This window comes from Populus trichocarpa, chromosome 1 (assembly GCF_000002775.5).
Source record: "Populus trichocarpa isolate Nisqually-1 chromosome 1, P.trichocarpa_v4.1, whole genome shotgun sequence".
Lineage (NCBI taxonomy): Eukaryota > Viridiplantae > Streptophyta > Magnoliopsida > Malpighiales > Salicaceae > Populus > Populus trichocarpa.
In genome coordinates, this window is record NC_037285.2 from 5,821,744 (window position 1) to 5,893,009 (window position 71,266).

General features: G+C 31.6%; 6 protein-coding genes and 2 long non-coding RNA genes across 17 annotated transcripts in view; all 8 read right to left on the minus strand.

Moving 5' to 3' along the window:
* Window positions 1-234: 234 nt before the first annotated feature.
* LOC112323415 (uncharacterized) lies at window positions 235-1,394 on the minus strand. Its single transcript, XM_024581571.2, has 3 exons — window positions 1,092-1,394; window positions 735-1,006; window positions 235-537 (listed from the first exon to the last, which is right to left on the minus strand). Exons 1-3 carry the CDS (start codon window positions 1,152-1,154, stop codon window positions 519-521), a joined length of 354 nt encoding a protein of 117 aa, XP_024437339.2. The 5' UTR covers window positions 1,155-1,394; the 3' UTR covers window positions 235-518.
* A 6,188-nt stretch (window positions 1,395-7,582) lies between these two features.
* Window positions 7,583-20,509, minus strand: LOC7477790 (uncharacterized). Of its 6 annotated transcripts, none has more exons than XM_052446998.1 (5): window positions 18,663-18,924; window positions 17,335-17,474; window positions 17,003-17,224; window positions 11,747-11,875; window positions 7,583-8,137 (listed from the first exon to the last, which is right to left on the minus strand). In XM_052446998.1, exons 1-5 carry the CDS (start codon window positions 18,697-18,699, stop codon window positions 8,102-8,104), a joined length of 564 nt encoding a protein of 187 aa, XP_052302958.1. In that variant the 5' UTR covers window positions 18,700-18,924; the 3' UTR covers window positions 7,583-8,101. The 6 variants fall into 6 exon arrangements, with proteins under 6 accessions (XP_052302958.1, XP_024446804.1, XP_024446801.1 ...); XM_024591036.2 differs by lacking the exon at window positions 7,583-8,137 and adding an exon at window positions 11,313-11,556 and having other exon boundaries at window positions 11,747-11,845; window positions 18,663-18,930; XM_024591033.2 differs by lacking the exon at window positions 7,583-8,137 and adding an exon at window positions 11,313-11,556 and having other exon boundaries at window positions 18,663-18,922.
* A 3,889-nt stretch (window positions 20,510-24,398) lies between these two features.
* On the minus strand, window positions 24,399-25,286 carry LOC127903905 (uncharacterized). Its single transcript, XR_008057604.1, has 2 exons — window positions 25,002-25,286; window positions 24,399-24,674 (listed from the first exon to the last, which is right to left on the minus strand). It is a non-coding gene; the product is annotated as an uncharacterized LOC127903905 (long non-coding RNA).
* A 194-nt stretch (window positions 25,287-25,480) lies between these two features.
* LOC7491480 (uncharacterized) lies at window positions 25,481-27,704 on the minus strand. The gene is made up of 2 exons (XR_002979945.2): window positions 27,026-27,704; window positions 25,481-26,651 (listed from the first exon to the last, which is right to left on the minus strand). It is a non-coding gene; the product is annotated as an uncharacterized LOC7491480 (long non-coding RNA).
* Window positions 27,705-29,789: 2,085 nt separating this feature from the next.
* On the minus strand, window positions 29,790-39,530 carry LOC7477791 (uncharacterized). 3 transcript variants are annotated; one of them, XM_024609651.2, is made up of 10 exons: window positions 39,374-39,530; window positions 39,072-39,253; window positions 36,625-36,680; window positions 36,096-36,176; window positions 35,834-35,932; window positions 35,009-35,145; window positions 34,710-34,907; window positions 33,794-34,023; window positions 32,882-32,910; window positions 29,790-30,028 (listed from the first exon to the last, which is right to left on the minus strand). In XM_024609651.2, the coding sequence occupies exons 3-8, from the start codon at window positions 36,665-36,667 to the stop codon at window positions 33,808-33,810; spliced, it is 774 nt and encodes a 257-aa protein (XP_024465419.2). In that variant the 5' UTR covers window positions 36,668-36,680; window positions 39,072-39,253; window positions 39,374-39,530; the 3' UTR covers window positions 29,790-30,028; window positions 32,882-32,910; window positions 33,794-33,807. The 3 variants fall into 3 exon arrangements, with proteins under 3 accessions (XP_024465419.2, XP_052303927.1, XP_002299400.3); XM_052447967.1 differs by having other exon boundaries at window positions 39,042-39,253; XM_002299364.4 differs by lacking the exons at window positions 39,072-39,253; window positions 39,374-39,530 and adding an exon at window positions 36,812-37,009.
* Window positions 39,531-44,983: 5,453 nt separating this feature from the next.
* LOC7491482 (uncharacterized) lies at window positions 44,984-46,213 on the minus strand. 2 transcript variants are annotated; one of them, XM_052447974.1, is made up of 4 exons: window positions 46,045-46,213; window positions 45,572-45,855; window positions 45,294-45,388; window positions 44,984-45,115 (listed from the first exon to the last, which is right to left on the minus strand). In XM_052447974.1, the coding sequence occupies exons 1-3, from the start codon at window positions 46,114-46,116 to the stop codon at window positions 45,343-45,345; spliced, it is 402 nt and encodes a 133-aa protein (XP_052303934.1). In that variant the 5' UTR covers window positions 46,117-46,213; the 3' UTR covers window positions 44,984-45,115; window positions 45,294-45,342. The 2 variants fall into 2 exon arrangements, with proteins under 2 accessions (XP_052303934.1, XP_002299401.1); XM_002299365.4 differs by having other exon boundaries at window positions 44,984-45,388.
* A 16,223-nt stretch (window positions 46,214-62,436) lies between these two features.
* LOC18094471 (uncharacterized) lies at window positions 62,437-63,825 on the minus strand. Of its 2 annotated transcripts, none has more exons than XM_024594684.2 (3): window positions 63,460-63,825; window positions 63,094-63,362; window positions 62,437-62,771 (listed from the first exon to the last, which is right to left on the minus strand). In XM_024594684.2, the coding sequence occupies exons 1-3, from the start codon at window positions 63,499-63,501 to the stop codon at window positions 62,753-62,755; spliced, it is 330 nt and encodes a 109-aa protein (XP_024450452.1). In that variant the 5' UTR covers window positions 63,502-63,825; the 3' UTR covers window positions 62,437-62,752. The 2 variants fall into 2 exon arrangements, with proteins under 2 accessions (XP_024450452.1, XP_006368820.2); XM_006368758.3 differs by having other exon boundaries at window positions 62,437-62,758; window positions 63,460-63,820.
* Window positions 63,826-70,760: 6,935 nt separating this feature from the next.
* LOC7491483 (uncharacterized) overlaps window positions 70,761-71,266 on the minus strand; it is a 1,926-nt gene continuing 1,420 nt past the window's right edge. Inside the window, exon 6 of the transcript XR_002983785.2 lies at window positions 70,761-71,080. The gene's annotated coding sequence lies outside the window, so the exon portion shown is untranslated. The remainder of the gene's footprint in view (window positions 71,081-71,266) is intronic.

Here is a 71,266-nt window from a genome sequence, read left to right on the forward strand (position 1 = left end):
GTGCATTAAGGATGGCGTTCTTTAAAATAATAACATGAAAAATTAAATAATAATAATAATAATAATAATAATTTTGTTCTTGTATCTTTTTATGTTATTTTGATTGGAGCCTCGTATTTTTTTTTATTGACTAAATCCTTTTAAATTATGTCAAGTTAGCTCACAAACTAACAAATATTATAATAGAAGAGCGGTGACAAAACAAAATGAAAAGCAGAAGTATTTAAGCAATACTAGAAAAAAACATACAAGGTTTTAATTAAAGAATTTAAAAGCACAATGACCAAATAATAGGCAAAACCCCATACGTAAATACATAAACACAGGCTACAGCATACATATAATTATACCGATTGCTTTATTACAAGGTCGATAATCAAAGGATAACTACAAATAAGTTGAAAATAAACTCCCTAAAAATCTTATATCAAGTCGTTCGAATAAAACTAGACCGCTTCTTCCGTCGCGATTGGGCATGCAGCCTCCGTTTGTTCGTTTTCCTTTAACAGGTGCTGCTGTTATTTCATAATTGATCCACTGTCAACAAATGGAAAGGGAACACAGACTAATATTAGACATAATATAATATTACAGACACCCTTAACTTCTGCGTGTGCATGTATAATTTGAAGTTCTTGAAAGAAATATGGATGGCATATGATGGTTTCACGTTTTAGTGGTTTACTTGTAAAATGGAATAAACGAACTATACAGGAGAAGGAATTTAGACCAACCGGAGAGAGCCAGTCGGATCGGAAACTTTCGCAAAGCCATCCTGTTGTCGTGCCTTCAAGATATCAAGCATGATATTGAGACGAAGTTGCACGTTGTCGCTCGCATGAGATATAACTTCAGTCTCTTTTTTGAGTTGCTCACATTCTGAATCTATCTCTTCAAACCTTTCTCTCATTTCCTTTTGCCCTTGTTTGATCTCTTCATGTTGCTTGCTTATCTCTGCCATCTCTGCTTGCAGCTTGTTTATTCTTCTGTTGATTCTAGTACTATTCTGCCAACATATATAATCAATAACACAACGTAAGAAAATCTATGTTAGCTACGAAGGATTACGAAAACAAAAACTTGATACGTACCTCAGGATTTTCATGAGAATGCATCGTTCTAAATGACTTCTGGTGATATTTGGTTGATCCCATTATTTTTCCTACAGTGATCTTCCTAATCTCTGCACAAACACGACACCCAATCTAAATCATGCAACAAGAGACCTTTGAAGTTAATTCTCTATATTATGAGGACTTGGGTGATCAGAGCACTCCCTCCTCCAATTCCATTTATACATAAAGAGAACACGCGTGATCTCTGTATTTGTTGCGTGACGATTGTTTGATATACAATCGAATTAAGGTCCCATGCTGTAACAGCATGTTTTGCAGCCATTCGACCGATCGTTGAGTTTTGGTGTCGCGCGACTTCGCACGATTCCTTAAATTTATTTGTTTGGTTTTTTTTTTTTTTTTTCTCCTACTCCTTTACATTTGTTATTTGTTGGAGGAGGTTAGGGGAGTATGGTTGCAGTTGGTCTTTAAAATATTTTTTAAAGTATTTAAAGTATTTTTTACTTGTAAATATATTAAAATAATAATTTTTTATTTTTTAAAAATTATTTTTAACATCAACATATTAAAATGATAGAAAAAACTAAAAAAATATTAATTTAAAATAAATAAATAAAATTTAATTTTTTTTAAAAATTATTTTTAAAACACAAAAATAAATAACGGCTGGGCTAGATGAGAAAGATTACATATTGTCGACTTGTTAAACCCAACTAATTTTCAACGGGCTGTGCCTCGCCTTTCTCGAACGCATCCTTTAAAGCGAGGAAAAACTTGACCAATTGAATGCTTACACGCAAAAGAAAAGAAAAGGAAAAAAACATGGCAGGGATTAATTATAATAAGAATCTCTAAAATGAGCGGGTGGGTGCATTACACGGTAAAATATTCATTTTACTATTCTAAATAAAACTAAATAACTAGTTGAGTGCGGTTGACTCACTTCCTAACACAAAAGGATTAATATAGAAAAATAAAAACATTATAAAAAAAAACTTTTAAAAGTGGTGAATTCATTGTTTATCACTTAACAGAACACGGTAGATTACCAGTGTTTTATGATTTTTTTATTATTTAATATTGTTTTTGGTTATTGATTTTTTTTACGCAGAAAATTGAGTTTAATAATTTATTTTAATTTATTTTTAGAAGATTATCATAATTTTTAAAAATATATATTTTTTATTAATGCTCAATTTTAAATATAAAAAATGATTTTATAGCTTAAAAAATATTAAAAATGTAAGGATTTAATTTGACAATAAGGCTAAAACCGGAGGATATTTGTTCTGTTATGGTTCATCACGTGCTTTTTTAGGATTTTTTTGCCTTCAAAATTCTTTCACTTTCTTTTTTGATCTTTTTGTTTAAAATTTTTATATTTTGATCAAATACTTTATTTTTTTATATTTATATTTCAATCCTTGTATTTAAGAGATGAAATAGAAAGTCATTGAAAAATTAAATCTTGTCAGAAAAAAAAAATTCCCTCCAAAATTTATCAAAATTACAAACAGAAATTATGTAAAACTTGAAAAATTCAAATGATTGAAAATTTTGTTCCAACATTGATTGAACGGTTAAATTTCACTGATAATAATTTAGAACAATATTTTCCGAGGAATATGTTTTCCTAGAAAATAAGTTATTTTTTAATGCTTGATTATTTTAATTGAAAATAATTTATTGGCGTTTGGTATGCATGAGAAAACAAAATAAATGTGCTAAATGAGAAAACATGTTTTTGTCGACGCCTGGAGCCAAAAACTTTTTGCTAGAAATTGATTTTAGTGGGGCCATCTATTTCTCGACAATTTCAGTGTTTCATGCAAGAAATAAATATACAAGTCATAACCTAATTTTAGCCTTTTAACTTTTAATTTAATTTTTACAGGATTTAAAATGAAAAATTAAAATATTAGAAATTTATTTCGATGAAAAATGTGATTTGTCAAACTTCTGTGAAAATTAAGGACTACAATATGCTTTTGTCATTCTATCTTTATCTTCAAGATAATCCCTATCTTCAAGATAATCTTTATCTTCGAGATAATCCTTGTTTTAAGATAATGATAGTTATCCGATTTCAAATATTCGGATAACTTTTTATTACATATAAATGCCTGCAACGCAGCTGATCGATATAAATCACAAACAAAATTTTCCTGTGAAAAGATTAAAACAGAGTAACAATTAATTCATCTTTTATTAAACAAAACAAGATAACAGCATATCAATAACTTAAATTTAAAATATATGTTTATTTTATTTTGAGATGTTTATTAAGAATTCGATGAGGTTTTTTTTATAATTTTATAATTTTTGCTTTTTTTTTCAGATCGACTAGTTCTAATGATTATTTTTTGAATTCTTGATAGTGATTTTTTTTCTAATTAATTATATATATATATATATATATATATATATATATATATATATATATTATTTGTTTGTTTTGATTATGCTTGGATTTTTTTATGTTTTGTTTTTAGCAAAACCACCAAAATTATCAATTTTTTCTCACGATATATGTTTTGATTTTAGGTTGAACCATAACCAAAATAAGAAGAATTTATTCTTTTTTTTTTAAAAAAAGGAAAAATATTTATCCAATAGTTGACAAGTTGATTTGGTTTATTTTGATTTTTCATGTTTCGACAGTAATTACTGAACGCGCTTTCTCAGCGATGAAGATTGTTAAAACAAGATTTCGCAATCGGATGGACGATGATTTTCTTGCAAATTATTTGATTGTCTATATAGTAAAAGAAATTATTAAAAGATTCACAATTGATATGATAAACGATGATTTCTATTCTATGAAAGAACGACGAATACAATTAAAATAAATATGTAAGAATCATTCTTTATTATTTTAACTATTCCAGTGTAGTGGTTAATGCGTATGTGTAATATTATGCAATTACCAAAAGATATAACGGAAGAGAATAACATGGGACTGCATAAAGAATAAAGCTAAACAGGAGAATGGCTTGAAAATTCTTGCCTAGCATCTTCATCGCTAAAACCCTCCAAAGCTCAACTACCTAAGAGAACCAGTATTATTTGTCTAATCACCTAGCACATTTATATACTAGCCAAGAGATAAGAACATTTGTTGATTTAAAACCAGATGGGATTCTAATCTGGATATACGACAGTTTTGAGCTCGTCCTCAGCCTATAAAAGATATATAGGCATCCACCAACCAATCAGAAAGCATTAAAGGCACACGGTTCCATGATTACATGTAGCTGCAAAGGTATATGGCAGCCTGCAAAACACATCAGTTTCTTATTGGGATAATTTTATCCACTCTTTCCATCGTACGAGTAAATAAGATGGAAAAACAAGAGAAATCCTCTTGTAATTAGATTTTGTGAGGATTTTGGATAGGAATTAGGTAACCAACTAATTTGAAATTCGAAGCTTAGTTAGGTGGAATTAAGTTCGTTTTACAAGTAGTAATAAATTGATTTTTATTTGTTTATTCACTGACGCTAGAGTCAGGAATAAAAAAAAAAATGATGATTTAAATTTATTCATTTTGATACCTACGTAATATTTACCAACGCCAGAGTTGGAAATATCCGTAGTTGAATATTCACATGTCGCCAGAGTCAGGAATATTACACGCAAACAATCATAGTATAAACCAACAAAAAAAGTTAGCAATCAATGACAAAGATCAGCAATGCAGCCTGCCTTAGGCAGAACGTTTAAGGGGTGATAATATCTTCCCTTTTACGTAACCAGTCTCGTACCATAGAATCTCTGTTGACCAGTTAGGGTTCCTAGTGACCATAATACTAGGTGGCGACTCCTTAAACAAGAATATTCCCCATTAGAGAATAGGATGCCAGAAATTCATTTTCCCTAAAAATACTAATTTTTAAGGCCGCCGCGATGTCGGGTGCGACAATATCGAGAGTGATTTTTATTTAAAAAAAAAAAAAAACAATTGAAAGTGCAGTTCTGATCATCACATTATTAAGTGGCTGCTGTTCTAACCATGCCTTCTAAGTATATTTGAGTTTCTAAGAGACAAACTCAAGACTCTTAAGCAAGAGTCATTCACTTGGAGGGACTATTAGAGCAATGACCGGTTAATAGTTAAAGTAAAGTAAGGGTCTGTTTGGGATTGTGGTATAGGTTGTAGTTCAAAGTGTTTTTCGTATAGAAATGCATTAAAATATATTTTTTTATTTTTTAAAAATCATTTTTTAGATCAGCACATCAAAACGCTCTGAAAACATAAAAAATAATTTTTAGCCAAAATTTTTTTTTTTGAGGGAACGCCGTTTCAACCGCGTTCCCAAACGGTTTCTAAATATTGAATTTGTATGTGTATTTTTTATAGGATATTTAAGACTATTGTAAACTAAGTAACCAACGTTCGTTTCCAAAAGAATAAGCCACAAATCTAGTTGTGATGTCGAGTATATCTTTATTGAAAACCCAAGATACTTAGAAATAAAAATGATGTGTTAAATAATTGATTAATCTCTTAATTCAAGCAATCTGATCAATTCTTTCTAGTCAAGATATCTGGTGGTTTGATATGAAAAGCCCACGTGGTTGGTAGCTGGTAGCTAGTACTTGTAAAATATTATCTTTGATGGATGTTGGGACTTTCAGATGCTTAAGTCAGTAATTTTATAGAGAAAAAAAATGCAATGATATTTTAGAGAGATAAACTTTGAAAATATATATGCTGAAAGTATTAAAAAAGAAGAGATTATGAACTCTTGACTTGAAGGATTCAAGGTGTATTTATAACTCATAAGTTTTGTCTTTTTGTGGAGAGGAAAGGATGAAGTGTAATTTCATCCTTGTGATATTTTGAGTTGTATTCTACTTAAAATAATATGTATCGGACCAATATAAAAAACTATAGGGCCTGCATGGGGTCTGAAGAAAACTTCTAAGGAAAAGTTAGGCTTGGACAAGATGGTTTAGGGTGCATGCCTGAATCCAAAAATTAATTGGGTCGGTACAGGTATAATGCCCAGACTTAATAAGGGGTGCTGGCACAAACCTTATTAAAAAATAAACCAAATTTTAACTAGATTATAAATTAATTTGTTAAGTTAATTAAATTTAATTATATTAATTCCCATTAAATTTAATATAAAAATAAGTATAAACAAAGTCTTGAGTTAACTCAAATTCCGAGTTAATCCATGGTTTGAGAGAGAGAGAGAGAGAGAATGTTTTTATGCGAACGTAACTACAAGGTCTAAAGAAGAAGAAATATATAGGATTTTTCAAAGGTTGACGTTTGCGAAAGGAGGGATAAACATGAAAGAACTCTTTGAAGAAGATATCGTACAGAGTTAGGATGTTCTAAGAAATTATTTTAATAATTAAGGAATCTTTAACAAGCTAACCCTTTACACACATGATCAGATTAAAAGGAGGTTTGTGAATGCGTTCTAAACGGGTTTTTTTATTTAAATTTTCTTTTTTTATTTAAAATTAATTGGGTCTGGGCATAACACCACACCTAACACCTAAAGTAATTGGGTCCAGGCATAACACCTGGACCTAGCAAAGGGTGCTCGTCGCTAGCACCCCTAACTCTTACTGGGTATGTCACGACCAACAAGGTGTCATGCTCGAGCCCATGCATCTTGGTAGTAGTTGGGCTCATGTATGGTAACCCGAGCCTAAAAAGGAATGCTTTCCAAGTTTTTTGAGGTTTTTTAGGTCCTTTAAATTTAAAAGTATTTGTGGTATTAATCCATAAAGACTTTTAAAAGTACTAAGTTATCATGATGAGTTCATCATTCTTTCTTTATATGATAAGAAGGGTGGAAACCCTGGGTAATATATCAGGGAGCCCATATGTAGGGGTATTCACCATGGTTGAAAAAAGTCTAAGTATATATAGGGGAACCATGGAGGAACCCATACTTAGAAAATTTTCTAGAAATGTAAGGTGAAACCATAGAGAAATCCATACTTAGAAAGTTTTTCTAATAGGTGGAGAAACTCATTCATGAGGAGTTTGTAGATAGAAAAATTTTTAAGTGGCCGGGAGGAACCCATAAAGGGTGAGTCTATATTTAGAAAATTTCTCTAAGAGGTTGGAGGGATGGATGCTGACGCCTATACTTAGAAACATTTCTAGAAGGCAAAGAGGAAACTTATGGAGGGTGATACTATTACACCATGAAGACCAAGTTCATCCTTTGGAGATGGTTGCATTGAAGTGTGGGAGGTTTGTTACCTCCCTAGGATGTAATGGGGTATGAGAGGTTGTGCCTAAGAATGAGAGGTTCAAGATCATCTTTAAAGATAATATAAAGCATGGGACCCTCTCATTGAAGAGTCGTGTTAGTCTGAGACTATATTGGAGAATGAGGAGTCCGAGATAAAATTATATATGTTATTTTGATTGAAGCCTCATATTCTTTTTTTTATTGACTGAATCCTTTTAAATTATGTCCCATTAACTCTCAAACTAACGAATATTATAATAGAAAAGCAGTGACAAAACAAAATGAAAAGCAGAAGTACTTAATCAATACAAGAAAAAAATACAAGGTTTTAATTAAAGAATTTAAAAGCACAATGACCAAATGTAATGGCGTGTGAGAGGTTGTGCCTAAGAATGAGAGGTTCAAGATCATCTCTAAAGATAATATAAAGCATGGGACCTTCTTATTGAAGAGTCGTGTTAGTCTGAGACTATATTGGAGAATGAGGAGTCCGAGATTAACACCTGGCAAATTAGTGAGAAGCCATTAGACATCACCTAAAAAATATGTTAGTCCAAAACTACACTGGAGAATGAGGAATCCGAGATTAACCCTTGAAGAATTGGTGAGAGACCTTTAGACATTACCTGGAGAATGTGTCAATGTGAAACTACACTAGAGAATAGAGGATCCGAGATCAACCCCTAATGAATTGGTGTCCTTAGACATCACCTGAAGAATGTGTCATTGCAATAAGAAGAGCTTATACCCACCCATTGGAGATTGTGAGAATATTACCCTAGAGAAACCAAGTCAATCCCCTTAAAAGAGAATGGTCGAAAGCCCCCCACTATAGATCTGTACATAGAAAATATATGTTAGGGATACATTATTTTTATTTCAATAATATACTTACATTTATATTGAGGATTATGCATCTTGAGATAATTCGAGTGATAAGTATATAGGAGGGTTTTTAGAAAAAATGTCTTAGATGTGGCGTTAAGGTGTTTGCTTTGACTACCTTGATAATTTTTAATGAATAATCTCATTCTTGTTAGGAAATGTCAAATAGCTTAATAGACTTTCATGTTACCATCCTAATTCCATGCATATACGTAGTTTTGTTTTTTTTCAAAAAAAATTGACATGTAAGTATAAAAGCTAATAAAAACATATCTAGTAAAGCATGGTTATATGATTGATTGTTTTGTAACGAGATTAAGAAAAAATAATAATTAAAGCAAATATAAATGTAATTTGTTTAACATTAGCTGACCTTCCATAGAGTAACAAGAACAAAAATATAACAAAAAGATTATTGGCTAATTGGTTTAGCCTAAACATGTTATTTCCGCTTTGTGTTTTTACCAATTTATCAAAAAAACTTTAATATATATATTATCAATTCAGCACATGTATTTTTTATTTTAACCAGTTGATTATGATTTTTAAAATCGAGAATTTATCTAATCTTTTCACTCCGTAACAGTATTATTAATTATTTTTTTCACTTCTATTAATATCATTACCTATTTCACCTCCCCAATTGAGTGATCTTAAAAATAAAAATAAAATAGAAAAATTGTACTCAATTGTTTGAAATAAAAAGTACAAGTGCTCATTTGGTCCATCACATTGACTTCAGCGTATCTCCTACATTATCATAACACCATTATTAAGAAATCCTTAAAAGAGGTTATTTCCATAAGCAAAACAAAGGACACATTAAAGTATATTAAGAAAAATATATAATTTTACTGACAGTAAGTAATTTAGTATAATTATCATTCACTAGTAATACTTGTTATCTATATTAGATCAACTAACTAATTAATATTTTTCATCCTAATATTACTTACAAATTAATTTTGATACGAGGCAGGAATAGACTTCGATCCACTAGGGTTACCATTTTGCAGGTAGCAAAGGCATTTCTTAATCTTTTTAGCGCAGACCAATCAGACAAAGCATGATTTAAAGTCCACGTCTATTGACAAATTATGCCCAACAGAAACAACGAATAGTAAACTTTAGGCGATATTATTTTCGAAGATATTTTTTCTGCACAAGATTTCAGGATTCGACATGTTCCTTCTCATAACAAGGGATGCAAAAACTGCGAAGCAGAAGAAAACATGGAACCATAAGGTTTTGTCTCGTTTGTTTACTGAAAAGTAATTTTTTTCTAAAAAATAAATTTTAAAAAAATAAATTATTTTCTGATATTTAATACTGTAATGAAAAATAAATTGAAATTTTTTTTTCAGTATTTGGTTATGTTATAGAAAATAAACTGGAAAATAACTTATTAATGTTTTATTTTTTTCAAGTTTATTAAAATAATAAAGAATAAATCTTACAAATTAAAAAGTTAAATGAGAATGGAATTGAAAAAAATATATAATTCTATAAATTATCTCAAATAAAATAAATAATAATCAAAATAATAGAGATTAAATCTAAAAAATTAAAAAATTAAAATATGAAAATACTAAAATAATAATAATTAACTTTTCATAAATTATTTCAAATAAAATAAGTAACAATTAAAAGAATGAGTACCAAATTTGATAGATACAAAATTTCAATTAAAAAATGATAAGGAAAAAAGCAAATAATAATTATAAAAATGAGGATCAAATTTAATATAAAAATTAAATTCTAAGGGATGAAATTGAAAAACAAATATTTAAAACAAAATATATATAGCAATCAAAAGTTTGAGGACCAAATTTGATATAACCAGCAAATAATAAAATTTCTAAATTTTTCACAATTTCCAGAAAATGTTTTCCGTCCAAAATAAAAAGAAAACACTTTCCTGAAAATCAAGCCAAATTTTTCTTTGACAGGAAAATGTTTTCCGTTGACCAACTTTTCTAATAGCAAACAAACAGATAAAATTTAGAAACTGGTTTTCCGAAAATCATTTTCCAGAAACAAACACTCGCTAAGAGAATGAATATTTCTTGTCTTGGTGCTGTCTGTTTCCTAGAGTGCAGCGTGTGTGTGTCTATATATATATATATATATATATATATATCTAGTTTACAACAGGTAGTAAGATAAATAAAATAAATTATGATTTCAGTTTAAGAATTAAAATTAAAATTATTATTAAAAGTAAAAAGGTTAAAAAGTATAGGGTTTGGCTCACCTGGAAAGATAAAATATAATCTTATGCACGCTGCCTACCACATAGATGGTACTTTGAATTCGGGTCGAGCTTACGTTAACCCAATCACTGAGGGAAGATCAGCGGGGGCTTAAGAGGTAGGGATCAGTAGTGTGCCCCAGAATTCTCATCTGGTACCAAACTATTGCTACCCAACCTGGTTCACGCATAAACCGGTTCGCCATTTACCAAAAAACGAGATGCTACTCCTGTTTACGGCGGTGGAATCATATTCATGGAATACGATTCACTTTCAAGATGTCTTGGTGGTGAAATGATAGACACACGAGACTCAAAATCTCGTGCTAAAGAGCGTGGAGGTTCGAGTCCTCCATAATATTGAGAATGCTCATTGAATGAGCAATTCAATAAGAGATCTCGAATCGAATCGATATTGATATACCGATTCGATCCGAGATCTCTTATTGAATTGGAATAAGTTTGGCCGCGGATCATGAAATCTTGGTGATTTTCTCTATCTAATGAATAATGAATGGGGAGTCTGCTTTGAAATCGGCCATACATAACATAGAAATCACACTTGGAAGGGGTGGACAATTAGCTAGAGCTGCAGGTGCTGTAGCGAAACTAATTGCAAAAGAGGGGAAATCAGTCACATTAAAATTACCTTATGGGGAGGTTCGTTGAATATCCAAAAACTACTCAGCAACAGTCAAACAAGTAAGGAATGCTGGGGTGAACCAGAAAAGTTTGGGTAGAGCAGGATCTAGATTTTTATCAGCTGTAGCAAAGAAAGAAACTTCATAGAAATCGAAATATGAAAAAAGAAATATGCCTAGATACTTTATTCTATGGATAAAGGATCTAATTGATAGAAGAAGCACCATAAAGATCAATTATCAAACACCTGCAAAGGCAATTTATTAAATATCCACACAATCAGGGTCATATCCACACAATCAGGGGCGGAACAAGGGGAGGCAAGCAGGGGCCGACCCCTGCAAAACATTTTAATTCTTTTTATTTAGTATTTAAATATGAAATAGTATTGATATTTTTATTTTAAATAAACAAACTTTTTAATATATCTTGTAATATTAATTTTGACCTCTCCTATCCAATGCTACCAGCTCCGCCCCTGCACACAATGACACACTTTTTTGTTCACTTATCAAACAGGATTAAACAAGTTCAACACTTCTTAAATTCAATGCTTGTGATAACGTGAAGCAAAAGTTCAATTTTGCTTGTTACCTTTTCATGCTTCTTCTTCCGGTTTTTCATTTTATGATCATTTGGCATAAAAGTTCAATTTTGTTGGTGCTCACCATAAAACGATGCTTCAGTTCAGTGATGTCATTGAAGGACTGGTTTGCCTTGGATGGCAGCCTAACGTCCCCGTCGGCATTTGGGAACAACATAGCATACTGCGCCACATTAAGATGGTCAGATCCCACCTGTAAGAAAGGAGATCATAGCATCATCCAAAAGCCTAGAAATACACTTAACGATGTCAATTCCATATGGTGAATATAATAAGATATACTTTTATCAGAAAAACGCAGCCATCAATACATTTTACTTGCGGAATCCACAAGTGTTTTAATGGCTATATCAGCATGCAAATGTTATCCCCATAAATCATAACAGTACACATTAAGGTAATTCACCCTCACTCGTAATCACCCCTGTATTTTCTTCTTCTCCTTCTATGCAGACATTACATCTTATCTCAGAATTATTCACACTTAATAACAATATTCAAATGATGTTTTCAACAACTCCTTAAATTTTCAAATTCTTTTAAGCTTTTTTATAATGTTACCAATCTAACAATAAGTACTTCAACTTTGTATCCAATAAATAGCTTGTAGTATAGTTTATTTTGCCAAACAGTCCTCAACTAAATAACGTGAACATTCTTAGGCGCCTTATTCCTTCAACCCTGAACTCAATTAGATTGCTACTACAATTCAAAATCTTTAATCATTATATGACGCTTGAAAAATATAGTAAATGAATGATGTCATGCTATTTAATAAGAGGGCATTTTATCAAGTATAAAAAAACCCAGAAAATTAAAAGATCAACTCAGTAAAGAAAAAAAATTGATATTAGTCTTTTACTTCTTTAAATTCATGGAAAGAAAAAAGAAGCGTTTCACTATTAAAATCGGTGAATTATTTAGTCATTTATTAATAATATTACAGATTAAATATTTGGCCATAGTTAAAGTCAAAACCATTCTTGAAATGACAATTTATCTCAATATCATCTAATTTGTCAAAAATAAAAATCCCAATCACTAAAATAAAAACTCTTCCACACATCACCTCAAGTTTTTGAGTTGCCTAAGACTGCTCAAACATGACATGAAAGTATGCTTTCACATGATATATCATGTTTATGAATTCACATTATCAATTTAATTTATACTAAAAAAAAATAGTTACTCTCAGTCATAAATTTAAAATGTTGATTTAAAGGTATTCATTACTTACTAATCATTTCTTTGAGTTTGTGTTGATATAGGTTCATTATCATTTATATCATCTCAAGGATATTTGACATGTCTTAAAGTTGCGTGAAACTCATAGTTATATTGATGAGACTTTTGCTTCAAGATTAGTCTTAAATGTTAATTTATTGTGGCTCAAATCTTTTTAAGAACTAATTTAAGTCTTAAAAAACCAACTTACTATACTCAAGAAACAACATTGAAGAGCTAGCTCCAAAATTCCTAGAAACATTTTGTGTTCACTTAAAAAGCCTAAGATCTCTAGTAGACAAGATGACAATACCAAACACAATTCCTAAAACTTCTAGTAGACAACCATGTCAAACACAATGCATTGGACAACTGGTAAACCAAGTGACCTGTTTTTCTAGATGTGACCAGCCTTTTATACTCTTGTGTGAGCTGAAAGTTATCATTATCTCATGTGTACAAGTGTGTGAGACTTGTGCATAACATGTACTTACATCAAAAAATTAATTACCTTATCCATACAAAAAAAAAATTGAATTTAAAATAATCATGTCATCTTTATTAATAAAAACAAATAAGACAAGTTTGCTAAACACCTCACGTTACCACCCTTGCTCTACACTTAACATACTTTCTTTCTTTATCTAGCTTAAACCATCTAGTATACCAAACTTCTCATAATTTAAAAATTCTAGACTAATTAGCCATATTTTTCTATTAAAAGGCATTTTCTTTTACCTTTACAACTTGATACAATCACTGGGCAATTATTATTGTCTTGACATAATTATATTCTTTTAACTTTGAGCTTACCTTTAATCATTCTCCAATCTTATTGGTGAGTGTTATTTTCATTTTTTTTTTATAAGTGAAAAATCTTGTTAAATATTTTTGCAAGTGTCAAACCACTATAAAATCCATGCATAATCTCTCTTCCTTTTTTTTTTTTTTTCTATTATTACCTTGCATTTGATGTGTTTATGTGTTGGAAATGATGGTTTGAAAAAAACAAAACTGTGAGGTTAGTTTCTAGAACACCTGATTTACCTTCATTCTTAGATGCTTTGATATTTTATTTGGTTGCGGAGCAACGACTCTAAGAGTTAAGATCATGATGTTTAAGGGACAAAGCTTGACAGAAGCTCCTTTTATATGAGAAAAATTACGCATATTAAAAGGTTATAATTAGCACATTCCTGAAGTAATGTGCTATTGAACTTTGAAATATTGTAAAGAAAGGGTATATTGGACCCGCCAAAACCGATATTGATGAGAACATTATTCCTAAACTTATTAGTAAGTGACATGTTAGACAAGTAAGAAATCATAGTAGTAATGCAAACGCATAAATGAATTCTTTTATGTTTTATCTAACAAAGAGTTCACTAGGGTAAAAAATCACAAGACAACTCAAAAGATATGGAAGTTGTTTGAGGTTACTCATGAAAAGTTGAGCCAGGTTAAAGACTCTAGATTGATGTCTCACTAGAGAGTATGGATTATTGAGCATGAGACATTAGGTAAAATCATTACCAAAGAGAGAATGGTTGGCAAAATTTTAAGGTCATTTACCTTGAGTTTGGGAGCTAAAAGTCATGACAATAAAGGAATTCGAGAACCTTTAAACTCTAAAATTTGACGAGTTTACTGGTTCGCTAATAGGACATGAAGAAAAGATTAAGGATCTCAAAGTAAATGAAAATATTCCAAAAAAACTATTGCTTTGAAGTCCACATGGCTACACGAATAGGATAATGAAAGTAGTAGTGATGATAATGAGGCCATTACATTGATTACTAGGAGATTAGTCAAGTTTTTGAACAAGAAAAGGTATGAAAACCGAAGGGACTTCAAAGGTTATTCAAGCAAGAGGGATGTTATCAATTGCTTTGATTACAAAAAGTCAAGTCATGTGAAATATGATTTTCCTAACGCAAAGAAGAAATGTAAGCATGACAAAAACAAAAAAAATATGACAAAAAAGAAATGAATGCTACTACATGCTACTACATTAAATGATGATGATGATGATGATGCTATATATGCGTGTGTGTGTGTGTTAATTGGAAAGTGAAAGCTCGTTCAAACCCAAAAATGTTGTATCGACAAGATAATTATTCGAGATATATATAGGTTTTGTTTCTTTCCCACAAGGGTAAGACACTTTAAGGTTTCTTGAAATTTACAAAAATCTTTAAAATGAAAGTCTTTGTGATTTTGAAAATAAGGAGTGACTATGGTGGAAAATCTGATAGTATTGCCTTTGAAAAATCATGTATTGAAAATATTTTTATTCATGAGTTTTCAACACCAAGAACTCCATAGTAAAATGGAGTTGCTTAGAGGAAAAAATAGTCAATTCAAGAAGAACTATGTTTAAAAAGTTTGGTCTACCTTAATATTTTTTAGGTGGAAACCTTTAGTACTTCATGTTATGTTTTTAAATTGAGTTCTTATTAGATCTATTCTACATAAAATACCTTATGAGATTTGGTTTGAGAGAACTCAATATTTCTTACTTTCGAGTTTTTCACTCAAAATGTTTCATACTTGATACAAAACAAAACTTGGGAAAGTTTGATGATAAATTCGATGACAGTATTTTTCTTAAATATTCCACTACTAGTAAAACATATTTGGTTTATAATAGAAGGATTCTTACTATATAGGAACCAATGCATGTATTGTTTTTATTAATCTAACCCTTTTGATGAGAGAAATGATAAAGGAACATTGATAGAGGTTGATCTTTATAAGTTGAACATAAATAAAGCTCATGAGGATACATTGCAGAATGACAAATCCATGGAAGAACTTCAAATTGCTCAAAACAAAGACAACCAATAAATTGATGTGTGAGCTTCTTGTGTTCTTCCAAATGCTATAAAGAAGTTAAGACCACAAGATGACATCATTGGAGACATTTCCAATATGTTCAAACTAAATTTGCTATAGTGAATCACGTTCGATAATGTTTGTTTCATCTCCCTTCTTGAAGCTAAAACTTGTGATGATGCCTTGAAAAATGAGTATTAAATACTTGTCATGTAACAGAAACTCAATCAATTTAAGAGAAGACAAGCTTGGAAACTATTTCCTAGACCCTAGATCCCAGGGTCACAAAATTATTGGAAAAAATAGGTCTTTAGAAACAAACTTGATGAGTCTGGAAATGTGGTTCGTAACAAGATATGTTTGATGGCTCAAGGTTACAACTAAGAAGGAGTAGATTTTAATGGAGACCCAGGAATCAATTTTTAGATTAAAATTTATACTCATGTTACTTGCATTTACTTGTTTCAAAGATTTCAACTTGTTTTCAAATAAAAGTTAAGAATATTTTTTTTTAATGGTTTTATCATATATGAGATTTATGTTGAGCTGCTTCCAGGTTTTGAAAATCATTCCTTTCCAGATTATATGAGATTTTATATGGTCTTAAGCAATTTCCCAAAGAAGAATATGATGAGTTAATTGAGAAATGTCATATTGATGTTTATCTGGAATTGTCATCCGACACGTAATATGTCATGCTTTTTAATTATGATGCTAAAGCCTTTAAGATTCTGTCTAGGTCGGCAGCTCAGCAGCTCAGCAGCTCATTTAACTATTTCAAATCATGTTTTGTATGAGCTAGTTGCTAGGATCGTTTGACCTAGCGGTGGACATAAGAATGATATCAGCTGGTCTTATATTTGGATGATGAAATCTCCAGCATTATTGCCTTGTATTTGTTGTGTGGTGGTTTGATATTGAAAAGGATTTATGAATGTTGTTGAGTTTTTTGAGTTAGTTTAAAAGGAATTGAAATTGTAAGATTAGTTTTTATAGCATCTAATTCACCCCTCTTATATGCTTCAGGATTTCATAAAAAACAACCCTCCATGCATGAACCAATGATAATCCTACCAGTTTACAAGCATGACCTAAGCATCTTAATTATAGCTGGATTAAGTGGGAAGATGAAGCACATAATTTACCACAACTAAAATTAGTATATCTAAATTTTGATTTACTCCGCACGTGATAAAGCATATTATGCTTCCATTAAACAAAATAAGGAGAGAAATTAAAAGGAAGACGGAGAGAAACGCACCATAAGGCTCTGGACTGATGGCTCTTGAGACAATGCCTCCACAAGGTTTTCTTGAACGGTGATTGTTTTGTTCAGCGAAACGCAAAGTTCAGTTTTCTGAATTTCGATGCCATCCTGCCTAAGTTGCAACTTCTGCTTTAAGATGTCATTTCCACTCTTGATCTTCTCATTTTCTTCAGCAATAGCACGTAGCAAATGCACCATCCTTTTTGATTTCCTCTTCTATCAAAATCAAGACAACACAATGAAAGCAATGGGGGAAAAAAAAGCAAAAATGAGGTCCTTTTGCTCCTCGATCAAGAGCTATGGCTAACGCTAAAATTTGTTATTACCTTCACACGTTTCCCACACTTGCTCGTTTTTCTCTTTTTCACTTTCTGCTCAGGTGAAACTCCAGCAACAGTCCTTTCTCCACCTTGCAGCAGGTTCATGGGGTTTTCATCCAATATCCCCCTGCCTCCTTCCTGAGGGACTAAATGGGAAACAAAATTAATAGCAAGAATTTATGACTGTTAATTTATGGATACATAAAAGAGTATAGATTCCTGTTAATTACTTTTACTGCAATACAGTCTCCATGTTAATGACCTTCCATTTATCTATATTGTGCCAACTCACCGTGAAAACTTTTTTTTTTTTTATTAAGCCAAAATAAAACGTATGCAAGTATTGAGCAAGATTGAAAGAACAAATAACAGAGAACAAAAAATAGACATTGAAGAGAGCCCCAGCAAAATAAGGAATTTGGATGCAATATATAGACAGACTCCCATAGATGCCATCAGGAAGCCACGCAAAAACAAAGCTAATCCCATCCCACAAAAACACAGAATATTAGTAAAAATAAATAACGTGATAAAGTGCACATGATAATGCACGTAGTATGCAACTCTCACCCAAGGTCAAGAACTTGTGAGTGAAAGACCATTAGGCTTCTAGCTAGGTGGGACTCATACCAACCTCGCTCCTTCGAGGAGAAGGTTGAGGGGTTCGAATAGGGATTCAGTCTCTGTTTGTACTCAAGAAGAGGTCAAAGTTAATCCTTCAGCTTTTCAGTAGAGGCTAGCTTAATCGCTGTTGTAGTTTTATAGACCAAACATCTCTTGCTGTTGTCAGCTAATTACCAACTTCTATTGCTAATCCTCTAACTGTAAGCAATAAGGTTCTATCTATGGAAAGAAGAAGAAGAAGAAGAAGAAGAAGAAGAAACTTATGAGTGAAAACAACTATGTTAATGGATTCCCCTTGTTTGATTAATTATAGCCAAGTTGTATCATCACATTAAACTCTTCGATTGTTAAAAAAAAAAAAAAACAGTAATTTTCTATTTTTGTAGAACAAAATCCCTCCAATTGTTTTAAAATTTTAAAACCTTGTCCAAAAAAGGAAAAAGAAAAGAAAAATATATCTAATTAACACAAAGCCATTGTCCATGTCTGCTTTAAGAATCTCATTTTAATAGGACGAGACAGAGAAAGAACTGGTACATAAAAGTTGGAAATTGAGATGAATCTTCCACAACCCAGACCTATTTTGAAATTGCAGGGTGAAGCTGGCTTTTCCTATATTTGATATCTGGATTGAACAAGAAACAACACGCACGCGCCAACTAAAAGAGAAGAAGCAAGTAAGCAACTGTATTGATCTTCTATATACTTACTGCTATCACCAGTCTTCGAAGCATCAAGATCCACCATTGCTCACTTGATGAGAAGGCTTTTGGTTACTAGAGAAAACCCTTTGAATGACAAAGTACTTTGAAATTGGTTATATAGAGGGATGTAGACAGCAATCGCGCGAAGACGTCTTTCATCCGCGCGATGAGGGGAGAGAGCAAGAGGGTCAGTGAATACTTCTCTACTAAGGTTTCCGTTTAAAGGCTTTCCAGGTGAACACGCCCTTTCTAGAAGTGGCTGTTTTCTTTTTTAACAATTCCAATCCCCTTACTTTTTACTTCCTTTGTTTGCTATTTTAGCTTTGGATTGTCGATTATACCCAATATTTTTCTTATTTTATCTTTTCACTTATAAAGATAGTTTTATTTTACAATTTTACTTATAGATTCATTTTTTCCTTAAAATTAAAGCTATAAATGGTTTCAAATTTGTACCTGTGACACAAAATTCATAGATTTAATTTAATTCCTCCTCACATCTCAAGATTGTTGCTGTAGTCGTTAAAATAAAATAGTATCCAAGCAATTATAATTGCACTTGTAATTAATTAGGTGTTGATAATGCCACTACTCCGATCCATATAGTTAGAGAAAATTCTTACGGCAATATTGAATGGAGTGTCAGTAATTATCAATTGTGCAGAGGTAATTAATACCATCTATCAAACTAAATATGTTATGTGATTTATGAGATTGTAATGTCGATTTGACTTTATTTAGTTCAAAGTTTAACTTTTTATTTGAAATTAATTTTAGGAAATGATTTTATACTATTTTAGCTGCGCAAGTGAGATTCTTGATATAAAAGAAAAATCATAAATTATTTATTAATTATGAAGACAGTACCTTGCATGTACTTCTATCCACTCAAATGATTTTTGGGCTAACTTGACATTCCCTAATTTATTGGTGTTATTTTTTAATCAATTTCATTCTTAATCCATACGTCGGTCCTCAATCAAATCCTTTCATCTAGAATAATTGAGAATTCTTTATAGAAAAAAGTTATGCTAAAAATGGCATTGTATTATTGCTCAAGGTAGTGCTTTAGACGGAAACCCTAATGTATCGGGATAGGGTTAGAAAACTAACTTATGGTTCGAGAACCTAATTGAGAATTAATGTATAGATTAGGGATTAATCTGGGGCTATCCCACTTATGCCCATATCTGTATTAATCACTCTTTTTTATGAACCATAGCTGATAAAAGAAACACGAGGTGGGGAGAAAATGAAAAAAAAAAAAACTGTAGTTTAAGATGAAAAAAAAATAAAAATTGATGGATTCTCACCTTCGCATCATCTCAAAGCAAAAATATGAAAGAACAGTATAAGAAGAGGCTTGAGCAAAGGGTTTCAGCAGTCGTGATGTGATTGGAACACAAGAGGAGGAGCATTCGAGCAGAAACAGATATGATCAATAGAAGAAAAACCAGGTCCAGGAAGGATAATTTTAGTAAAAACACAACCTTGAGAGGGAACAACTCTATCCCATGAACACTCGAGCTCAAAAACATCCAAGAACCGAAGGTAGTAGTAGAATCATCCATTAGAGTCTAGCTAAGGACCGCCAACATCACAGAACGATGGAATTGCAGATACCGTGAGTATGGTACGGACCCCTGAAATCATTCTAGTAGCCATATAACTCAAGACACTCAAGGCACAGAGGCTTCAGAAATACATTAGTAGCTAGCGGCAACATCATAAAGAGCTGCCTTAATCAAAGCACAGACTAAGAAAGCACAACCAAGTCAGCAGTGTTTCCCACAGCAACAGACTGGTAAAGTTTTGGCATGGGCTCCGCTACCACTTCAAAGTTTGATTCTCTAATCCTATGACGATATTATTATGAGAAGAAACATTTATGTATATAGACAGACATACAGGCTTAATGTATTGCATTGCCAAAATCATGGTACGTTGATGCTGCTTACAGGTGCCTATATATAGGCTTTTATGCCGACTTAACAAGAACAATTAATTCTCTCTGTCTCAGCCCTTCACATGCTAAGATACTTGATTGCTAAGAATGACAGTAACCTCCTCCTCGTACTAGCTTAACATCTAAGGCTTACATAAAATTATAACAAGCTAACTCAAGATGAAGTACTTCATTGTTAAGTAATGAAATCAGCCAATCATATGCTTCCAGGCTAATAATATTATACTAGAATTTACCATCCTCTTTTTCATATATAGTGCAGGTACCGACTTAGCTTGATGTTAAATTGCAAGTAATTACTTTTCCAACACGACTGCGCAAATAAACCAATCCAAATAAAAAACATCTCAAAAGATTCCATTTTTATCAAAGCCTTTAATTCGCGACGGGTCTGGTTTTGTACCATTCCATTTTTATTCCTGACAAAATGTTTACCATTTGGCCTTCGAAAGAGAGACCACATCTCATTTTCCTTCAAAGTTCAAAGCATCTAAAGTCACGTCCCATAGCTACATGCAGCCCCATCTACATGAAATAATTGTGTGTGTAGTTTCCATGAATAATCATATATATGGCCTTTTTGGCATTGAAAAGGATTTGGCAAAGGTTTTAATTGAATTTAGCATATTTTCCCCGCAATCCGTAGTGAATTAATAACAATTTTTATTTTAAATATAAAAAAAATATAAAGTGTGATTTTAAGTATTTTAGATCTGACAACAAAACTAAATCCAGCAGTACTTTTTGATTGATAAACACTTCATAGTGCAAATACTATATGTCTATAGTGTGGTCCACAGTGTAATGAGTCTATGTCCACAGTACTATTTTTTAAAATATTTTTTTTAAAAAAAATATTGAGATAGTATTTTTTATTTTTAAAATTTATATATCATCATATCAAAATAATACAAAAACATCAAAAAATATTAATTTGAAGTAAAGCAAAAAATAAAAGTATTTTTTAAACACAAAAACAAGCATGTTTTAATAAGAAAATTCAATTCAACCTGAAATGAAAAAATAAATTATCATCACCCAATTTTTGTAAAATTTTAAAAAAAATCACATCAATTTATTTTATTTTTATAATATGAAAAAAAATCCATAAAGAGAAAAGAAAAAAAAATAAAGAGGAAAAAATAAAATTGAAAATATCTTAAAATAAAAAAAATTAAAGGGAAAGAAATTAGTTGTTGGTGTATTAGGCGCTGCTCTGCTATGCGTTATTCATGGTGCTACTATAGGAAATATTTTATTTGAAGATGGTGATGGTACAAATATATTCTGTGTTTTTAACCCAACTAAAGCATTTCTGCATTTGAAAACAAATGTTTATTGAACCGTGACGAAGCGCAGGCCAATCTGCTAGCTATTATATTATTACGTAATGGTTATTTAATTTTTATAAATATTTTCCTAAAAAAATATATTAAGATAATATTTTTTTTATTTTTTAAAATTGATTTTTATATCATCACATCAAAATAATACAAAAACATCAAAAATAATAATTTGAATTAAAATTTTTTAAAAAAAATCAAATTTTTTTAAAGCATTTTTGAAAGGCAAAAATAAATATGCTTTAATAAAAAAAATTCAACCTAACCTCAAATGAAAAATAAATTATCATCACTCAACTTTTGTACAATATAAAAAAGTATCATATATTTATTTCCTGTTTACAATATAAAAAAAATTAAATAAGGAAAAATAAAAAAAAAACTAAAGAGGCAAAAACAAAATTGGAAATATTTGACAGCCTAGCCAGACCTAATAGCCTTGAGTCAAAATTAGAAATATTTGGCAGCCCAGCCAGACCCAATAGCCTTGAGTCTGGATACTAGCCGAACCTAATAGTGTGGGGTATGGCGGCTAAGCCAGACTCAGCAATACTTTCTGACTAATAAATAGAAAAGACAACACCCCCAGGTGTTACAGTGCAAATACTATATGTCTACAGTGTGGTCCATAATGCAATGAGTCTATGTCCACAGTACCTGCATAGTATTTTTCTCACGCCTTTTAAAGTATAGTATAATCCATACAATTAGGTTTTGATCTTAGGTATTTTGTCCCATGCAAAACACTAGTATATTGATCAGCACTTCGCTGCAGGTAGAATAAATTTTTAAAAATTTTAAAAATGCGAATGATTTTTTGACTGTATTGTTAAAACTGACTTAATAGATCAATCTTGAAATCTCACAACCTAGCTCTTTGCCTATCTCGAGTTTCAAACTAAATTGTGCAGAAGTTAGCCTGAATAAAACTGATTGATTTCACGTATCAAAATGCAATCTTAATGACTAGTAAAAACATGACTTAATTTTTAACAAAATTTCAAGATAATAACTTTTTTCAAAAAAAACTATTGAGAGAATAACAGATTAGATCAATCTCAGTCCCCAAGTAAACCGTGTTATGGACTTCATTGATTTTAATAATTTATTTTTTATAAAATATGTTTTTAATTATATGATAAAAATATGTTGGTCACAAAATTGAACACCAACCTAAAAATAAAAACTTATTTGAGATAATGATAACCCTAAAGAAAGCAAAAAAAATAAAATAAATCATGCAGTTTATTTCCTAACCAATCCGATAAGATCAAGAAAAAACTATTAAAAATAATTAAGGATCAAAAACCAAAAAAACATATCCGGTCAGTGGTTGAACTATCAAATTTATGAATCGTGTAACACGAGCTAGCACGCCAAATTTATGAACCAAATTATAGACTCTAATGAGATTATAATTTTTCAAAAACTATTTTTTATTTAACTACGTGATAAAAAAATATATGATCACAAAATAAAACACCAACCTAATACTAAGATGTTGTAAAAAATTTAGCAACAAATAAAAATTAAAATATTTAACATCACAATACTGACAATTTATCTTATTTTGTTTATTTCTCTATCAAAATTTAAAAAAAAAAAAAAAGAATCAACTAATTCCCAACCCGTTAGACAGCGGCTTAATTAAATTATTCGAGGTTCATGAACTATAAATAGATAGATAAAGAGCCACATAAAAAAGAGAGAATCATCACGACATTTGTGCAAAAGACCCACGCAGCCTAAACTAATTAAATCAGGATTAAAGGAAAAACCTGGAAGACAAGAAAATCTGAGGGGTTTGAGAGAACTCTAGACCTGTGTTATTTTCACACAAGTAAATAAACAAAGATCTAAATAATATTCTATCAAAAACTCCTCTAAAAAACATCTTAATTATAACTGTCAACTGTTTATATAGGTATTTAACTGACTTAATTTGTAATGAAAAAATAATCTTAAGAAAGTAGGAGAATGAGGGGGGGAAATCCAAGATTATCTAGAAAAAATACTAAAAAAATAGAATTTTTATGCCTAATTTGAGAGCTTTCATGATTTTAGCTCAAGCTAATCCTTACAGAGAACATTGAGATTCTTAATTTGTTCTTCTCCAAAACAAAGACTCAATTTGTTTTATTGTAATAATCCCAATTACCGAAATATCAATACCATGTTGTATTTATAAATGTTAAAGTTTCACCTCTAGATTTATTTTTCCTCGTATATTCCCTCCATAAAGTTGGCTGCAGGAATGCGAGTGAACCGGGTAGGCATGGATCCTTTGGCATGATGCCATGATCCAATCTTAATATTTTCTTTAATAATTTTTTGGGAATTTCCTTAAAGCCATTCATGTAAATAAATGGTGTGTTTATGATTTGGATTTCGAGTGTTTTTTAAGAGTATTTTTAATCTAAAAAAAATATCAAATAATAATAACCTTCTTGACGTGAATATAAAACATAATTATCTTAATACAAAAACATTGTAATAACAAACAAAAATGAAGGTAGAAGAAAAACTCCTTGGACTCGGAGTCAATTGCATACAACTTCTTTATTGCAGATTGAACAGAAGAGTAGACACAGTAGATGATATATAGTTCTTGGGGGGGGGGGGGGGGGGGGGGGGGCTAAGAAACAGGATTAATTCTTGCTTCTCCTACGAAGGCTTGCTCATGCTATGGCTCTGCTTCCCATTAGATCACTAAAGCATAATATTTAAACAAAGAAAACGTTAGTAAATCATATCATATGCATAAAACAATACGGTGGATAAAAAAACTCAGTACAGTTTTCAATATGATAAACTTTATCTTGCTGACCGGGAATAGATTTAGATCTAGTTTGTTTTTGCTGAGCAAAATTATTTTTTAAGAATTTTTAGATCGTTTTTGTTTTCATTTTTATGTTTACGTGTTGATATATATATTTGATGTATTTATAAATAAAAAACAATTTCACGATATCAATTCCTCGGCACTAAACATGCTCTTAAACACAAGCACAAGGATTAATCTGAAGAATGACAAACCGTAAGTTTTGAGTGAGGAGGGCGTCCTTGGCATAATCATTCTCTGCTCTTGCTTTGATGATTTGGAACATAAGATTAAGCCTGAGTTCATTTGCGGCACTCTGCTTAGAGATCAGATGAGTCTCCTCTTTTAATTTGGCAGCCTCTTCACTTATTTCTTGAAATTTTTCCCTGACTTCCCTTTGTCCCTCTCTTATGCGTTTTTGTCCCTCGCTGATCTCTACCATATCAGCTTTTATCCTTTTGATGCTCCTACTTATTTTTTTGTCACTTTTTTTTCGTTTCTGTATGCAATAATGCTTAAATCGTTATAAATTCAAACAAAAAGAAAACAGACACAAGTATACTACACTCTAATTCTGATATATACAGATCCCCATTCAGAAGAAAGCCTACAGATAGATATATATTTAACAGCGATAAAAGGATCAACCAGGATAAAGTCATCAATTAAGAAAGGCACTTCTAATGCACAGTACCAGGCATGACTTTCTTTGAGTTGCTCCCAAAGAAGTCCTCTGCGCGCCCATTTTTGTATGGATGCTCTCCCCCGTGATCATCCAGCATGTGTTTGAGAGATTTCCTTTGGCGATGAGGATGAGATTTCCTTTGGCGATGAGATTATATATATATACATATATATATATATATATATATATACACATATATATCGATCGAGAGAGAGAGAGAGAGAGGAAAGGAAAATACCCGAAGACAGACCCGGCTCAAAAAGACGCCGGCCTTGAAAGAGGAAAAGTAAACATAATCACTGTCACATTCACAAAAAGCATCAAAGTCAATAATATTCTATTATATTATTGAGCGAACGATACCGTGGAGGATGTGATATTATGATGCTGGAAGTTTCGCGCGATTGCTTTGCGATATGTGAATTCTTACTTTAAGAGGAGTGAAACTCAATTTGTACTGTGGTGTATGCAATTTTAATATTTGGTGTTTGGCCCGATTATTAAAAAATAATATTCGATCGGCTAAATAATTTTTATTTTTTATCATGATTTATATATAACTGTATTTTAAATCTTATTTATATAGAAATTAAAATTTTTATTTATTTTACAGCAATTTTAATAAAATATTTATTTTAAAAAAACTTACTTTTTTAAATCTACAATTAAAAACTTATTTTTCTAAACCGTAATAATAACAACCATCACAGTACCAATGATATATTAATTAATTTTCAATTAAATTATTTTTCTTGGTTAAGAAACACTTAGTAATACATAATTTTTATTTCTTCTTAGAATTTTTGTAATCTAACTCACAGCGTGTAACGCTGGGCACGGGGATCAAATTATTGGACTATAAAAAGACATTGCAGCTAATAATTCACATAAATTAGGTGTCCTATTCTATTCTTGAATTGACAACTAATCTAAGAGGTAGCACATGTTACCGTTTAAAAATAGACGCTTCTGTTTGTTTTCTTAAGGTACAAAATATTTATTTTTTATTGAAATTATATTAAAATATTTTTTTATTTTTAATATAATAAACGATTGTGTACGGCTGTAACGGCTCCGTCTCTCCTCGAATCCTAAGCGAACTGCAAATGAGGCATCCTCTATCCCTGTCTCTCATCAGGAACAACTGCTGCAGCATCTTCTCACCATTCATGTCATTCAACTGCAATAAGAATTTGCCAGTTCAATATCCACCACTGGAAATGCATGAAGATCAGATGGGCCAGAGACGGATGAATATGGCAAAATGAATCCACCATGTGCATCAGGCAGCCACGCAAAAAACAAAAGGAATTCTCGGCCTATTTCTAGCCGCCCGTCCGCAATAGAAACCAATGAAGAGAAACACAAAACAACAAGATCACAGAAAGGGAAAGCTTATTCTCTGTATGGCATGTTTGTGCGCGCGCGAACAATTGGATATTCCCAGGAGTTAGATTTGCGAATATCACCGGGTGTTTGTTTTTATAATGCATCAAATTACCCAACACACCCACTTATAAGGTAATTTATCCTCTTAACCACTATTGATCGTACCTGAGACTGGTGCTTGGACTTGAGAAGGGTTAGAGAAACGTCAAAGAGATCTTCCGCTCGTATCAACATCTGATTGCAAACATCTCAAGCAACAAAACCAAAATCTATACACAAGGAAACGCAATGCTGTGCGTGTTAATGCGCACAGATTTGAATGGCAGGTGAAGTAAATGCTCGCAATACGTGCATTTCCTTAAGCCAACAAATCCATGTTCTCTTTAGCTGCGAGTGCTCCCCAGGACGATTCTTCTCCTCCTCCTCCTCCTTAATTTGGAACCATCGAGTCCTTCCGAATCTAATTTAATTTGATTTATATCATAAATTGGAAAATACATATGATGTTAAATAATTAATTTAAAACAAATAATAGAAAACCACTTTCCTCAGCCCGGTTTAGTTTTTGTTTCTGTTTCTCTACCACCCAAAGAAAAAAATTGCTTAACCATTGTATTTTTAGAGATCACATATGTTTCTATTTTTAATTTCAATTTGCAAAACAATCTCTGTTTAAAACTTTATCACCCACATATCCAGAATTAATTCCCGTTTCTTAAAGTTAGTTAATTTCAAAAGCATAATTTTTTTTAAAAAATAAACAAAGAGAGAGAGTGATAGGCGGCAGCAATTTGAAGAAACTAGCTTTCTTTTTCTCGCAGCTTCTTGGGCAGCTTCCGTCCCACCCACTCTCATTTATAGATAAACCAAAATAAGGTCTATTATTTTTTTTATTCGGATCGTGAGCGGTTCTTGAAACTTATCACTGAATTGCCATGTTTCTTGTTTTTTTTTTTAAACGCGACAATGATGAGTTCCCAAGGTCACTGACACGGCACGATATCGCTCGATTCAATAGGTGAGAGGAAGATATCGCACGATCACCTCCGGAGCTCGAACGATCGATTTGTTTTTAGCTTTTCAAAAAAGCGGTGCCCCTGCCCCCACGCCATGTTAAAGTCTGATTCGCGGAGGTTGATTTTTAAATGAAAATCATGGAGTCCGTGCATTACAGCGAATCATGGGACCCACTTCTTTTATCACTTTGCAGGTTGGCACCATCAGGATTATTAAAAAAAAAAGACTCAGTCCATGACTTAGTAAATGTAAGTCTTTTTTTAATGAAAAAAAAAAAAGATAGAGCCACCAAATTTAGTAAAACTTGGAGGCAAAAGTTGTTTATTATAAAAAAAATATATCTTTTAGTTTTTTCAATTTTAATATCAGGGTGAAATTATAGAATTATTATCAAAATAAAAAAATCTTGTACTTACGTACAAGGATGTCCTTGTCTTCTTATGGCTTCTCAAGTAATAATTATTTTTGTTTAGGGGTTATTTGATAATTTAAAAACTATAAATATTATTAAAAAAATATCATAAACATGGTTTTACACCGTGTACAGTGTTATCTCAGTTTTATTTTATTTGCTAAAAATTAAACTTTAAGCTTTTTCTATTTTACTTTTTATTTTTATAAAGTTATCTAATTCTGAGTCATTCAACATTCAATTTCTTTTTAAGGTAGATTTTTTATTTAAACTCTATCCTTCAATATTTAATTATTTAATAATTAAATGTTCATGCTTTTCCTTTTTCTTTTCTTTTTCTTTTTTTTATAAAATTATTTTTTATTTTTTTTATAAGTTTTTCTAAACTTCTTTTTTAATTTTAAAAAACATTTGCATCGCCTAACATTTCTGTTTACATTTAAATAAAAAAAAACAGATAGAATTGTGCTACACCACAGCAAGAGATATCTATCCAGTAAACGGTGTAGGTAACTCTTAGATAGAGTTGATTCCTTGACTAGCTTGCATTTCAATTAAATTGTATGAAAGTTGTTTTCTCGACATGACTCAATTAATTTGACAAGTCTAAAAATAAATTGTATGATTGATAAAAAATGTGGTTTGACTTTAAGAAAATCTCAAGATAACATATTTGTTTTTTCAATTTTAAGATTAAAATATATTAGATTGACCCGGGCTTCACAACTTAAATTATGCCACTGATCATGCACTCCATTGGGTTTAACAAATATATTTTTTTAAACGATTTTTTATTTAATGATATGACAATAAAAATAAATAATCGTAAAAATGAGCATCAACCAAATACTAGGATGCTTATTTGAAACTAAAATAATCTTATAAAAAGTAAATTGAAACAAATTATAAATACCAATTCAAAATAAATTAAATGTTAAAATATAAAATTGATAAAAAAAAAAGAAGTGAAAAATGATTCAACTGGTAAGAAAAAATTGGAAGATGGAATTAAAAAATAAACTATTTAACATTGATATTAAACCCGACCTAACATGTCAATTTTGAAATCTTTCGACCCGACTCCTTGTCTAACCCGAGTTTATAATTAACATGTATAGAAGTTGACAGGTGAACTAGCTAACTTGGAAGGTTCAAAAGCATGATTGACGATTAGTAAAAGCGTGGTTTGGCGTTTAGAAAAAAATCAAGTTGATATTTTTTTAAAATACTGAGACGATGATATATTAGATCAATCTAGATTTCATAGCTTAACTCGTAAAACCCATGTCCTAGATCATAGAGTTCATTAAGTTTAAAAAATTTATTTTTTAAACTATTTTTTCTTTATTGATATGATAAAAAAATAGACGCTTGTAAAAATTGAATGCTAACTAAATACCAGGATATTTGTTTAAAACTGCAATAATATCATAAAAAGTAAACAAAAATAAACTATGACAATAAATTTAAGATTAATAAAATAATAAATGATAAAATTAAAAAAAAAATTCATTCATACTTTATAAATTTCAGTTCTTTAGCAGAGTAGTAGAAATATGATAATCCTAGTACATATAAGCTAAGTGATAAAGTCTTCGCCATTTAAAGAACAAACCAAGAGTTTGACCTTTCAAACTACTCCCAACTTAAAGAACAAAGCAAATTTAACTTCCATTTTCAAAGCAAAAAATCCCAGGCGCTATTAAATGCTCTCATTAACCTCCTTTGCATTCAAATCCACTGTTAGAAATAACACTCTTATGAAGCTCACAGGATTGATGGAAATTGCATGATCTTATTTGATAAATGAGTGCTCCTTAAATACAGCTTCTTACAAAACAGAAATGAGAAAAACTAGTTACTGTAAATGTTATTTTACGTGGATCAAATCACTAGTATTATGGCTTGAGAAGAGGTCCTCTTTGACTGCCATAATCCCAGAAAAATAGCCACAATCCCAGAATGATAGGAATAGGATTTTATTTCTGCAGACTTTTTCAAACTGAACCTTCCTAATATATCCTCCCCTAAACTGAGTATGCTGTGCATTTGCTCAGTTTAGATCCTTCTTCTCTTGTACTCCCAAGAGCATTTGAAGTTTTACAAAATCCTCAAGTTTAAGCGGCTTTGTCAAAATGTCTGCTAGCTGCTCCTTAGTGCCACAGTAGATGAGCTCTACGTCTCCCTTTTTGATAAGATCTCGAATAAAATGAAATCTTACATTGATGTGCTTTGTTCTCCCATGAAATACTGGATTCTTGGACAATTTAATGGATAAACTATTGTCGCAGAACACAGTAACACATTTACAATGATCTTCTTCAATGCTATTTAGAACTTCCTTCATCCATATACTTTGGCATGCACAAGTGGTGGCTGCTACATACTCTGCTTCAGTAGTTGATAGAGTAACTATTGGTTGCTTTTTGGAGCTCCACGCTACTGCACCATCTCCCATCATGAACACATACCCAGAAGTGCTTTTCCCCCCATCCAAGTCACCCGCAAAGTCAATATCAGTATATCCTTTAAGGGTGCTGTCCGAGCTTCTTTTGTAGAAAATACCAAACTTCATTGTCCCCCTTAGGTACCTAAGTATTCTTTTTGCAGCTAGTAGATGTCCTTCCTTCGGTGCAGCCATGAACCTGCTTAGAAAACTCACTGCATACATTATATCAGGTCGCGTTGTTGTGATATACATGAGGCTGCCAATTAATTGCTTGTATTCGGTGCTGTCAATTTCTTCTCCTTTCTCTTGTGATGATAGTTTAGTTCCTGGAACCATAGGGTTATTGACTGCATTGCAGCTGCTCATTCCAAACCTTGCAAGTATTTCATTTGCATATTTTCCTTGACATAAGAAAATTCCAGCCTCTGTTTGATGTACCTCTACACCCAAAAAATACTTCATCCTCCTTAGATCAGTCATATCAAATTCTGACTACATGGAGGCTTTAAATTTTTCACATAACATCACATTATTACCAGTAAAGATTAAGTCATCCACATACAAACTTACCACCAAAAAACTTCCGCCTTCCTTCTTTATGAACAAGGTGTGTTCATAGCTGCATTTGTCGAAACCTTCACCAGCAAAGTAATCCTCTAACCGACTGTACCAAGCTCTAGGGGCTTGTTTCAATCCATATAATGCCTTCTTTAGTAAATATGCTTTGTGCTCTTCTCCCCTTCGAATGTATCCTTCGGGTTGTTCAATATAAACAACCTCATTCAGTTCTCCGTGAAGAAAAGCGCTCTTTACATCAAGCTGAAAGACTTCCCAACCTCGCAGTGCAGCTAGAGAGAGTAGCATTCTGATGGTGTCCCATCTAGCGACTGGCGAGAACACTTCGTTGTAATCTATTCCTTGTCTTTGAGCATAACCCTTCACAACCAGTCTCGCCTTGTGCTTATCGACCTCTCCTTTTTCATTCAATTTGGTTTTGAAAACCCACTTCACTCCAATCTTTTTCATTCCTTTAGGTAGTTCCACTAACTCCCATGTATTGTTTTTCTCGATAGCTTGTATCTCGGTGTCCATGACATTTTTCCATTTAATGTCTTTTACGGCATCACCGTAACTTACTGGATCATCTTCAGTAGCATAGAGCACTAGGTATTGCTCTTCCTCTTCTTCCTCTGCAAGATTTTCACCAGTTACATAATCTTGCAGGTGTCTTGGAGGTATGCTGATCCTTTTTGTCTGCTCCCTTCGAGTTTCCTGAGATTGAGCAAGGGTTGTACTTCTTGCCTCCTATGTTTGTGCTACAGCCTGCTCATTTGGTATGTCATCTTCTTCTCTGTCTGTTCCATTGAATGATTATGTGTCATCCCAAGTTAATTCCTCTTGTTCATTATCTGTCCTCCCCCAGTTTCATGTCTCCTTTTCAGCAAAGATCACGTCTCTGATGGTGATGATCTACTTGCTCTCGGGATCGTAAAGTCTATAGGCTTTAGACTCTTCACTGACTCCCAGGATCTACTTGCGCCTGTCTAAGATCTGTTCAAATGTAACTCTATCTATTGCTTGATATAGATAGTGTTGCACTTGATGATCTTTCATCTTGGCATCATCATGTTATGTCTGCTGCGTATTAGTAAGCGCAGTTCCAATGATTGGCTCCTGAACACCAATCTCCACAAGACTCCACAGCCCTTTTGCTCTCAGCAAGTTTTCCATCAATTCACTCCAATGATCATAATGTTGACCATCAAAATGAGGAATCTTCGTTAAACTCTTATCCTCAATCATTTTCTTTCTTCTTGTTATCAAGCTGCACTTTTGTTGTGTTTGAATCTATAGAGGCTCTGATACCACTGTTAGAAATAACACTCTTATGAAGCTCACAAGATTGATGGAAATTGCATGATCTTATTTGATAGACGAGTGCTGCTTAAATACAGCTTCTTACAAAACAGAAATGAGAAAAACTAGCTACTGCAGATGTTATTTTACGTGGATCAAATCACTAGTATTATAGCTTGAGAAGGTCCTCTTTGACTGCCATAATCCCAGAAAAATAGCCACAATCCCAGAATGATAGGAATAGGATTTTATTTCTGCAGACTTCTTCAAACTGAACCTTCCTAATACCACCGCACCACGTCTGCAACCACCAGCCTGCATTTATCAAATGAGAGCTTGTTCATTCCCATTAAGAAATTCACAAAATAGGAAAAAAAAACATAACTTTATTAGTTGCAACACTGGATATAATGAGAAAAATATATATAACCAGAGAACAACCTTTTTATTTTATTTTATTGATGTTATACATGGAATGGGTTATCATACCTTTAATCCCATCCCTGGACATATATAAGCCCATGTCTGTCCACAGGGGATCTTGTATGGGTCAATTTATTGCTTCAAATTAACTTAATATAGTTATTTGAAGACACAACGATCATAATTCACATTTATAAAGCAACGAAATAGGCTATACTATATAGGCATATATTAAATACAAGTGATTGTTACTTTATAATCGTTTTAAACTAATTTTTTTATGAAATAAATAGTATATTTCTCTTTAAAAAAAAACAAATTACCTTTTTTTCTTAAATTATAATTCGCAATTATAATAATTGCAGTGCAATTAATTAAACTATAAAATTAATGATAAGTTAATTAAATCTTTATGAAACAATAAGTAAATGTGAAGATAAAAAAATGTTTTGTTCCAGAAGAAATTCTTAGTGGACAAGATTTAATACAAAAATCACGTTGAAATAATAATTAAACCTATTGAAAAAGGAAAATGATTTATAAATCATATTAAATTTCATACAAATAGATGCGTCAACATATAAATACTTAAATATGAATTGTATAAATTTTAAGTGATTAACATCCTTAAAAAAAAAGTAATTATAACATGTGTTTGTATAAAAGTTTTATATGAAAAATTTGTTTGTATAACATTACTCAACAAAAATAACATTCAGGGATGATTATTATTATTATTATTATTATTATTCAGCAACATCAAATTAATGGGTACCTTATCATTCTCATTTATGGTTCATCATCTGTGTCCTTTTTCATCTTTGCGCACAGAGCATCGATTACTAGCTGGCGTGCGCTATTTTCACCCTCTAGTTGTGCGATTCTTGCCTGAAGCTTGATTGTATCTAAGCTGTCAGGATTCTTCATTTGTTTAGCCAGCAAATTGATCTTACATTTGAGCCGTTCATTTTCACGTTGGATCTCCATATTATATTTCGACTCAGCCTGCATGGAAGCAAAAGAGAAAGAGGGGCAATAAATAAATAAATAAAATAATACAAATAATCAATATTCAAACTATACTTCTACTAATACTGAGAGATTTTCTTATTATTAGTATATTACTATAAAAGAGGCATTCGAATGTGAAACCTCTTGAGAAAAATGAAAGATATTGATGTATAGGTCATTTCCATTGAATTCTTCTAAGAGTAAGCAATGATAATGCAAAATTATTGTATATTGCTAATGGTGCACGAGTTTTGCACCCATCAAAAGCAATTCATAGAGATTGCCAGATCATATGTATTTTCTGTACAAGCCACTTATTGCTATGAGATTAATTTTAGTGAATTGGCGTCAGCTAATTAATAAATTCAATGTGACAGCGGAATCTAGAAAAGCTTAACACCTAAAACAAAATCTCATAAAAAAACTACCATGTGATGATAACCTAGAATGAAAACCCAAATGAAATAGGATAATAAAAGTAAACAAGTAGTAAGAGTGATGCTGAATGACTTTAAGAGGTATTTTTGTTTTGCTGTTAAGATTTTCAGAAATAATTAGTGTCACATTTTTGTGCTTTTAAAGAAACCAGAAATGTAGATTGTTTTCAACAAGAACTTTAGTATTTTGATTGAGATTGGTTCATGCGTAAGCAGTGCTTTCATGAAAGATAGAAAGCTCACCAGTGCCCTGGAAATCTCCGTTACAGTAGTAGATAGTCCGTCGTGCTTGCCCTTCAATTGGTGAACATCTCTTTTGCCTTGTTTCAAAGCCTTTTCCATCCGATCTCCCTCCTTCTTCAAGTTGGCATTTTCTTTCTCCAGATGGTCGTTTCTTTCCATCAGCACATCCACCTTTCTCTTGAGGTCTTTCGTCTCTTGCTGGAAAATAAATGATACAAGAGAATAAACAAATTAGAAGAGACAACAAAAGAAACTCATAGGAATACAGAGTTACAGACAGAAAATTGGTATAACGTCACCTTCTTTTTTTCACGATAATTCTTGTCACTACGTTGTCTAGCCAACTTTTTAGGATCCTTTGAAGACCGAGAACTTCCAGCTGGTTGTTCTAGGGCTGCTTGATGATTCACGGACATGTTGTTCATATTCACCATCCCTGCGGTTTCCAACATGATCATGTTTCTTTAAGTTTCAAAAATCTAGAAGAAAGAAAAAAACATGAAAAAAAAAACCATGGAGATTAGAATTTGCTGAAGAAATGTATAGTAATAAATTCTTGCAAGACCACATCCTATTTTCCAGTCAGCCTGCGATATGATGGATCTATTGCATACATGTGTGTGTGTGTGTATTAACGAATTTGTTCCAATTTAATTAGAGTTTAATTATGATAAAAGTGACATTCAAACATGAAAGCTGACATTTAGTATCACTAAACAACAAGCCCATAGGTAAATGGTGATCTAAATTTCTCTTCTTTTTTTCGACAATCATATCAAACCAAGTTCTTCATCAATTAAGACAAATTATTTTCTATAGATGATTTTAAATACACTCCCTACATGACTTAGACACTTGTAATGTTCAAAATCCATAGCTTCTATTGGAGCCGACTTGTCTTGGTGCTTTAATTCATGGTGCAGTGCATGACAATTAGTACCAGTTGGGACAACATGGGACTTCGGTCTGGCTGTGTTTCAAATTTGTGAGAAACAAAACCCACAGTTAAAAGCAACAGTTATATATGAGTTTGTAGAGGAACATAAAAATAAAATAAAAACTAGATAAACCTCCAGGTCATAAGCAGTACGTATTTCAGATATCAAACATGTGAAGATCCTTACATTGGTTCGGTATTTCTGTCTGCTGTTGGTGTCGGTGATCTGCCAATCCGTATTTCAGTTCATGGCTACCAGTCCCAATACCATACATGTTTTCTCCAACTACGTACAAAGTTTGATGAACAAATTCAATTAATGCGCATGCTTTCAGACTTTTTTTAAAGTAACATATATATATATATATATATATATATATATATATATATATATATAAAACAGTAGTTCAAGTCGTTAGCTTATGATTGTAATGCATTAACATTCATACTTCCTGGCACAGCCACCTGGCTACCAAACAGCGGATTCATCGATGGGTTCTCCTCATGGACGGTGCCAGTGGAGGGTGTTACTGCAAAAAAAGAAGAAGTTAATATTCTTAGAAAAGCGAGTACATATTAGATTAGATTAGATTAGATTATCAGAGATTGGAAGGTCAAAATCATACAAGCCACCTTTAGGGGGGGTGCGGGGAAGAAATCCTTAAACCCTAAATTAATCTCACTTGATTTAACTCCAGCCAATATAATTTAATAGGTTTTCTGTTTCTTAGAACAAAAAAGCAGGGATTAATTGTGGTTTTTTCTCTTTTGAGTTCTCTCTCACTTCTCTGAAACATGAAATGAAAAGAACTAAATGAAAAAGAAAACGAAAAAAGATCTATAATATATACGATGAGAAAATGAACAAAGTGGGTTTACTTAAGATAAAGGATCCCGGCCAGATTCTTCAAAATATGGCATATAAGGAAGGTATATATTCTCCCACATATAATAGAAGATCCAATCAACTGAACTTACTCTCAGCATCAGAGAAATCAAAGCAGTACATATCAGAATCCATTCTTCACTATGATCTGCAGAATAGTGGAAACAAGACTGATGAGACTCCAAAATTTGATTTTACATTCATAAAACGAAAAGAAAATTTTCTTTTTTTGGTTGATCAGAACCAAATGTACATGCAGAAATTAAGGTAAGAGAATACCGGAATAGTAAAGCGGCTTAACGATGATCGTAAAGCTGACTAACCCAACTTAAGAGCTTCGAGAGAATGCAAAACTAATCCCATTGTCATAAAAGGTTAAATTTATACAAAGAACAAGTGTGAGAAAATTTGTCAATCGTCCGAAAGCAATCCGAAAGCAAGCGAAATCGCCCGTAAGCAAGCGAAATCGCGCTGCTATAAAGTTTCTTTCCAGAAAAATGGAATAGAATAATATTATTTTAATCGAAGCAAATGTTTTCATAATATGTGGTTGAATATGATTGATTGTTTCTGATTTGAAAGAAACGATGTACAAGAAAATAAATCCAAGTGGCGTTCTCCCATTCATGACCAGATTTTTATGGTGGGCTATCCTATCGTGTTTTATTTTGAGCCGTCGAAATAATGTGCTTTTTTAGTTCGCGGGGTCAATCTTCTATGCTTACGTCACAGAGCTAATATTTTAAGATAATATTTTTTTATTTTTTAAAATTTATTTTTAATATAGTATATTAAAATAATATAAAGATATCAAAAAAATTAATTTAAAATAAAGAAATAATAATAATTTTTTTAAAACGCAAAACAAATATCCTCTTGGCATGGACAACAATATCGAGGGTCACAAAAACTGATTTTAAGAAATAAATGCTCAAGAAAATGAGTGGAATATTAACTTGAGGTCTAACCGTCGACTAAGCAATGCTTCAATCGTTAAAGAGCTAAATAAAGAAATTTCAACTATAAATGTCCACGTAAAGACAACTTTTCTTAAAAATATATATTTTCTTTGTGTACGTACTTTTGCTTGTCAATAATGATAGGATTTGCATGGAATTCAATATGCTCCAAATAATCCAATCATCAAACTTCTTTATATATAAATTAAAGCAATATCCTTGGGAATAATCCTGAAATGGTTCCCAGTTAGCAAACGTTTTGGTGCTTGCAGTCTTGTGGGGTTATTGTTCTTGAATATCCCATCCGCTTTAGCAGTTATTAACACTTTTTTTTTTCTTTTTTGCATTTATGAACCATGCCTATATTCTGTGTATGTGGGTTTATGAGAGGGGGGAAAAAAACAAAGGAACTGAAATTCGAGTCCAGAGGACATAGGGAATCATTGTCTGCCGGCAAAACCTTTAACTGCTTAAGGTCTAAGTTTGATGGGTAAAAAATCGGCCTAAATCATCATTTCACCCACACCCGCATGATTGTTAGAATTTCTCCATTTTATATTTGTGTGAATAACTTCTCAATTTGGTATAAATATTATTTGATTTTGTCAAAATATTCTAATAAGTAACAAATGTTTAATTAAGTATGAATAGTGTCTGACATGAAAATAAGAATGCATTAAAATTAAATGTTTAAATTAGTGGATCTTACAAGTAGCCGATGATTATGAGATAGTATTTACTAATTAATAGATAGTAATTTCACATGTATAATTAATTTCAATCCATTTTTATTTTTTATATCCGATATCATTGACTGTGAAATGAGATAGTATTACTCATTAGATGATTTTATCAAAAATCGATTAACACATTAAAATTGAAAAATTATTGATATATAGGTGAAAAGGAGAGAGTTGACAAAACCTAGATGAAATGATGGGTTATACCAATAAATTTCGCAGCTCATACTAAATTAAAGTTGGAGAAAAAAACTTAAAATAAATGAAAGAAATCAAAATCATCTACAAAAGAGGTTGTGCTTAAGGTTGGTTGTCGGATCCGTTCTAGGGCACGATCTTGGTAGGTGGTAATTAATCGTTGTCTGGCTTTCTTGCGCACTCAAAAAAAAAATATGATATTTCAAGATAAAAATCCAGATTGAAATAATGTTCTTCATTTTATTTTTCAGGGATTGACTTTTTTGTTAAGATTTACAAACAAGAATTTATTTATTTTTTGTACAAACCTATATCTATATAGAGATCCGAAGACATTTTACTCTTACAATGAAGAAACTAGATTTTTATGAGTTTTATTTTTCAGATTTTTAATTTAGCATCGAGCCTCTCTCTCTCTCTCTCTCTCTCTCTCTCTATGTACACAAACATAACTCCTTCTTCTTCTTTTTCATATTTAACCAAGTATTTTTGACACCGGGTCTTGATTATTATTATTGTTATTATATATATAAAAGGAAGGAGGAGGAGGAGGAGGAGGAGGAGAGAGTGGTGTGATGGGACTCTAATCTTTGATTTAGAAGATTACACTACCTGTATGTGCATATTCGATTAGAGTTGTACCTCTCACTTTCACTGTATATCATCGGAGTAAGAGCTCGTTTTGAGCTATCTATCTTGTTTCCATTTTCTAAAATCACAAACTCGCGTCCATATGTTGTTTCTTCTCTTAGCTTGCACCTTGTCATACAAAATGACATTTTCGCCTTCCCCTGCCAAGAGTTGCATCCTTTGTTTCCAAGAACCTATGTTGGGAACAATAACGACCGACGGAGAATAGCTTAGAAAACAGGGTGTATATATATATATTTCTCCTCCATTATTTTCCAGAGAAATCAAAGAGCTGCAGGAATATTACAACTTACAGATATCATCGATAGAACGCTTTCGGAATGAGCTCCTATCCGGCCGGCCTCTTGATTATCATCAGCATTCTAGTTTACATATGTTGTATAAACACTCAACAATAAGAAATATAGCAAGACATCAAGGCATATTCCTGATATATCATATATAGGTATTCTGATTAAAGAATTATTGACGAAGACTTCATATAATAACTAAATTGACGAAGACTTCGTAAGTAAATGAACTTCATATAATAATTAAATTGACGAAGACTTCGTAAGTAAATGATACAAACAGCAAGATACATAAAAAAAATTAATTGACGAAGACTCTGTCTGGCATGAGGAAATGATTGGCGAAGACTTGCATTAAAAAACTACATTTCTCGGCGGGTCCGCCACAAGTGACTAAAATAAGTACCAAGGCCGATTTTCCTAGAGTTAGCAGGGTCAGGAAAGGCCGAAGCCAAGAATAATAATAACACTGTAACAAAAAAAAAAAAATATGAGGAATCATAAGGCAATTCTCATATGTTATTCAACCACTGATCAGACAGCAGTGAGGTATCTATATATCACAATAATCATCTATGAATACTATATTTATTTAAAAGGGAATAATACATAAATATCTCTGATAATCTCCTCAACGTAGATAAACCTAAGAAAGGCAAAATCCAAGGACAAGGAAGAGCAACAAATTACGAGTTCTCCGTTAAACATGCATCATCTCCATCCTGCATGCATGCATGTAGAATCAGCAGCACAGAAATGAATTAGCAAATATGAAGCAAGACCTACTCCCTCCCACCCAGGAATAATTGAAGAGAGTTTATCTCCAGTCACCAACATTGGCATAAAAAAAGTAAGAATGTAGCTCCAAGTACTTCTAGTCTACTGTAAAGAAGGTCACCTTCTCTTATAAAAAAGGTACAATATACATTTTTGGTCCGGGATAAGGAGAAGACAGGCATCTACGAGCAAACACACAATTAACGTAATTGTATTTTGATCTCTAAAGTTTATAGCTATGCATCCAATCAAAACTAAAACTCTCTTCCTGTCACTTTTGTTTTTCATTTTTTAATGTATTTTAAAAAAATTGATTTACCAAGAAATATATACAATAAACAAACTGACACGGACAAAAACAACTTAGAAAGACCACAAGCACAAGAATACATAATTATTCTAAAAAATAGATTACAAAAAATCCTATAAATAAGATGAATTTCAAGCATTGAACAAGAAGAAATCAAGGTTCAAAGTTGGCAAAAAAACTAGCCTCTACCCCTTTTTTTTCACCAACCAACCTTTCCTCTCTTCCTCCACTGTTGTTGCATTCACTTCACCCATGTCGTGACTGACACCCTTGCAACCACATTTTCTTGCTAGCGATAGGAACCACCACCATTAATCTCTTCTTTTTCCTCTCCACCGCAGATTTTTTCTCCTCAAGCAACTAACACCAGCCGCCAACTCCTTCACCAACGCCGCCACCAACCTCACGTCACCCTCCCGACATGACCAGCCAGCTGCTTCCCCTGCATCAGGTAACTTCTCTTCTCCTCCCTGCCATAATGCCAGCCATTGCATGCAGAAAGCAAGATAATTAACATGGTCACTAGGTTAGGCCAATGACCATGTGGGCCTGGGCTGGATCCATTTCAGCCTAGCTCAGATGGCTAAGCCGGGTCCAACTCAAATGTAATAAAAAAAAAAGAAAAAAAGGATGTTGGGCCGACAATCAACCCAGCCCGATTGAGTTGGACTGAACCTGTTTCAACCCAGCCCGGATGGCTAGGCCGGGTCCAGCCCAATAATAATAATAATAAAAAATATTAAAAATTTAAAAAAATGAATTTTTCAAATGGTATTTTAAAAAAATTTATGGGTCCTTCATATATTTTTTCAATAATTTTGCATATAATCGAGCTGTAGACTTATAATGTAAGATAAGGATCCCGTAATAAAAAATATTCAGTTTTCTCTTAAACTTAAAAACAAAATCCAAAAAAAATTTAAATTTCCTCATTTTAAAAAACACAAAAAATATGTTTTGTTTTCATGCATACGACCAAATCCTAAAAGTTTTTCATCCATATTTTCAAAAAAAGGATAAAATCTCATTTTTATTATGTTTTGAAAATGCAAAATAGATATTGTAATCAATTTATGATTATCCTTTAGGGTTTTGCCAAAATACAAAAAATCCCTTATAGCCATTATTTTTTTATTCAAAACGTTAGGAATTAATTATATTTAGGAAATACATGCGATGCTAAAATTTAGATTTTAGAATATTTAAGATTTAACCCAATAAGGTAGAAACTTCTTCATGAACGGAGATCTGCCTTGAACCTTAGACGAGACCAACGGATAAAAACACGGCCTAAAAAACAATCAAACAACAATGCAGCTTACCTTAGGTAAGGTGCACTAGGGATGATGTGTTTTCCCCTTACTCAACTAGTCTCTTACCTAGACTCTCGCAGACCATAGGTTTCCTATTAACCATAATACTAGGTGACGACTTCTTAACTTTATAATCATAACTTTATGATGATATCCAAAACTCCTTTTTCAACACACATCTCAGGAGGCAGACTCGTTGTTCGACTCTACACACACTGCGATAACCATTATAATCTTGGAATGGCTAATCAAGTCTATGTCTATAATACTTCTTTAAAAGATACCGGTATCATTATAACAGATATTATTAGCCCGAACAAACAAATCCAATCATACTTTATTTTTCTTTGTTTATTCCAATTCTAAGTATAAGATTAGAATACTTACTTGTCTGGCACGATCCTGATCCTCCAATGCCAAGGTTTGGTCGCAACAATATCTCATGTCAACAACATGATTATCACATTACCATTATTTATATCAATTTTTGGATCCATACCTTATCCAAAAGTAACACATTTTCAATTACTTCTACATATACAATATTTCACATGTATAGTCCATACACATAGTCAAACCAATACAATTTATTTCTAAGAATATATTTCCATGTTAAGCACATACACAGTTTTATCATTTTGTTCTCTATAAGAACCAATTTATCGAACTTCACTTAGGAACCCAAGAGTTTTCCCTCAATTCACACACATCTAACCCATTATAATTATTCACCATTCACATAATTTAACACAATAATACATAGGATTAAAAACAAACCCCATCATTTCTTCTAATGGCCACGAGGCTAAAATATATCGTTAAATGAACTATAGGTTCCTTGTTGATCTTTCTTCAATTTTTTTTTGTTTGAATTCATCATAATTAGGTATTAACATAACCTTCAACATCACACATACAAGACAATTTGAAGAAATTATCCCCCTTTGTTGACCCCTTAGCCAAAACTTAGCATGAAAAAGAGGGTGATATTTTTCCTTGATTGTCTTAATTCTATACTTGTCTCATAATTTAAATGTTTTCTTTAACATGATTCTAGGATCAAATTAACAATTCAAGCAACCAATCTCATAAACCCTCATTTCCTTCATACACATTTCATGCCTTATAACTCAAAAAAATCAATAAAATGTTTTAATTGATCCAAAAGCAAAAGTTGTTACCTATGTGAAGTAATCAGGAAGAAAACAGAAGAGAAAAAGTTTGATTTATTCTCCTCCTTTTCTTCTCCCTCAAACCCTTCAATTCATCTCCTTCTCCTAAGCTTTAAATTCCCTCAAATCATATAAATAACCTTTCTAGATCACCCAAACACTCCTTTTAATCCTTTAATCTAATTGTTTCCATGTGATTTTTGAAAGGATTTTTGAAGAAATTAATAAAAATCTCTTTTCCTTTTTAGTAATATAGTCAGCGGCACTTGGCTTTCTTAAGAAGCTATGTGAGCTATTTATTTTAATTTCAAAGTCCCTGTAATCACTACAATGTCAGTACAATTTAATATTTAATATTAAATAGATCAAACAAGAACCCTATTCAAAACTTTATTATTTAATATTTATTTTTTATATAGTCTATCTCTTTAAAAGATTTATAACTTCTTAAATAAACCTAAAAACTTGCCTAATTGGACAAGGAAACCCAAAAATAAAGCTAAAGTATTAAAAATTCTAAACAAGCTAAGGAAAAAAAAAGTTTTAAACTAAATATTAAAAAAAAATCATAAATTAACCAATAACGTCTAAACATTCAGAAAGCATTCTCCATCTTCAATTGCATTGAAATTTTAACCTTATATGAAATAGAGTTTTTAAAATCTTCTACATAAATTTTAATTTTGATTCGGATCATAATTTATGATGAATAATATAAAGCTTGCATAACAAAAAAAATCTCATGCATTACAAACATTAAATTTTATTTAGTTAATTATAATCAATAAATGTTAGAATAAGAATATTTTCGATGGGAAAAGTTCATAATGAACATTTAATTTATTGAAATAAAATTGTAGAGTATATTACACATCTTTCTTAGAAATACAGCACCACCCTTATTATTAAAAAAAAAAAAAAAAACCTTTGATGAGAATTTTTTTATTTTATTTTATACATGCTGGGTAAGCCCAACCATCTTTATCTTTATAGTTTATAGTAATAAATGCACCCTTACTAATTCGTATAACTCCATCCAGTATTTATACTCTTCGATGAGAAACCGATTTTTTTTTATAGAAAAATATATTATCGATGAGAAACCGATTTTTTTATATAGAAAAATATATTATTTGATATTGAACAATTATACATGACTTTGTAATCGTTTGTTTTTATAATAAAAACCATATTTTATAAAATTTTAATTTTTTTACTTAAAATTAACTTTTTTTTCTTTTTTTTTTGAATTATTTTGATACATTAATATTAAAAATAAATTTTAAAAAATAAAAAAAATTATTTTAATATATTTTTAAATAAAAAATATTTTTAAAAAACTATTACTACATACTTTTATTAATTTTTTATAATTTAAAAGTTGAGTATAGATTTCATATAAAAAAACTTAAATTCTATATGCATAGATGATCCATTATCAAGTTTTTATAAATTATTTTGGTTTTTTTTATTTGCTCAATAGTTTTTCTAATAATTTTTCATTTACTATCCATCTTTTATGGCTTAATAAATGTTTGAGCAACATAATCAATATTTGCTAGACTATTGGGTTTATTTGAAGCTCTCCAGTAGCATCTTAAAAAGCAGAGTTGCAGCTTTTCATTCTCATTATATTTAATTAAAAATTTTACTTGTGTAAATATATTAAAGTTAATATAAAATTATTTTTAAAATTAATAAGAATATTTTGGACATGTGGAATCAATTACCTCATCTCATACTTGGAATCAATTACCTCCCAATTGACATTAAAATGTGTTTGGATAATTTATTTAAAGTTTATTTAAAAATGTTATAGTAATTATTTTTAAAATATTTTTAATTGTAAAATATATTAAAATAATATTTTTTTATTTTTCAAAATTTATTATTTTTCAAAATATTTTTTATTTTACAACATATTAAAATAATATTTTTTTAATTTTTAAAAAGTTTTTTTTAATATAAACCCATGAAAAAAATAATATAAAAACATTAAAAATATAAAATTAATTTAATTTTTTTAAAAAACACTAAACAATATCAAAAACACCATTAATATATAAATTACATAAGAAAAGACCCATCGTCTTGTGCTCAAGTACCCTTAGAAAAAACTTGCAGTCATCATCCATTACAAATATATTAAAACTACGGTACGTTACATGAATATACTACAGAGTACGCTTGAGGTTCGTGCTCCAGCGTTGTGTAGTTGTCTCCTTTTGCCGTTCCAAGTTCGATTCTCTGTGTACGCTTGTCACCCTGCGATATCTTACCTGTTTATTGGGCTTACAAACTAGGCTTGCAAGGTCATAGTGCACCCAAACTGCCACGCTAAAAAAAAAAAAACTACAGAGTACACGCATCATTAAGATGGATTGTTGAGCATTGTTCTTCCTAGAGACCCTGGGTTTTGCTGATGTTCTGCTTTGCCATTAGATCCCTGAAACATAATATAAAACAAAGGATAACGTTAATTAATCATAGCATACGCTTCAAATTCCATTAACACGCAGATAACTGCAGCTCAAGTCTTCATCTTCTATAATTTTATTCAAGTTTATCGTGATGACCGGCAATAAAATTAAATTGAAGCTACAGAGATATTGTTGATAGGATCACAAACCGTAAGGTTTGGGTGAGTAAATCATCCTTCGCAAAATCATTCTCTGCTCTTGCCTTTACGATCTGAAACATGAGATCAAGCCTGAGTTGATTTGCAGCACTCTGCTTGGAGATTTGACTAGTTTCCTCTTTAAGTTTGGCAGCCTCTTTACTTATTTCCTGGAATTTTTCCCTTACTTCCATTTGACCCTCCCTTATGCGTTTTTGACCCTCGCTAATCTCAACCATGTCAGCCCTTATCTTTTTGATGCTCCTACTTAATTTTTGGTCACTTTTTTTCCGTTTCTGTTTGCATTATTAATAAATTACATGCGTTAGAATTTCAAACAGTACAAAAGGGTGGAAAGAAAAAAGAGTCACCAGCTGATAATTTAGTATATAAACAGAAGGAAGCCAAGAAAAACAATTAACAACGATAGAAGGAATGACAATGCAACGGCATTTCTAGCTAGTATTGTGAGCATGTATATATACCAGACTCCTCCTTTGAAGAGCTCCGAGAGAGGACCTCTGCGCAACTTGTTTTGTACCCATGTTGCTCCTCATCTTAGGCGCAAGTAAGATGATGACCTTATTTTTTTTATTTTGTTTTGGGTCTGTATCATGTAAGCTGGTTTTTCCTTCTTCCAGCAAGAGGTGGATTTATAGAAAAGGCATCATCCGCCTCTTATCCGAGGAGGAACGTGACAATGACGTTTTTCCTCTGGGCCCACTCAACCACGATGCTAGAAATAAAATAAAAAAGAAGCCCAACTACATGCTGATATTTGATATTGTTTTACATCGCTCGATACATCGCGCGATAATCGTGCAGAAAGTTGTTCGATGCTCAGCCGATCGCGCGATTGCGCTCCCTTATGTGCTGATGACTTTTCTGACAAATTATATATATTTTTATCACCGCTAGTTATTATCTTCTAATTATATTACATATTTATAAATTAATTACTTATTTAATTACCTATATCAAATTTGTAATTAATATCAAAAACAAGTTCTTAATATACATGTCATTCATTCAATATATCTTTATATAAATTAAAATAAAAAATATATTTATATAAATTAACACGTTTTAGTTTTGATCAAGTTTTGTTGATATTAAAAATCAATTATTTATTCTTAAAATTTTATTATTAACGTAAGCAATATCTCTTATATATTAACATAAAAGATAAGATTTATACCAGCGGATTTCGTGACTACTTGAAATTAATTTAATTATATCAGATCGTATCAATCTTTTGGTTGATTGTGAATCCAAAATCCAACACATGAAAATGAATAAATCCTAGCTAGATATATTATGTTCATTCTCCTCTTTTGACCATCGATTTCATTGGCGGACCTGTAACTAGGAGTTGCTTCTCAAATATTTTAAGATTTTTATATTATAAAAAAACCAAATTATCATCGGGATTTTAATGTAATTCTTGATATAAATTAAGATTTTGTTTTTTAAATTATGATAATAAAATTATATGAGTATGTTATATAATTAAAAGGATCATTAATGTTTTAATATTTTCATGTTATATTTATTATTTGTAATATATATATATCATGACTGGATTGTTAATAATAATAAATTATTTATGCTTTTTTTATTTTTTCTTTCCTAATAATTAAAATACATAATTACTTTGCTTGAATAACATGGTTGTCACCCAAACAACCCAAAACATTTAAATCTAGCATGATTATCTTAAAACATTTAAAATATTTTTTATTTTTTTAATATTTTTTTATATTATAAAAGAAAAATTAATATTAACCCGCTATCTCTCTATCTCTATAAGCAGTCCCCACGTCTTAAACATACGTCACATACACTCTTTGTCTTTTAATATATTTTGTGCTTAATAACTGTTAAAGACTCCCATCGGCCACCTTAAAAGTTTATTACGACCGGCCATGCTTAATAACTCTTAAAGACTCCATCGGCCATCTTAAAAGTTTATTACGACCGGCCGTATGGTGGCTGATCTCTAGCATTAGGCCAGAAATCTATTGACACGGGGGATGTTTTTCTTAATTGACGCTACCATGTTCTATAACATCTTCGACGGATTTTCCAGAGACTGCATTTTGTATATTCTCATTGTTGTATGCGAGCGAATGTTTTTAATTATACTTTTTTCCCGGCCACCGAAATTGGGATTCAATTTACTAGAACCATGGTAATATCCTACTCCCTGACGTTTTTCCATCTCTCACCGAATCCCAGCTTAAGAAAAAACTTGATTGGTTAGGCGGAAGAAAAAACAAGAAGAAGAAACATGATCTCGTACTGAAACGACGACAAGGTCGGCGGTGAGATGGACCTCTTTCTTCTCCCTCTCAGCCCCTTGCCGATTCTACAACCTCAGCCCCTTGCCTTCGCTTAATCTACTATTTCTGCTCTATGATCCGCTACAAAAGCCAACCAAGAGAAACATGAAGAATCGAGAAGAAAGGTAGAGAATCTCCTTTTCTTGATATTTACAAGCAGTGAGATACCTCTACGGGTTAGATTTGTTAAAAGTGGTAGCGAATATATCCTCTCAATCATAAGTCATACCTGAGATGGGTGAGCTTGAATTCGAGAGAGGACAGAGAGACCTCAAAGATATCTTCCCCTCTCTCTCACACACACATGGGTCTCTAGTTTCAAACATTTCAATATATAAAAATTAAAACACCATGTTCGTTGAGGGAATGCTCCGGACCTTGTACCGCAGATGCAGTCAAGGCGTTTTTCTCTGTAATGTTATAGACCTATGGAGTAAGGCGGTGGGAACAGTGATGCGCACCGTTTCACTAGGGTTAATTTTTATTATTTTGTTTTTTAACATTTTAAGTTCTTGTAATTTTATTATCACAGTAGCTAGGTCCTTATAGTTTTGTATATTCACTTCACTCCCTAACAAATTCATTTTAGTCTCTAGCCGCAGCTCATTCTCTTTTTCTTTTCTTTTTTTAAATCTTCTAGATCTAATATTTTTAAAATTTTAAGAAAAATTATTTTTTCAAATATATTCAACTACAATATATGTGACCTAAAACAATGATTATAAGTTGTAATACATGAAACTTCTTGCACATTCATGAAAATCTGATAATCAATTATTCATAAAATTATGTATTTATTATAGGAGATATTTTATATATACTCTTTATTAAACTATCATTCCATAAACACCAAGGTCCTCTTTAACTTTGTGTTCCAACAATATTTTAAAAAAAAAATGAATTTTTTTACTTTCAAATTATTTTCTATATATTTTTTTATTGTTTTGATGGAATAGTATCTGAATCTCAATTAAAGTATGATCAAGAATTTAGATATCTACACGTTATTGATTATTTAGATATACTATACTATACTATATATATATATATAAAGAAATCTTAGTATCATAAATTTAGCATTTTGCGTATGTAATAAGCTAAATAAACCATCAATCAATATCAATATAAAGTTAAACTTTAAAGTTTTTATATGTAGAATATATATAGCTCAGAAATATCGCATGAAATCATACAATTTCTATGTTTATGAATTCTTTGCGATAGGAGCTTTCATTTGCTAAAGGCAATTTTGTACACCCAAAAGGTCCAAAACCCTTACCCTTCTCTCTCATCTTAAGAAGAAGAGAAACTTCTCTCTTGTCCCTTTTTTTTAGTTTGTAGTTTCCCTACATTAACAGTGTCAATTAATTCATGTCAAATCAATGGTGCAATAATTTTAGAAATTAGGGTTACACTTGAAATTCCCATGTTCATATTAAAAATGAGCTTTCTATTCCTTAAAATCATTTTCGGTATTAGCTTGTCGGTAAATTTATAAATTTGTTTTTATTTGAAATTAATTATTTTTTATATTTTTAGATCATTTTAATTTGTTGATTTTAAAAATAATTTTTAAAAAATAAAAAAAATATTATTTTAATATATTTCTAAATAAAAAAACATTTTAAAAAATAATCATTACTACTTTTTAAACACCCCTAAAACTATTACCATATTTTAGTTGAAAAAATCAATTGGAGTCCTGCTGAGATGGAAAATAACTACCCATTTATAGTCCAGAATGGAGAGGAGTGAAGGGGAAAAAAAGCTATGGTAGGACTACTAACTATCTAAAAGTACAAAAAAACAATGAGGGAAAACCATGTAGTAGTTCAACCATTCACTTTCAGATATTATATGATCAAATTCTTTAATGTCAATTTGTCAAAATGAAAATTTCTTTCAACTTGTAATACTTTTTTAATAGCGAATTATAAATTAGTCTTGCTAGTTTTGAGAGATAAATTAATTAGTCCCCTTTTAAAAAAAAATCTATTTATTTAGTCATTTAACTAGTGTTGACTATGTTTAATCTAGTATTATTTTATCTCAGAAAAAAATCTTCTTCTCTCATAATTCTTCTGTAACATCTATCTATTTATTTCCTTTTTTAAAATGAATTTTAAAAATGAATTGAAGAAGAACATAAAATGGAAAAAAATGATTAAAAAAATGGTTTTTGAAAAAAGGACTGATTAATTCATTTCTCAAAACTAGAAGGATTAATGTATCCAATTTTAAATTAGTTCGTATTTCTCCAGATGAAAACACTTTATATATTCTTTCCAACCAGCCTTACTATTGGCTCCCGTTGGCTCCCCTTTTTTTCCTCTGCAACTTCTTGGCAGCTACTCCCATCTCTCCTCTCATTATATAGGTTAACGAGTCCAAGTCAATAAATACCAAGTTTTCCATAAATGATCCGATTTTTGCCTATGCTTCGGATACAGCCATACCCGTTCATGAAATTTTATTTTATTGCAGGCTCCTTTTGTAAATTGTTAGTTGGCGTGTAATGATGCCGACAGCGAAGGGGTGCGGTCACCCACAAGCCTCACGCTCTGGGGTATCGCTCAAATGCGACAGCCCACCTCAAGACATCGCGCGATCACCCTGCGAGGTCGCACGATTTGCTTTTTCCATTCAAAAAAAGACAGTGCCCACTCCCCGCGGGCCCCGCACCATTGTGTGCTATAATAGAGAAGACCAAATCATGCCGCGCAATTCCAACAGTTTTGTTTTTTTCAGAGTTGACAAAAACTAAATGATACGACGAGAGGAAATTACTGTAGTTTCCCCCCCTCTCTCTCTCTCTCTCTGTATGTGTATATATATATATATATATATAGGAAATTACTGTAGTTTTTCACTCTGTGTGTGTGTGTGTGTATATAGAGGAAATTACTGTAGTTTTCCTCTGTGTGTGTCCATATATATATATATATATATATATATATATATATATATATATATATATATATATATATATTGAATTGGTATGGTGTTTTTTTATATATAGTTTTCTTTGTTATAATTTTTTTAAAAAATTATTTTTGTTGATTTTAATTTTTAATGTTGAGGTGGTTGTAAATTTAATTTTGTAATTTTTTCTTTTTATTTTATATTTCTATGAGGTTAGCGTGTTTTGTCGAAGTAATCCAGATTGTCTCAGTTTATGGATGTGATGTGTTTTTTTTATGATGTGAGGAAAACATTGTAGCTTTACTTACAAAACATTTTGGATTGCTATAGTGTTTCTCCACATGTTTTTTTTTGTTTTTTTGTTATGATTTTTTTTCAAAATATTTTTTGTCGATTTCATTTTTTTAATATTGAGATGATTGAGAATTTAGATTTATAATTTTTCTCTTTTTATTTTTTCTTTCTATGAGGTTAGCTTGGTTTGCAGGTTTGTCAAGGTAACTCAGGTTGCCTCAGTTTATGGATGTGGTATGCTTTTTTTTTAATCGAACTTGACTTTTTTATAGTTTATTTTTTCTCATATTGTTAAAAAAATATTTTTAGAGAAAAATTATTTTATTAAATTTTATGAAATAACAAAAATAAAAGGAAGTGGAAAACCATTATTCACCCACCACCCATTACACTATGGATTACAATATCAATCAACAGTATTTTGCTAACTTTTTTCTTTTTTTCTCTTTTTTAATTTTTGTTATGATTTTTTTTTCAAATATATTTTTGTTGATTTCATCTTTTAAAATTAAGATTGTTGATAATTTAGCTACGTAAGTTGCTTCTTTTTATTTTGTCTTTAAATAGGTTAGCATGGTTTATGGGTTTGCAAATGTAACCCAAGTCGCCCCATTTTACAAGTTTGGTGGGTTTTTTTTATAATTAAACTTGACTTTTTTTATAGTCTATTTTTTTCTCATATAGTTAGAAAAATAAATTTAGAGAAAAGTCAAGTTATTAAACTTTATAAAATAACAAAAATTAAAGGGTGTGAGGAAACCATTGTTCACCCACGTATATTGCATTGTGAATGACAATAGTGATTCACAGTGTTTTGCTTTTTTTTTTTATTATTATTATGTTTTTGAATTTTTGTTATGGTTTTTTTTTCAATTTTTTTTTTCGATTTCATCTTTTAATATTAGGATGGGTGAAAATTTGACTTCATAATTTGTTTCTTTTCATTTTACCATTTTATAAGGTTAACCCTGGTTGCCTTTGTTTGCGAGTTTGGTGAGGTGTCTTTTTTTTAATTAAATTTGACTTTTTTATCGTCTATTTTTTTTCTAATATAGTTAAAAAAAATAGATTCAGCAAAAAATTATGTTATTAAACTTTATAAAGTTCATGGACTTATTCACAAGTTTGCTTAGTTAACTTGGTTTGCGAGTTTGACAAGTTTAATTTTTTTTTAAAAAAATCATTATTAGATATTGGGTTTATTGAGAATTCAATTTTATAATTAGTTTCATTTCGCTTTTTATGAGATTATCGTGATCTAAAAAAATATTGTGGTATTTGTCGCACCCAACACCGCGACGACCTTAAAAATTCATCAATGAAAAAAACGGATTTATGGTGTCTTGTTCTTTGATGGGAAAAAGTCTTGTTTAAGGAGTCGCCAACTAGTATTATGGTCACTAGTAACCTTAACTGGTCAACAGAGATTCCATGGTACGGGACTGGTTATGTAAAATGAAAGATATTATCACCCTTTAAACATCCTACCTGTGGCATGTTGCATTGTTGGTTTTGTCTTAAATTGCTAAAAGTTTATTGGTAATATTCATGACTCTGACATCAATGAATATTTAACTACGGATATTTCCAATCCTGACATTGGTAAATATTACGTAGCTAGAAAACATTAATAATAAAATAAACTTAAATCAGTATTTTTTTTCCAGACTCTGGTGTCAATAAATAAATTAATAAAACAATTTATTTTTAATGCATGCATATTTATTTTATTTTACTTGTTTTTATTTATTTATTTATTATTTTTTGTTGGGTCCAGCTAAGTTCATGTAGGTTTGGCTAGATCCAGCCAGCCCGGTCCAAGCAAGTGACCTGGCTGGGCAAAGCAACACGTGTGTTAATTCACGCGTGTTGACTCGTGTTGCTACACTGTTTAAGTGAATTAAAACTCTCTTGAATAGTGTAATGTTAATTAAATGAAGCAAAGCGGAAGGAGAAAAAGTTGTTTACATGGTCTGCTGGAAGCGATGAAGACGATGGTGAAGCTCTTTCTGTGTGATCGGGTGACACTATCTGGGTACCCGTTTCCACCTTCCCTTCGTTCTTCTGGCTTTATTCTTTCTGTTTCTGATGGTTTGAAGTGGTGAAGCTGGAGACTAATGCCCAGGCTGATCAATACTTTCAGTTTCTCTGTTTTCTTTTGTTCACTTTGTTTGCGTTCTGGGGACAAAAGCAAAGCTGGGAACGCTGGCTTTTTGCTCTCTCCTCTTTTTTTTTTGTCTGTGTTTTCGGTCTTCCCGCTCTCGGTACCCCTGGTTTGTTCCCTTTTCTAGTTCTTCCCTCTGTTTTGTTCTCTGGTCTCTCTCTATCTACTCTCTGTCTATTCCCCTGTTTTTTTTCTTCGTCTCTGTTCTCTGTCTCTTTTTTTCGTTCTTCCCTGCCGTTTGTCCCCTTTCTCTGTGGCCTTCTCTGACTTTTATAAAGCCAGAGGATGGCATCTGTTCATGTGTTTGTGCCTCACGATCGTGAGGCACGAACGCCTCTGTTTCTTTGAGAAGAAACAGGGGAAACAATTTGCTATTCTGGTTCGTCCTTCTGTGTTCGTTTTCTCCCCCTTTCTCTCGGTTCCTTCTCTAGATTTTAGAGCCAGAGAATGCCATGCGCCTCCAGATAATGAGGCGACCATGCATGGACTTTAATTCAGGAGCAACGGTCGGCGACTCTTCGTGTACGTTTCAGGAGTGGCGTGGCATTTTTCCTCTAGCCTTACAGCCGAGTAAATGCCGTACTTTTTCAGTAACGTATTGCATCGTGGGTAGCTGAGGTGAATTGCCTCTTCTTCTTTCCCGCTGAAACGGCTTCCCTGGTGTAATGAAGAAGGTGATGAACAGTGTCCTTTGAAACGGTATCATTTTGAGATGTGAAATGGCCATTTTCAGTTTGTTCACTCAAGTTCTAAAATTTTGTGGTCAAGTCCTTGTGTAAATTGCAATTGGACCCCTGAATCTCAGCGCCATTTACAAATTGGTCCTTGGATTTTAATTTCATGCAACTTTAACCAGAATCAGCCCTATACTTTGATAATTTTTCAATTAAGCCCCTGATTTAATTAATTAAACCAATTCCAAGTCCAATTAAGTCTCAAAACTTATAAATTCTTCAATTAAGCTCGTGATTTGGGTACTAGAACTAATCAAAAGTTTAATTAAATCTCAAAACTTCCAATCATGATGCTTTTAACCTGAATTTTAATTCATTCTTCATTTATTTATTTTTATTTGTTTTTCATCATCATTTTTTCATTTTTTTTATTTTCAGTAAAAAATAATAATAATAATAATAATAATAATAATGAAAATAAAAAGGTAAAAAATTGGGTTATGACCGTATTGAATTGGTGTTTGATTTTACAATCATATATTTTTGTTACTATATAGTTAAATAAAAAATAGATTAAAAAAATTATAATCCCAATGGAGTCCATAACTCAGTTCACAAGTTTGGCATACTAGCCCGACTAACCCGATTCACATGTTTGACTAATTTACCCACCGATAGGATATGCTTTTTCTGTTTTTGGTATTTTAATTGTTTTTATTTTTTTATTTCATCATTTAATATTGAATTAGTTGATAAATGAACTGCATTATTAATTTTAATTGTTAGACAAAGAGTTGGTTTAGTATTTTTCACAATTAACCCACTTAGTCGTATTTAATAATACTATTAAAAAATTCTCTGCGCCTTTAATAATTTATATATATCTATATATATATTTTTAAAATGATTCGACCCACGGCGGAACGCGGGCCAATCTACTAGTATGTTTGTTAAAACAAGAAGTTAGTTTTCTGTCAAAAAAATTGTTATTTTTCACCCAAATTTTTTTAAAAAAGTTTGCTTATGATTATATAACAATTGAGGGACTAAATAAAAACTTTGATTGAAAAAGAAAATAGATAGCTTGCACTCGCTTCGCCGCTGGTTGGGCCATTTTTTTTGAAGCATGAAAAAAAATATTTAAGCACTATAAGTGTATTTTAAAAAAGTACAAAAATTAATGACTTGACATCATAGAAAAAAACTGAAAAAATAACGACTATTAATCCTCAAGAATCAAAATGATGAAAGATGAAATCAGAAAAAAAATACTGAACAAAAAAAGTAAAAGAAAATACCAGCACACTCAGATGATGAAATTGAAAAAAATCAAAATTATGGATCCAACGATAAAATAAATTAAAATTTGATAAAAGAGCAAAAAATAAAAACATTGAGGGCCAAAACTCAAATATCATCAAATATTGAATTGAAGGGTAAAATTAAAAATTGCTAAAGCCACAACTTCACAAAAAAAACCAAAACAAAAACAAAAATTATTCATAGCTTGACGCCATTGTAGGTGTTTGACAACTAAGGTAAAAAAATGTGGGTTCAAACTCATTAAGGTCCAAAAAAGGAGTTGTAATGTTTAACGTGTGAGGTTGGCGAACCATGGTGCTCTCTTGAAAGTGTTTAGGTCTAAAAATATGATTATAGGCATGAGTTTGCATAAGATATTGAAAAACATATGCAGATTTCACTAGATGAGGAGTATTACCTGTGGAAGTTATTGGTGTTGAGTCTATGAGAGAAAATTGATCATGTGAGCTTCGTGAGATATTTGGTAGTTATGGTAGATGCATGTTAGGAGAAAGAGTATTACCTGTGGAAGTTATTGGTGTTGAGTCTATGAGAGAAAATTGATCATGTGAGCTTCGTGAGATATTTGGTAGTTATGGTAGATGCATGTTAGGAGAAAGAGTAGTACTTACAATAACATTAGTGGACGGATGAGATAGTTGTGTTTGAGAAAAAAGAAAAATTAACTCATCAAATACAACATTTATAGAATTATAGATGTGTCTAAAAGATGAATATAAATATTTGTAGCTACTATGATGTTGGTTATATCCGAGGAAACTATAATTAGAACAACAATAATCCATTTTATATTTATTATAGAGTCGAAGACGTGGCCAATATATACAACCATATATTTCTAAACATTTATAATCGAAAAATTAATGGTATAATTGCTCAACAAGGGTTTGATGGTTGATTATAGGAGATGGTAATCAATTTATGAGGAAGGTAAATGTGGTAAAGACATCATCTCAAATTCTCAATATTTGTGAGGAATAAAAATGGTAGTTGATGATGTCCTAGAAAATCCAAGCAGCTTAGAAATAAAGCTTATTTGTTGGATAATCAATTAATCTCTTGATTCTAGCAATCTGATTCATTCTTCCTGGCCAATGTGGTTAGTAACTGGTGCCTAGTAAGCAAAGTGGTTGATGCTGGTACTTGTAAAAAGATCTCATTTAGTAGATTTAGAGACTTTTCGATGCTAAGTAAGAATATTTTTTTTTAGAGAAAATGCAATAATATTTTAGAGAAATAGACTCTGCAAATATGTATACTAAAAATCTTTTGAATGAAGAAATTATGAAATCCCTAATAAAGGATCCAATAGGTTTTTATAGCTCATGATTCTTACCTTTTAGTGGAGGGAAATACTAAAAAGTCATCTTTTTTCGATAACATTAAAACATCTCTTATATGTCAAAGAGGAAACTATATTTGACTTATCAGAGGAAAAATATCTCTGACTCATCAAAATCTTGTGATCCAATATGAAGCCTGATAAGATTGTCATAGCCACATATATTTGGGCTCAATGTCTGGCTGAGCTCTAGGGTGATGGGTTTAGTAGCTCGTTAGGTATATATATGCTTGAGCTCGACGCTTGCCTGAATCTAGAGATGCTAGGTATGATAGTTTGTCAGACCCATATATGCTTGGGCTCAGAGCTTGACCAAGCCCAAGAATGTTGAGCAATCACTTTGCCTTTGGTTTTTTATATTGAACAAGAATTTTAAGTAGACAAAACATGTATAACACATGCTGATCCATTAGTAGCAAACAAAGTAAGTTTGGTTTAAACCAAGTGATGACGTTTACGTTCCACTAAGTTATTTTGTTCATGAATATGAGGACGAGAAATGCAGTGAGAAATACCAAAATAATACGAGAGAGTATGCAATTTTATACATTTACACCTCTCTTGAGAGTACTTGGTATATAGTTTTCATTTGGTAAGCCTGTGAGGTTGTGGAGAACATTTTCTCCTAGGTGAACCAAACATCTTTAGAAATCTTATTTATCTTTATCCTTTTTTATCCTTGGTCATTGCATTTAAAGATGTCACACCCGAATATCGCGACGACCCGTTAAAAATAATTCTATGGAAAAAGAACAAAAATCTGACATCTTGTTCTTTTAAGGAAAATATCTTGTTTAAGGAGTCGTCACCTTGTATTATGGTCACTAGGAACCCTAACTGGTCAACAAAGATTCTATGGTACATGACTGATGACGCAAAAAGAAAGATGTTATATCATCTTTTAAGGATCCTCTGTGAGGCAAGTTGCATTGTTGATTTTGTCTAAAATTGCTAAGAATTTGTTCTCATTTTTCTTTTTTATTCTTCCTATTATATTCCTGACTCTGATGTCAGTGAATAATTCATATGAATATTTCCAACTCTGGTATTGGTAAATATTACACAAGCCTAAAAAAATAAAATATTACTGACTCTGATATCAGTGAATAATTTCACAAAAAATTGAATTTTAAAAAGAATTTTTCTATGCTATTTTATTTTTTATTACCCTTTATTATTTTTGCCCTTTTTAGACGGAAATAAAAGAAATGTTGCCCAATAAATTTTGCATTTAATAGTAATGATCCACAGATTGAGCACATAGTAGAAAAAATACAAAACACAAAGAAAAAAATAAAACAAAGTATGAGGGGCCCACAAATATTTCAAGAATTTTCTAATATTAAAAAGGAGCTTGTTTGACCAAATATCAAAATAAAAAAGAAATAAAGTATATGGAAAAGGTATAAGGGTGTTTTTAACAAAACACACCCTTAGCAAATATGGACTGGGCAGGCTGGATCTGAAGCTCGGACCCCACCCATATTTTCTTTTTATTATTATTTATTGGGCTGGATCTAGCCCAGCCATGCTGGCTGGGCTAGATCCAGCGGGTCAACCTGGTCACTGGCCTCAGCCAGTGACCCAACTGCAGGACGGAGCACGCGTAAAGCGTGCGTATACCAGGGAGGGGTTAATTAAAACGCAAAATGAACTGTCCATGTAAATTAAAATGAGAGCGGGGGAAGAAAGAAGACTTACCTGGTTTGCAAAGACTTTGCCCGAGACTGCAAGCGCTGGGCGAAGCTCCTGTCTTCAAGTTTTCTCCTATTCCTTGTTCTTTTTCTTGTTCTTTCTGTTTCAGCTTCTCCCGTTCTATCTCTCTCGTCTCTCTTCTCCCTTTTATATGGTCTTTCTTTCTCTTTTGTTATCTCCCCTGTTTCTCTCCACTGCCCACTCTCCTTTCCTTCTTCCTCCTTTTTGTGTTCTGTCCTCCGTGCCTTTTATAGGCATTCCCTCTTGCTGCTTATCCTTCCTTGATAAGGATAGAATTTTGAGACTTTGTGTTTTGGGCGAATTAGGACACCGACAGTCCCGCCATCGCTGGACTGTTGGTGATGGTTTCCTCGGCGTTGTTGGCGCATCGGGGCGGCGAAGGACACGGAGATGAACTGAGAAGCTGGTGATGGAAGTCGTGGGCATTGCAATGTGTCTGGTGGTCTGATCAGCGTGTGTTTTTTTCCTTTTTTTGCAGGGAGCTTTTACCTCTGTTTTTCAGAGGAGGAAGACAGTGAACAGAAATGAAAAACGGCGTCGTTTCTGGACTGGGGCAGCCGTTATTCAATCTAGTCCTCCATGCTTTAACGTTTCTTAATCGGAGCCTTGGACAGAATTGTATTAAACCCCTGTATTGTGGTGCCTTTTACAAACCAGTTCTTGGACTTTAATCTCTTGCAATTTGGACCTAAATCAGCCCTGAATTTTTAATATATCTTCAATTAAGCTCCTGATTTCATTAATTAAATTAATTCTAGGCTCAATTAGGTCCCCTATCAATTCTTCCGATTAAACTCCTGACATCATTAATTAAACCAGATCAAAGTTTAATTAAGTCCTCAAACTTGTTAATGTTTCAATTAAGCTCATAATTTCATTAATTAAACTAATTCAAAGCTTAATTAAGTCCCCAACCTTATCAAATCTTCCTTTTTCTACAACAATTGGCTCCCAAACTTATAATTCATTCTGATTAAATCCTCAAGACTTCCCATTTGTGTTGTTTTAGCCTAAAACTTAATATTCCTTCCTTCATTTCATTTGTTTTTGGTGAATTTATATTGTTAAAAATTGAATTATGACCAAAGACTTTGATGAGATTGTGTAGTGTTGATCTTGTTTTGAATTTGAAGATATTTTAGATGAAATGAACTTAGTCTTAATATAAAAAAGGAAATAGTTAGTAATAACTTATTCCTTTCACATTAATGAAATTAATTAGTAATCATTTTAAAAACTAAACATTTAACCTCTATATTTTAAAATTATTTTATTCTGAAATCATTTCATCAATTTCATATCATTTTTTAATTATTATTTTTAATTTCTCAAAGGGTGAAAGAAGAAAAGGAAATAGATAAGATGGAAGATTTTAACTAAACAAATGGTATTTTTTAAATAAAGGAAATCATCTCATCCTAGTGAGAGGGAACCTTTACGCACTTCGATTCATCACAAAATCATTTTATCTAAGATTTGATTATTTTTTCAAACCAAGAATTTGCTGCCAAAATCAATGTTTTTCCTTTTGTTCACAAAATGCCTGCTAAACGAAACAATAAAAATCATTATGCAAGAACCTTGGATACAAAGCCAATTTTATTAATAATTAAGGATATTATATGTTCGTGTTTGATTGAAAATATTTTGCTAGAAATAAAAATTTTCAACCAATCAAAATTTTTTCAACCATGTTGAAAATTTTGCTAGAAATAATCTTGAGTAATTAGTCATTGACACTCTGTTGAAGATTTTTCAACCATGTCGTTGAAAACAAAGTCCATCGTTGAGTTGTATGTGTAAACTATGTCAATTCTCAAGCAAATGACGAGGTTAAATGCACATGGGGTGAGATGACCCACTACTCCAAGGCTAAAACTATAAGTAACCACTTAAAAAGAGTCAAGTGGGGCACATGGACTTTTCTTCGACAATTCACATGTGGAGACTTTTTCATGTCAGCTAGCATCACCATGCAAGGCATTAGGTTTTGGCACCATATCAATGATGTTGACTAAGATTACATATTTAGAAAATCAAATGGCTAACTTGAAAACACTAATCGAGGGGCTTTTAACTTCATTTAAGGCAAAAGACCACAGGATAACAAAATTGACGGAATACTCGAGAGTATGTATGATGGAGGCCAACCTTCGATTACCAAAGTTTTTTAAAAAGATCGTATGGATGTTATTGAAGATTCCATAATTGGTGTACAAGGAACATGTGCGGTGTTACTAACGACATCTTCACCATAAATCAAATGAAAGGCCTCATCAAGGAGGCCATCATGGACTGATTAGATAATTCAGCTCAACCTTTGTATTCTTATATGAACATGTACATCTAAAAATATAACCTACTAAGGATGACTCTGAATTATCAACCATCAAAGTTCTAGCAATTCGATGACAAAAGAAATCCAATGCAATAAATGACTTACCTGGTGGAGACTTGCATCAATACTAGAACTGATGGTGATCTCATGGTAAAATAATTTATTTATTTCTTAAAGGGCAATGCTTTCAACTAATATACTAATTTGAAGTTTAGCTCAATCACTAGTTGGGTGCAATTAGAACGGGAGTTTCTTAATCATTTCTACATCACTCATCATGTGGTTAACATGATTGAACTCACTAGTACACGTCAATGGACATAGGATCTTGTCATTGACTACATTCATCAGTGAAAAAACCTTAGCCACAACTATAAAGACCACACTAAAACTTTTGTTTTGGATATATGTATTTAAGGGATATGTTGGGGACTATGCTATATTTTATAAGGCATTAAACCTTAGTTTTTTAAATAATTGGCTACTCGAGCACACGATATAGAGCTTAACATTGCTGCAGCCAGAAACTCGTTATTACCTATGCAAAAGTCTAAGAGAAACAAGCCTTAAGGTCATAAATTTAGAGATAACACTATAAGGGTTAAGGGGAAGAACACTCCAAAGGTTAAAGGAAAACAATCTTTAATAATTAACTCCACTGTTATAAAGATATCAACTAGTGTTAAAAGAAATGATTGTGCAAAACCGACTACTTCTTAAAATGATGAAAGGAAAAGGCCATCCTTAAAAGAGCGACATGAAAATGAGTACCCATTCCCTAGCTCGGACATATCTAGGATGCTAGATGATTTGCTCGAAGCAAATCTCATCGAACTGTTAGAGATGAAACATCCTGAAAAAGTAAACTAAATGGACAAGATTATAAAGCTATACGAGAATGGGGAATTCATTTTCGATGACAAAATACCAGCTTTTAACACCACGACTATGGTGCGTTTAGATTCGCATCAATCACTCCCTATAATAAGTTTTGGCTTATTTGAACCTTTAAAATGTAGGCAATTTGAAAATTATTCTAAGTACAATCACATCGCCTTTTAAAGATATCTAACCTATATGATTGTTTGCATGGTGAAAAAAAACTTGATAACATAATCATAATATAAAAGTGTACGTAACAAGATGCAAGTAAGAGTAAAATATAAACTTTATTGATAAATAAATAAGAATTATATTGTATCAAGTGTGCGTTGTTAATGTAAAATCATAAGCTAGTGTTACCAAAATTAAAAGCATTTCAAAATAAAAGAAACAACAAGAAAAAAAAGGGTCCAAAATATGAAAAATTGTTGGAATCTATGGTTTTTAATTATATCCTTCTAAATCCTTTTGTTTGGTCTTCGTTAACCCTTTTAATTCTTGACGAATGGTTGTGTCGACTTCACTTATCATAGGGAAAATAGATATTGTGTTGATCTTTGCCTAAATACTGGATGGTGCGACTTTTCTTTTAGAAAGTTCTTTCTTGCGCGTCTTCAAAGTCAAAGTTCTTCTATATTTCTTACCACCTCCATCCCATTTTTATAAGTACTTCTATAATTTTAGTTTCCCTATTTTATATTTTGAAAATCAAGGTTTTATAAATACTAAATTTATTATTGTTTCTTTTACTACCTTTTAAATATTCAATGATGCATGGAAGTTTATATAACTTAGGAGTAGAAAAAGAATAACATACTAAAGTCAACACTAATTAACAGACTAGTAATTTTTTTTTAGCAAAAAACCAATAAAAAAAAGAGAGAGGAAGTACTAACATATCATATCAATGAGGAGTGGCCTAGATTCATCCTTTCCTTACAATATTAGCTTACATCAATTGATCATAAATCAATTCATAATTTTATTGTATAAATGAAATAGTCCACATACAACTTGCATTATCGTACCAATATTAAGCAACAATGTTGTTCCTACAAGCAACTTATGTCCACAAACTTGGTGAACAATTCTTACTTATAAAAATAACATCTATTAAAAAGAATAATATATATAAAGCAACCTTTGAAAACCGTAATAGCAACTTATCCAATCATCATCCTCGACTAGAAAGCAAACTATTCCTGCAAACAACATCTAAAAGGTTATAAATTAATTTTTTGAAAAGAATAATATATATAAAGCAACCCTTTGAAAACCGTAATAGCCATTAATTTTTTGTTATGACGGTAATTATATTGTGTTAAATGATTATAGTGAGATGGTGATAAAATATTTAATGTATTAGTAAAAAAATGGTAGTTAAGTTGTATTGATATCAATGGTGATGATAGTAATTGCAATAAACGGAGAAAATATTTTAGTTGTTTTGCAATGATCGTAGAAAATATTTTCCTCCTGAATATTTTTAGCAAAACAAATAAACCCTTAGATGTGAGAAGGGGTTTCGAACACCAACCTGAGAGAGCAAGTAAGATCAGCAGCTTTACCGAAATCCTTCTCTTCTCTCGCTTTCAAGATCTTGAAGATGATATTGAGGCGAAATTGAACGTTGTCACTTGCAAGAGATATAAGTTCAGTCTCCTTTTTGAGCTGATCACATTCTGATTCAATCTCAACAAACCTTTCTCTCATTTCCTTTTGCCCTTGTCTGATACTTACTTGTTGCTTACTAATCTCTTCCATCTCTGCTTTCAGCCTCTTTATTTTTCTATTTACTCCTCTTTTCTGGGAAAAATGTGTTTTACCAAATAGATACATTTATCGTAAGAAAAAGAAAACATCAAGATGAATTTGAATTTCAAGAACATAGAAGTACCCATACCTCACGATTTTCGGAATGCTTTGTATACTTGCTTGACACCATTGATAATCCTCTCTTGGCCTTTTCAGCTAGTGCCCTCGATTGTTGGCTAGGACTAGTTCCCTCTTGTAAGGAGTGGCATTTTATAGACAGAGAAGATGCGCATGACCCCGCTAAGAAAGCACTGATATGTTGCTGTTAATTGACAAGTTCTAATTGGACAAAAGATCTTGAAGTGTTGATTAAGTATGGTAGTCTTCAGACCCAAGTTAGATGTTAAGAGCAAGATGATGATAGTTCTCACCGGTCCAAAATCAAGTTCTGCACAATTTGTCAATTTGACAGTTGGGAATCGCGCGACAGTCGACTCTTTTCTCAATACCAAGATTACGCGGTTTCACCGTTTCAAATAGTAACGTATTATAAATGTAGGCTATCCTTGTTCCCATCACTTGTAATATCCGATGCACACAAGTGTCGTAGATCCAGAAAAGAACATTAATCTTAATTAATTTATAAATTGATTTGAGAATATTTTTTATTATCAAATTAGAAAACACGCAAGTATAAACAGAGAAATTGACATGAAGGGAGAGACGAGACCCTTTTCCACAAATGGCAAGCAAAATTTCTATTTGATCTCTCAAGATTCAATTTCTTTCTTTTCCATCCCTATTCCTTTATGTTATTATATTTTAATTCTAAATTTCATTTTTATCACATTTTTGTCCCTAAAAGCTGAGTAAAGATAGAAAAAATAGTTGGAAAAATTAAAAAGAGAAAAAACTTTTAAGATGGTGGATTCTAAATCACCAATAACTTTAATTTTATGTTTATGGATTTATCTTGAAAAGAAAAATTTAAAAAAGATGGTTTTTACTTTCAATCAGAGTTTTTAAATCCAGCTCGATGGTTGACCCGGCTCAAGGCCATGGTTACGGGTTTTGCCATGATTGCCGGGTTTTGACCGGATCACCCGAGTCAACCCTATTTTTTTTAGAAATCAAAACTACATCATTTTGGTTAAAAAAATAAATAGTCAATAAATTAAAATCAAGTTTTTAACTTATTTTATTTTTTTTAAACCTGACCCGATTTTAATTCCTGATCAGTTATATTCAAGTCAATCCGCTAGGCGTTCCAAAACTATGTTTTAAATAATATGTAATAAAAAAAAAGGTACCTTTTGCCACTGCTTCGAAACAAGTTACTGTTGAAGTAATCACTGCAGCAAAGCAACAACTAGTGAAATGCATGTAAGAGACTGGCCAATGAGCTCACAAACGCTTTAGTTACTGAGTGCATGAGATGAACAATGACATCCAGCATCATGCGCAAAATTATTCCATTTGGTTAAGAAGAAATTCATACAGAAGCAAATATTGTCTTCAAAGAACGTGGACCAGAAAATGATTTCCCAGCATCATGGCTCTTGGGGAGAAACCGGCCCTGAACTTCTTCTCCATTGATTCCTCTCGTAATGTTCGATAACCAAGTACTGGAATTCACGTGAAAAAAAAGAAGAAAGGAATTAGCGGCAGCATCTTGCAATTGTTTGAAAAATGTCAATGGGAGCAAGCTGTTATATATAAAGCTTAAGGGTATTTCCACAGGATTAATGTTAAACTAAATAAGACATGGATGGCCGAAAAAACATATAAAGTTAGAAGATTGGGACTTGGGAATACAACAATATGTGAAAAATACGTCTTATGACAGTTAAAATATGATACAGTATAAACTTTGGAAAAGAAGCATATTTTAAGCCTTCCGGAAGCAACAATTACTGCAGGAGTTTTAACCAATTTCAAATTTGCATGTCATACCATAGAAAGCTCTGTCAGAGAAACTCAACAGAATAGTTACTTGATCTATATTTATCTTGTATTAGGCCATAACACTGTTGTAGCTTTTCCTCTGAAAACTGCAGGAGGTCTCCAGCAGTTTTCGCACAAGTTTCAAATGAAGTCCCCGGCTTCCCTCTCAAAACGCCTTGTATTTTCTTCACTGGCAATGATTCAAGCAATCCTTTAACAGATGAGGAGGGCACAACAGTTTGTTGTGCAGGCTTATTCATGCCACTTGCGAGTTCGGCCAGCATCTAAAAATTTTCATATAAACCGTTATCATATTGTTCCATTCATTCATCAATATAATGAATCTATCATACTCAATATACAACAAAGCAAAAGTAATAATAATAATTAAAAAAAACGCAGTTTCCAACCTTGTTATGAGCAATGCCAGCAGAACATGTAAATTGAGTCTCCTTTAAGACTTCCATCCTATATTCTGCAATAGATGAGGGCCCCGGAAGCTAGTAACTTGTCTTGGTGATTGAAATCACTCCTACGTAACCACTTGCTCACATTTTCTTGGGCATGATTTCCATTCTGAACTCAAAGTCAAATTAATAGAAGGTGGAAGCGCCTTCAAGCAAACACAGATTCAGTCATTCAGAAGTACAAAAGATTGAAGGCTAGAGTGCAGAATTGATGTGAAAATGGAATAGCAAAAATAGCATTTTTTAAGGTTTTTGAAGAAGATAAAGCCAACGGAAGATACTATGTTATAAATAATAAAATTTAAAATTTTATTTTAAAAGATTTTTTATTTTTTTATTAAAAAAATACCTTCTTTAAGTAATTAAATAAAAAAAATCTTATCCTAGTAAAAAAAAAATCTTTTTTTATGCAAGAAACATAACTTCCAATTATATGTTAAAAAAATAAAATATTCTTCTTGTATTTAATATTTTATATTGAAAAAAAAATTGATAAGAAAAATAAGATTAAAAAAATCTTATATTGGGAAAAAAATACCCTAGTAAAAAAACTATCTAAAAAAAAGAGAGAACTCGGAATTAACAAACAACAATTCTACCTCAAAAACATGAATTTAACTCAAATTAAAATCAGAATATAAGGAAATCTGGTTCACCTCCTTAATCATTTTCCTTATGTAATTGTCACTGCAAATACTTTTTAATGGATCCAAATCGCTGCCAAAATCTAAAACTCCTAGTTATAACTTATAACACGCCTTCAATCATGAACGAAGACCTTACCTGTATTTTTAGGATATGTTTTTAGGATATGTTTTCTAACCAATATTGCTTCAGTAAATACTAGTACTTTAGTAGTAGTTGAGATTCTAACTTCACCTTTTGTGGTGCATAGTGAGAAATCTAAAATGCTAAATGAATTGATCTTTAAAAAGTGACAACATAAAATGTTGATTTATATGTCAACCTCAAACTTGGTTAAGTTCTTATATGAAAAATATTAAAGTTATTAAATAATAAATTTAATTTCATTATTATAGTAGCTTTGGATATACGAGATTATAGTGATTTAGCGTATTAAAAAAATACATTTTGAATAGATTAAACTATACACAATGTGATGTGTATACTTCAATCAAGAATGCATAGACACTTTGAAAAGCTTTTAACAAAAAGTTCAAGGTTGAAGTTGTCGTAATGAAAAGGTTTATTGTCAATAAATTTCCAATTCTAAGGATGGCATCAAAGTTATCTGGTCAAATTTATTCATGTATACAATATTATTCATGTGAATATTACTGTTTGCATATGCAAAAAGTCAGTGCAATGAATAGATACAATATAGTAAATTTTGTCTAAAGAGGTTGAGTTTTTATCGAAACCGTTTGTAACCCCTTTAATCTTTTTTGAGAACTTACTTAGTAAAAGTATTATTCACATGATACTATTTTAATATACAATATAGTTCATAAGTGAAATGGTGATAATTGAACAAATCACAGTGAACAAAATAAGGCTCAGCAAAACAACCTAAGAAAAGAAATTATTGTTGGAGCCAATATCAATGAGATTGATTTCCTCACTAATGAATTTTAGAAATGAGTGTGTTTGATGTTTTTAAAGTCAACATGATTATACAATCCTTAACAGTGATGAGTTGATATTAGTGTTACAAGACATGTATGCCCCAAGAAAATGTTGTTTTCCACTAAAGTACTAGGTGTTAGAAAGGTCATACTGAATATAATATTCAGAAAGCCTTTCTCCCTCAACAATGTATTGCATTGCTAACATTAGAAAATTTATTGTCTGACTTATTATTAAGCAAAAATAGTTTTAAGATGATGTTTGAAAGTGATAAATGTATACTTTCTAAGAGTGATATGTTTATAGGGAAAAAAAATATCTTTGTGATGGTCTCTTTAAAACGAATATAATTACAATTATAATAATAATAAGATTGCTTCTTATTATTATTTGCTTGAGTCTTGTGATGTGTAGCATAACAAATCACTACCAGAAAATCGATAAATACAAACGGAAATACCGAGGGAATATTTCTGTCGGTAAATTTTCGAGGGATTTTACCGACGGAAATATTCCCTCGATATATACCGAGGGAATTACTGTGGAAAAAAAATTAAAACAAAGCAAAAAAAAAAATGATGACGTGTCATTTCTACCAACGGAATTACCGACAGAAATATTTTCGTCGATAATTCTGTTGGTAAATCCGTCGGTAAATTCGTTGATAAACTGTGAACATTGTTCATTATGTCAATTACAAAGGGAATCACCAACGGAAATTTCCGTCGGTATTTTCCAGAGAGCTCCAGAACTGTTCACTTTCCAATTGCACTGTTAATTATTGTTCTTTACAGAAAAAATCACCGACGGATTGAAAAGTCATCGGTGTTATTTGGTGGTTTTCTGAAAAAATTCAATTAATTTAAAATTTTCATTTAAATATTACAGACGGAATCACCGACGGATTGAAAAATCATCGGTAATTGTTGGCGGTTTCTGAAAATTTTTTACAAAATTGAAAATTTAAATTAAATATTACTGATGGAATTACCGACGGAATAATTAAAAAATATTAATATTCAATTATCCGTCGGTAAATCCATCGCTAACGCGCCCCAATAAAAAGTCTAGATCCCCTTATTTCACAAGAGACAGGCTCATTTCTTATAATTTTTCTTCTACTTCTTCTTCTTCTTCTTCTACTACTACTACTTCTTCTTCTTCTTGTTAACTATATGTAAAAAATATCACTATCTATTTCTTTCTCTTCTTTTCTCTCCTCATCTTCTTCTCTTTTCCTCCATGCTCGGGTATGTCTTCTTCTTCTTCTTTCTTCTTTCTTCTTTTATCCTCTTAGTTTTTTTTAATTAATATGCTTTATGAATTTTTTTTCTCTCCTTAGCTTCACTTACAACTACATTAAGGTAATATTTTTCTTTTTTCTTCTTTTTTCATGATTGTTTTCACTATATTTGTTTTTTATTCTATTTTTAATTGTTTTTGTTCTTAATAATTGTATAAATTTTGTTGTGAGATTTTTCTTTCATATGAGACTAATTTTTAGTTGATTTATTTATAGGGATTTTTAAATTTTTAGCAATTGCAACTTCATTTTTTTCATATGAATTTTTTTAGTTGAATTTATTTTTTTCATTTTATTTGTTTGTTGCAAATTTGTTTGAGTTGATTTTCTTTTTTTTTTTCCAAGCATTTTGAGTATATAATATACAATGTTGATTTATGTTAATTTAATTATTTTATAATTTTATAAAATGATTTTTTTTAAAATGTTTTTATATAATTACCGACGGAATTACTGACGGACTTTCCATCGGTAATTCCGTCGGTATATCACTCGGTAATTCCGTTGGTAATAAAAAAATTATTACCGACGCGTCTGTTCCGTTAGTAAATCCATCGGTGATTATATTACCAACGGATTTACTGATGGACAAAACATTACTGACGAACGATTCACCGACGGATCATTTCCGTCTGTGATTCCGTCGGTAATATGATTACCGATGGAATATGTTTCTTACACCGACGGAAAAATTCCGTCGGTAAAACTGTTAAATCTTGTAGTGGATTAGGTCATGTAAATTATAATTTTATGCAAATGTTAATAAACCATGAGTTATTATCAAGTTTGATTTTTTGAGAAAAATCATAAGTATGAAATTTATACAGAATTAAAATTCACAAAACCTTATTTTCATAAAATTGGAAAAATTAAAATTCATTAATTTAAAGTGGTTTAACAATTAAGTAGCTTCTTGTTTTTTTTTTTTTGGATAATCATCGAAAGTATATTGAAAAGGCCATGAAGCCAACAGCCAAAGTGAAATACAAGGATATGAAAAAAAGAAAAAAGAATAAAAATAGACTTAGGAAAAAAAGGGAAAAAAAATGATCTACTACATCAAACAACAAAGAGACTACCTAAGATTTCTTATTACACTATAATTTGATGCCATCAGAAGATCTTAAGAGGTCATTTCCTGTATAAATGAAGTTTGAATCCAGAGTATGCAACCAAATAGCAACCCGTGAAGGATGGTGGAAAAACGATCAAACAAGCTTATAGTTCCCTTCTCAAAAACAATTTTGTTTCTTAACAACCAAATACCCCAAGTAGTACTACTGGAAATTAATCTCCAAGCTGATCTTTAAAATTTATCTTGCACCATTTCGGGCCACTGCAGAAGCAGCGAGCAAGTGTTCTTGGTAAACAACAATACCCCCACCAAATACCCCAAGTACCTTCTTGTTTTAATTTAAGTTAGTTAATTTAAGAATGTTTGTCTTTAAGTTTATTGATTTAAACACTACAATCTTTCTTAGAATATCTTTTATTTAGCATATTTTTATAATAATATGCTATCAAACCATGTTAATTATTTTAAAATTATAATCTTATTACAATAAACTAAATATATATTTGCGCGGCTCCATTACCAATGGAAGAAACACTTTCGTTTGGTGGAATTTGTGGAGTCCTTGTTGACAAATATATATGGCATAGGGTTGTTTATGATTCCTGTATTATTTCTATTCAAGCCAAGTTGTATGAAGTGGTTAATGGGTTTGACTGAGGTTGGGCTACTGCCGGATCTGAAAGTCTTGTCCAAATATTTCAAGCAGTTTTGTGCGGTTCCGTGGTATAGCTGATTCTCTGTTATTTGGTGCCCATCCTCCATTGGCACCTTTTTCTGTGAAAATTAAGCACATGGGAGGCTATGAGGCTTGAAAGACCTAGGGTGGGACACGGCTTTATCTCATGGCTTGCGGACTTGCGGTGCTTCATGATGGATTGTCTTCAAGGCAAAGGCAACTCAAATGGGGAAAGTCATTGAGTGATGACAAGTGTTTCTTTGGCAACAGTTCTCAAGAATGCGGAGTTCACTTGTTCTTTTCTTGTCATATAACCCTATCACGAATAGTATTCTTCGTCTCTAAAATGAGCAAAGACAAAGGGGAGATTGGCAGATGGAGTTCCGGCGGGCAAAAGTTATATAGTTTGCAAAAGAAGTCCTTTAAGTATATAATTCTCAGATTGTGTAGGCTGAAAGAAATAGAAGAATACACAAAAATTATTTTAATAGCAGCCAGTCCATTGTTAATCGGATTTGCTCGGATGTCAGATGTGAAGTGTTATCCGTTCACTCTATGCAGTTGAAAGCTTGTACTGCTCTTGATGTTTGGGATATATGCCTGGGGCTTGCAACGGAGTTTCTTCAACTCCTTGATGGATTGAGGCTTTTGCAATAGCTTAGTTCTCAGCTTTGGCAGATTTTTTTCTTCCTTCTGTTTGATTAATGAATTTTTCATCTTTCCAAAAAAAAAAAAAAAAACCTATGAGTATGAAAATGTTGAAAACTGACACAAGCAAGTTTCCACCATTGTTAAACTCTACATGAAGCAGAAGAAATATGCATGATTAATTCCTGAATTATTGAGAGATTGTTAAATATATGTAGACGAACAGTGAAACGCATAGGACAGCTATTCAAAAAA

Coding starts and splice junctions, on each gene's coding strand:
- LOC112323415 (XM_024581571.2), bottom strand. CDS start 1,154: ATGGGATCAACCAAATATCACCAGAAGTCATTTAGAACGATGCATTCT. Junction 1,007..1,091: donor ATTCTCATGAAAATCCTGAG/GTACGTATCAAG, acceptor ATATGTTGGCAG/AATAGTACTAGAATCAACAG.
- LOC7477790 (XM_002299362.4), bottom strand. CDS start 18,699: ATGGTGGATCTTGATGCTTCGAAGACTGGTGATAGCA. Junction 17,475..18,662: donor TTCGAAGACTGGTGATAGCA/GTAAGTATATAG, acceptor TTTCCCATTTAG/TCCCTCAGGAAGGAGGCAGG. Junction 17,225..17,334: donor AGTGTGGGAAACGTGTGAAG/GTAATAACAAAT, acceptor TGATTTTGATAG/AAGAGGAAATCAAAAAGGAT.
- LOC7477791 (XM_024609651.2), bottom strand. CDS start 36,667: ATGGATTCTGATATGTACTGCTTTGATTTCTCTGATGCTGAGA. Junction 36,177..36,624: donor TGATTTCTCTGATGCTGAGA/GTAAGTTCAGTT, acceptor CTTTTTTTGCAG/TAACACCCTCCACTGGCACC. Junction 35,146..35,833: donor GACAGAAATACCGAACCAAT/GTAAGGATCTTC, acceptor TGGAAACCGCAG/GGATGGTGAATATGAACAAC.
- LOC7491482 (XM_052447974.1), bottom strand. CDS start 46,116: ATGAGGAGCAACATGGGTACAAAACAAGTTGCGCAGAGGTCCTCTCTC. Junction 45,856..46,044: donor CTCTTCAAAGGAGGAGTCTG/GTATATATACAT, acceptor TAATGCAAACAG/AAACGGAAAAAAAGTGACCA. Junction 45,389..45,571: donor TTACTCACCCAAACCTTACG/GTTTGTGATCCT, acceptor ATTATGTTTCAG/GGATCTAATGGCAAAGCAGA.
- LOC18094471 (XM_006368758.3), bottom strand. CDS start 63,501: ATGGTGTCAAGCAAGTATACAAAGCATTCCGAAAATCGTGAG. Junction 63,363..63,459: donor AGCATTCCGAAAATCGTGAG/GTATGGGTACTT, acceptor CATTTTTCCCAG/AAAAGAGGAGTAAATAGAAA. Junction 62,759..63,093: donor GATCTTACTTGCTCTCTCAG/GTTGGTGTTCGA, acceptor TGTTGTTTGCAG/GAATAGTTTGCTTTCTAGTC.